Raw genomic sequence first — 71,440 nt, 5'->3', positions numbered from 1 at the left:
CTGTGAATGGTATGAAGTAACAGTCACCTATAGCACAGCACAGACCTGAGACCCCCCACTCACCGCCTGGCACCACCTTTCAGCGCCACAGGCGGTGCCTTGTCCATTTCAAATGGACGGCGTTTGATAAAGAGTGCAACCATCCTCTACAGCCAACAGATGGCAGTAGAAGCTACAATTCCTGCACAGGCATTCATGTACATTTATAGTTAAAGTCGGGCTGAAATCAATAATCATTTTTAACTTTTCATGTCGAAAGCCCTCAAAGAATACACAACAAAACATTTCGTACTAGTTTCTATTCGGGAAGGACTAAAACCGGCTTTTTCTATCCCATAATTTCTTGTCATAAGAACTGTAAGGGAGCGGTGCTCTCATTAATATTCATGAGCTGACCTTTGAGTGACGAGTAGAAACAAAGGTTGGCAGTGACGGTGGGGGGGGGGTTCATAGTTTGATGATTGGATCTGATTGGTTGTATGTAAATGAGTGTATCTGATGACGTCATGAGCGTCGGGGGGGGGAGATTGGCTGAGAGACTGAACGATGGTTAAGTGCTTTTTAAAAGAGGAAACTAGAAAAACGGAATTCTACCTTTTATACCTCATGTGCCGTGAACATATCAAGGGATGAAAAACATATGAACACACGTGAAAGTCAGATTTGCCAAGTAACATTTCCCGACATCTTCTTTCGGCTTGATCCCGGTTTCCGACCTCTAAAACTCCAAAACACATAAGCGGCGAGCCACGAATTCCCCTGTAAGCCATGGCTGAGGTGTTAGGCTGCTCACCTTGTAAACAGCCTTACAAGCTGGGTTCTCCACTTGAACTTGAGTCATTGCGTGACATCATTTAGACCAGCTGCTCTCGCCTGTCTCTTTCTATAAGCGTCCCCGTGCCCCCCCCCCCCCCCGAAACCGGAGAGCACCATTATGGCATCAGAGACTCATCATAGCTTTGTGGTCTCCGTTTGCAGTGGGAGTCAAGGTTGCTACTGAAACCGTATACCGCTGCGTGTGCACTCTCACGTAGTAATTCGCTATCTTCTGCAAAGCCGCACAGATGTCATCCTTCCTCCATCACTTCCTTATGTGCCTTTGACGTAGAATTTGGTGGTCAGAATAAATGTTAAACAAACTGTTGCAATGACAACCTTTGTTGAAATGAGAAAGAAGAGGCGCTATAGGACCACGATCTTGCCCACCACAAGAAAGCGCTATTTTATTGTTATTAGGGGTCCAAGCTGCTGGACCCCTATTGTATTTGTTAGGATTATTATTATTTTTCTCCGCTAAAAGTGTGCGAGGCTCAGCAACCGTAAGGTCCTAGACCAACCAACGTTGGTACGTGGGTTCCTATGGCCCCCCCACGACTCAGGCGCCACAAATCACCTATGTCAGCCAGATGGTGGCGCTATAACAGAGGGTCATGCGTAATTCCCACACCATAAGTCAGATCAACACAAGACTGCAGAGACTTATACATCTGAATGTGCTCTACAACTTTGTCATCGGGACCACATATGTCAGCCATATAGTTTGTCCGCCATTTTGACTTGTATTAGTTTGGGCGCGGTTTCTCAGCTAAAAGTGTCTGAGGCTCAGCAACCGTAAGGTCCTAGACCAACCAAATTTGGTACGTGGATTCCTATGGCCCCCCCACTACTCAGGCGCCACAAATCACCCATGTCAGCCAGATGGTGGCGCTATAACAAAGGGTCATGCGTAATTCCCACACCATAAGTCAGATCAACACAAAACTGCACAGACCTATGCATCTGAAAGTGCTCTACAACTTTGTCATCGGGACCACATATGTCAGCCATATAGTTTGTCCGCCATTTTGACTTGTATTAGTTTGGGCGCGGTTTCTCAGCTAAAAGTGTCTGAGGCTCAGCAACCGTAAGGTCCTAGACCAACCAAATTTGGTACGTGGATTCCTATGGCCCCCCCACTACTCAGGCGCCACAAATCACCCATGTCAGCCAGATGGTGGCGCTATAACAAAGGGTCATGCGTAATTCCCACACCATAAGTCAGATCAACACAAAACTGCACAGACCTATGCATCTGAAAGTGCTCTACAACTTTGTCATTGGGACCACATATGTCAGCCATATAGTTTGCCCGCCATTTTGACTTGTATTAGTTTGGGCGCGGTTTCTCAGCTAAAAGTGTCTGAGGCTCAGCAACCATAAGTCCTAGACCAACCAAATTTGGTAGGTGGATTCATACGGTCCCCCCTACTCTGGCACTACAAATCACCCATGTCAGCCAGACGGTGGCGCTATAACAAAGGGTCATGCTTAAAAGGCCATAACTCCCACAGCATAAGTCAGATCAACACAAAACTTAATTGACCCATGCATCTCAATGTGCTCAACAACTTTACTATTGGGACCACCTATGTCAGTCATATAGTTTGCCCGCTATTTTGACTTATTTGGTGTGGAAGCGCTGCAGCTCTACATACCACACGCCAGGACACCACCTGGGTATAACGACATACTTTTTCTTTTTACGGCAGTCGGCTAGGACGCAAGAAGTCAGACACCGTCTGGTCCAGTTTTGGAAACTCTGGCACATGTTTCTGAAGCAATGCAAGTCTTACGACATTTTAACAAATTACGGTAATCGTCTAGGACACAGGCGACCCAAGTAATCCGACATTGTCGTATCTAGTTGGAAACTCGGGTAGGCTGCTGTTTCTGAAGCAAGATTCTTCAATCTTTATTACACTACCAACAGCGGTTTGGTTTCATGTTGAGTCTATTACAGGCTAGGTGTATAACGGTAGTCTATTACAGGCTAGGTGTATAACTGTAGTCTATTACAGGCTAGGTGTATAACTGTAGTCTGTTACAGGCTAGGTGTATAACGGTAGTCTATTACAGGCTAGGTGTATAACGGTAGTCTATTACAGGCTAGGTGTATAACGGTAGTCTATTACAGGCTAGGTGTATAACTGTAGTCTATTACAGGCTAGGTGTATAACGGTAGTCTATTACAGGCTAGGTGTATAACGGTAGTCTATTACAGGCTAGGTGTATAACGGTAGTCTATTACAGGCTAGGTGTATAACTGTAGTCTGTTACAGGCTAGGTGTATAACGGTAGTCTATTACAGGCTAGGTGTATAACTGTAGTCTATTACAGGCTAGGTGTATAACGGTAGTCTATTACAGGCTAGGTGTATAACGGTAGTCTATTACAGGCTAGGTGTATAACTGTAGTCTATTACAGGCTAGGTGTATAACGGTAGTCTATTACAGGCTAGGTGTATAACGGTAGTCTATTACAGGCTAGGTGTATAACGGTAGTCTATTACAGGCTAGGTGTATAACTGTAGTCTGTTACAGGCTAGGTGTATAACGGTAGTCTATTACAGGCTAGGTGTATAACGGTAGTCTATTACAGGCTAGGTGTATAACTGTAGTCTGTTACAGGCTAGGTGTATAACGGTAGTCTATTACAGGCTAGGTGTATAACGGTAGTCTATTACAGGCTAAGTGTATAACGGTAGTCTATTACAGGCTAGGTGTATAACTGTAGTCTATTACAGGCTAGGTGTATAACGGTAGTCTATTACAGGCTAGGTGTATAACGGTAGTCTATTACAGGCTAGGTGTATAACGGTAGTCTATTACAGGCTAGGTGTATAACTGTAGTCTGTTACAGGCTAGGTGTATAACGGTAGTCTATTACAGGCTAGGTGTATAACGGTAGTCTATTACAGGCTAGGTGTATAACTGTAGTCTATTACAGGCTAGGTGTATAACGGTAGTCTATTACAGGCCAGGTGTATAACTGTAGTCTATTACAGGCTAGGTGTATAACGGTAGTCTATTACAGGCTAGGTGTATAACGGTAGTCTATTACAGGCTAGGTGTATAACTGTAGTCTATTACAGGCTAGGTGTATAACGGTAGTCTATTACAGGCTAGGTGTATAACGGTAGTCTATTACAGGCTAGGTGTATAACGGTAGTCTATTACAGGCTAGGTGTATAACGGTAGTCTATTACAGGCTAGGTGTATAACGGTAGTCTATTACAGGCCAGGTGTATAAAAGGCCCCTACGTATCCTAGCGTTCATTATTTACGTTGGGTGAAGGTATATGATCATGAGGACAAAACCATTCAAATTGCTCCATAAGGGGGCGCAACAGTGCCAATGCTTGGACTCCTCCCAACGCCGCTTGCGGCTTTAATTATTATTATTATTTTCATTGCAGGCTTTGCTGTACTGAGTTCAGGGCGAGGTTTCAATTCACACAGGAAACATGTATGGTATATTTAGGGCTGGGCGGCAGGGTGGCGCAGTGGTTAGCACGGTCGCCTCAGAGCAAGAAGGTCCTGGGTTCGAGCCCCGGGGTAGTCCAACCTTGGGGGTCGTCCCGGGTCATCCTCTGTGTGGAGTTTGCATGTTCTCCCCGTGTCTGTGTGGGTTTCCTCCCTCAGTCCAAAGACCTGTAGGTCAGGTGAATCGGTGTGTGTGGGCCCTGTGTGATGGCCTGGCGGCCTGTCCAGGGTGTCTCCCCGCCTGCCGCCCAATGACTGCTGGGATAGGCTCCAGCATCCCCGTGACCCTGAGAGCTGGATAAGCGGTTGGGATAATGGATGGATGGATGAACGGATGGATGAATGGATGGATGGATGGATATTTACAGCTTGAACTTTTCAACGTCTGGCCTCCTGGCCTCCTGTACACAACATTGACCTTATATTGCATATGTGTGTTTTGTTGGTTTTTGACATTGCTACCTCCCTCTCTGTTCCCTTGGCCTACCTGCTGCCCTGTGTGTGTGTGTGTGCGTGTGTGTACATGTGTACACAAGTCTCTGCTGAGCATACAGAGAGACCCTGTCAAATATGCCTGTTATCCAATGCCTGCCAGCTTCTCAAAGGGAGCTGTTGTGTCCCTTTTTCCAATACACCCACCCAGTCTCTGCATCTGTCAGACTTCCTGTCCACTCCGCCCGTGGGCTGAAGGATCACGAGTCAAATATCAACACGAGGGAGAAGAATTTGCGAGAGGAATGTCACGGCTGACAGGTCGCCAGCCAGAGCCCTCTGGGGGAAAGCTGGGCCAGCAATTTGTGAAGGCGTGTGTTCACTAACAACAGCAATCGATGAGCCGATCCGGCTGAAACCTCCTGATGTTTGTTAGCAGTTAGCCGAATTCATTTGCTAAGGTCGAGGTAGCCGTATAGCAGTTAAGTGAAATTAGCATGTTTTTTGGCTGGACTGGCGGGCCGGCCCTACAAATCCCTACAGACGCGAATGTCCCTGACTGAGCGACCACGTTAGCGTGACCGAGTGACTGTGAAAAGCCGTTTGAGCGTTTATTCCATAACCTTGATATCAGATGTCCGTTCCCTCCACAAGCTCGGTATTTGTCTGCACTCGTTGGACATTTGGCCACACTAGTTTTGCATTTTGTCATACTGGTCACTCTTTTTCAGCAGCTAGTGGCACTTCTGTCCAACTAGCTCCAACAGAAGCCTTACTACTGACGCCGGGCGCCATACTGGTAGTGCCCCAGTCCCCACTGGTCAGTTTTTGATGCGCTAGTGACCCTCTAGACTGAACTAGTAATGCTGAAAGTCTTACTAGTTAACTAGTGAGCTGCGGTGCTCTGACATGTTAACTTGTCAAACATGGATTGAGTTCACTAGTTAACTAGTGACCTACAATTTTCTGCACTAGTTATGTAAGCAGTAAGAGATCAAATGCTCAGTAGTTAACTAGTGGAGGCAAAAAAAGCCCACTAGTTAACTAGTTAAACCCTCTTTTGACCTTACCAGTTAACTAGTGAGGCTCAAAATGTTTACTAGTCACACTAGTGAGAGACATTTTGACTTAACTGGTCAAATAGTGACGTTCAAAATGTTCACTAGTTGAACTAATGAAAGCCAAAATGCTCACTAGTTAACTAGTTTCATCCTTTTTTTACCTTGCTAGCTAACTAGTGACGCTCAAGATGTTTACTGGTTGAACTAGTGAAAGCCAAAATACTCACTAGTCAGTGTCTTTTGACTTACTAGTTAGCTAGCTAGCGAGGCTAAAGATGTTTACTAGTTGAACTGGTGAAAGCCAGAATGCTCACACTAGTTGCATGAAATGCTAATGAGGCGGTGGGGAAGAAGCATGCACTGAGGCTTCCTATTGGCTCCCCAGTTCATAATTTAAAAAAATCCCAACCAATCAGCTCTCAGGATTTTGTCATGTCCTGCCCACTTCATTTGTGTATCGTGCACTATTTACACGTTGGCCTGAGGAACTGCAACTAGTTAACTAGTGGCTGCATGTTGCAGCTTGCACGTTAACTAGTCAAGGCAAAAATGCTGACTAGTTGACCTTTTTTACTCGAACATCGCTTGACCATGTCATGTGATACACTACTTCAGTACACTTAACCACAAATACTACTGGGACCATCCATCCATTATCCTACACAGGGTCGCGGGGCTGCTGGAGCCTATCCCAGCAGTCACTGGGCGGCAGGCGGGGAGACACCCCGGACAGGCCGCCAGGCCATCACGGGGATCAAACTGGGACCACGACAGAAAATGGCAGATGAGCATTTAATATCCAGGAATTCACATTATAGACACTACCACCGACTACCCCTGTAACGAACTGACCACAGTTTCGATCACTGACCATACACGGTCCAGCCACATACGAGGTTTTGACCTCGTCTTGTTTGTTGCTCAGTGCACAGAGAAAAAAGTGAGTGGAAACTTCCAATAGACTCTGTTGACGTCCCTGGATCACAAGATGAGCGGCGCCACTTTCACTGGCAGAAGTAACGCAACACTTTCCATGATGTGTGGCTGAGCGTCTCCTGCGCAATGTCGACAACATCGGTCGTGCAAACCGGATCATGTTTTGTAGGTCAGTCGCTGATGCTCGTCCCAGACCTGACAGATGAGCAATAACTCACGGCCATATCCAAATAAAAGCAGTTGCTGTGAACATTCTTCTTTCTGCGCCAAAAAAAAAAAAAAAGAGTTTAGTACGGAATCGGTGACATCATTCACCGGTGGAAAGGAAAGCCCGGGAGCCAGTTGGACCCATTGGTGTTTCTATGTGTGTGTACGTGAGTGTTTTCATTTTTCTGCCCTGGTTTTATTCTGTTTGGTCCCGGCAGATGGCCGTCCCTCTTATATGGGCCACAGGGGGCTGCTGAGTACCGTAGTGGAATGTACTCTGGCCGGCGAATTAAAATGCAGACACCCTCACAAATCTTTTCATCGTCCCGGAAAAAAAATTCCGGACCGCAAAGAAATAACACAGCTAAATAAGGATGAGCGGAACGTCATGTCATCTTTAAGTGGATATTAAGGGATTTTGAAATGTCAGGAAATACAGCCGAGAGTTGTTTTCAGTTTGTTGTTGTTGTTTTGTTTTTTGTGGCTTTTTCCCCAATTTTTCTCCCCAGTTGTATCCGGCCAATTACTCCACACTTCCAAGCCGTCCCGGTTGCTGCTCCACCCCCTCTGCCGATCCGGGGAGGGCTGCAGACTACCACATGCCTCCTCCAGTACACGTGGAGTCACCAGCTGCTTCTTTTCACCTGACGGTGAGGAGTTTCACCAGGGGGACGTAGCGAGTGGGCGGATCACGCTACCAGACTGACCAGAGGAGGCGCTAGTGCAGCCACCAGGACACACACCCACATCCAGCTTCCCACCAGCAGACACGGCCAATTGTGTCTGTAGGGACGCCCGGCCAAGCCGGAGGTAACACAGGGATTCGAACCGGTGAGCCCCGTGTTGGTAGGCAACGGAATAGACCGCCACGCCACCCGTTTTCAGGTATTTTGACCTCCCCCCTGACCTCCGTATACGGCGACGTAGGTTCGTCAGGGTGGAAGCCGTATGGGAGGCGGACCTTGTAGAAACAACACTGAGGTGCAGGCCAGCAGCTGTACTTCTAGAAACATGAGACAGTCAAAACAAACCGTAGCTCACAAGTTCTGCCAGAAGTGTATGAGAGTGGGTTTGACAGCCTGCCAGAGGAAATGTGTGCAAACAAACATACAGGGGGCGTCCAGGTAGCATAACCATCTATACCGTTGGCTACCAACGCAGGGGTCGCCGGTTCGAATCCCCGCGTTACCCCCGGCTTGGTCGGGCGTCCCTACAGACACAATTGGACGTGTCTGCGGGTGGGAAGCCGGATGTGGGTATGTGCCCTGGTCGCTGCACTAGCGCCTCCTGTGGTCGGTCGGGGCGCCTGTTCAGGGGGGAGGGGGAACTGGGGGGAATAGCGTGATTATCCCACGCGCTACGTCCCCCCTGGTGAAACTCCTGACTGTCAGGTGAAACGAAGCAGCTGGTGACTCCACATGTATGGGAGGAGGCATGTGGTAGTCTGCAGCCCTCCCCGGATCAGCAGAGGGGGTGGAGCAGAGACCGGGACGGCTCGGAAGAGCGGGGGGGGGGGGGAACAAACGTGCATACAAACAAAGACAATGACAGACGTAAACACGCCCCCACACGCAGGCCTGCAAACACACACACATACATTAAAGATGGCTGAATCAGTTCACCTGGACAACGTTTATCGAGAGAAACCTTTCATCATCGTCTACGTGACCTCCTCAGTCTCACCTGACTGCAGGTGTCGACCCCCTAATAAACAACACAGCGGCATAACGACCCAAGCCGACGACCGGTTTCATATGCAAATAGGCGTGACCATGAACTACAGTTGTAATGGGCCATGTGTTGTGTTCACGGAGGATTTGGACACATACATTGGCATATGTCGATCTGTGCATGTGAGAACATTCACACACACACACACACACACACACACACACACACACACACACACACACACACACACACACACACACACACACACGTCCTCATTTGCTCACACGCGGAGACCACCCGGTTCTTTCTTCTGCTTATGTTTTCCCACGTGGTTTGTAGTTTCAAGTTCTCCTACGGTTTTGCTCGTGTCTTTAGACCTGTCACTACAATGAGATGATCAGCCCCCTCCACCTTTTACAAGGGTCAAAGGTCACAGTTCAATCTCATCAAGCCATCAGTTCCCCTGGGCTCCTCGCATCACAGCAGTCACAGCCCTGCATCCGTTTATCTTGACGACAACACAACGACCCCACCCCCCTCCATCACCAAGCCCTCTAACCCCGGCAAGCTATGGTGATGACCTGTTCACATCACCTCAGCAAGAAGAACCTGCTGGAATCAAAACAGAAAGGTAGATAGATAGATAGATAGATAGATAGATAGATAGATAGATAGATAGATAGATAGATAGATAGATTGATAGGTTATCTATCTATCTATCTGTAGCCCAGTGAAGAAAGTGAGCTATGAGCATTTGACGAATAAGTTAAAACAGAATAAGTTAAATGAATAAATAAGATTACAGTACCTTCAATAAATAAGCTACAGTTCATTTCATGGTTATGTACACGTTTATTTACAGTGGTTATAAGTTATGATATGCAGAGGTTGAAAAACCCGGTCCAGAAAGTAAAAATCCTAACTGTGTCTTCACTCCACCCATGTACTAAACCGTCAGGTTGCGCTGACTAGTTTCTCAAATCAGCTGGTTTAATACGTGGATGGAGTAAAGACCCGGTTAGGGTTTTTACTTTCTGGACTGGGTTTTCCCACCTCTGATGATATGTACAACTTGCATGTTGTGGTCCAGACGCAAGGCGCGTCTCCGCCTGAGTCTACCAGCAGGGCTCAATCAGCGCGCTCGTTGAGAGCGCAGCTACGCGCCAGAGGATCCTCGGTGATCAGCGCACCTGAAGCCAATCCGCAGCCAGCTATAAGAGAGGACGCTGGCGCGCAGTCGTTGCCAGATTGTGCCATCTAGTACGGTAGTTACCCAGTAGGTCGCTAGACTCTTTGGCTGTGTTTTCTCCTGCGATTCCTGTGTTGTGATCCCTGAGTCTAATCCTGTGTCTCTCTCTCTCCCGTCCTCCCAGAACCCCCGGTGCTTGTGCTTCTCGGGCTCCGTCTTTCTCGCGTCCCTTGTGTTCCTCGGACCCCTTCCTTGTGCTCCCACGCTGCCTCCCGCAGAACCCCTACTCCTGGACTTGCGCTTCACCAGCACGCACAAACACCCTCCACTCACTTACATTCCTGCACGCACGCACCACACTCGCCCTGCACACAGACGCATAGTCTTTTACACACCCCACATCCAGGACTCTAGTTGCACCATACACATCCCGCATTTCCCTTCCCTGAACCGGAATAAACGTGCCTACGGGCTTGACCCTGCCGGATACCTGCACTGGTTCCTTTCCGACCCACAACAGTACAAGCTCTAACGTGAGTTCATTCATGAGCCTGGTTTATTTGATGTGTACAATATACAGTACGTGTTGTTAGACTTACAGCCTAACGTGATGTTAAATGTTATTCATTCCTTTCATTGGTACGTCTGTAATATTTAGCCAACCAAATGTACGCTGAGATAGAGGGGCGGGACTTGGTACTACGACCTTAGGTGGCGTGAGGTAAAGAGTCAGAACGCGTGAGGAAAGCTGCTCTTCTGTATTGTGAGCTGTTTGTACAGAGCGTTATCCGTGGGATGTATGTACTAACTGGATGTACAAGAGGTAAATATGTTTCTTGTGATGTTTGTGAACTGTAACTCCCGAATGTTGCAATAGCTAATCGCGGTTAGCTTAGCATAGTGATGTTAGCTAGGTTGCTAACGTTAGTTTGAGTGACAAGTTGATGCTAGATCAAGTCGAGATGGTATTTGGACTTGGCAGCTCAGTGTATCCTGTTGATTCAGGATTTGGACATAGTCGAAGGTGAGAGACCAAGGACCAGGAAAGCTCTCCGTTGGACGACTGCGGAGACCGTTTCCTTCCCCCGGTGTGCCTGTGACTGTCCGGTGGTGTCTTCAGGCCCTCACTCATTCTCCTGCGCTCGCAGCAGAGCGCTTGACCCCCCCCCCCAACCCTGCCTCTCTTCGGCCCCCTCTTCCCCACTCCGTTTCCACGGATACGTGAGTACTGAAATTAAGCACGAGCTATTTTGTTTCTGCTTGTGTCCAGAACCAAGCGAAGCGGCCAATTACAGTTTTAAGGCCTCACCGCTCACAAGCAACGTCAGGCCTGCAACGGTAACGTTACACTTGGACTGCGCTACATTGTGTGTGTGGGCCCACAGTTTTATTGGTATATGTACAATTTGTCTTTACATTGATTTGAGTTGACAAGAGTTTATCGGAAATATTAATTATTATTGAATAGAATTGGAACAGGCTTTGAGCCATTTGTTTATACATATTGTGACATTGTCTATTATTATTATTGACTGTTGATAATTCCAAACTACAAATATTTTACATTAACATCTGCTTAATAGATACCTACCTTTCGGTATATTTGAATTTAAAGCAAATGTGTTGCGTCATAGACATTTAGAATAGACAATTCATAGTGGTATTAAAATATAAATACATTTAAAGGGTTAAAAGGAAGTCATATTCAAACTATTTCCACAGTTAATGGAGGCACCGCCAATAGTTATAATTAAGTTAAGAATTAAGAAACACTTGGTAACAATTTAAACAGTATTACTTCAGGTAATAGCGCCACTTATTTAAAGCAGAACCCAGGCCCCACCTAGATGGTAGGGGTTACACAATGGAGGCACCGCTGGGGTAACGGATGATTTTCACTTCCCTGACAGCACCAAACTTTGTGAAGATTAAACTTTTCCCCCACCTCCATGTCAATCCCACCAATAAAAAGTGTTGGGAGTCCATTTGCCCTCAGGTAGCACGTAAGCATTAGACAGTGTCATGGAGGGTGATGTCTGGTCGTCGTTCTGTATCTGGTTATCCTGACCGCAGGGGTTGCCAGCGATGGGCATGGGTTGTGCCAGGCCACCTCGAACAGGAGCATAGATGTGCTGGGTGGGGTTCGTCCAAGGAGCCCGGGGAATAAAGCGGGGCGGTTTGTACCCAGACTTCCTCTTTCCTTATGGCAGGACCCAGTCTGAGTGTCCTCCCCTTGGCACTGATCTGTTGCTCGATGACTGTCTGTATGCTGACATCTTCTTCAAAATACACAAACCCATACCCTTTGCAGAGCCCAGGCTCCACCTACATGGTAGGGGTTACACAATGGAGGCACCGCTGGGATAGAGTAGTTTCAAACAAAACTAAGTAGTCAACTCAGTTAAAAAAAAAAAAAAAAAACGTTTAAAACGACGCAAACACAAGTAAAGTCGAACACTGTTTGTAAACAAGTTAAAAGAGAAGCATGTGCTAATGACTGTTGTCCCAGGCAACACTGAAATAGCACAAATAGAAGCTGTTCTACAGACTATAAAGTGTCTGGGACGCGTGCACGTGAGAGGTGGGATGTTAAGTGACACATCCAATGACCTCATGGTGCTTTGTGAGTGCCGAGGAACAGTAACTGATTCAAATGTTCCCCCCGAAATACCTCCAGAAGAGGGAGTAAAAGCATAGCCAATCTACATTGTGGCTGAAGATCTAGGAGCAACCTATGAGTTCCACACTAAGCTGCATGCTCTGCCTCAAGGTGAGGGCAAGTCAATGGGAGATGTGAAGGCTCTATTCACCGAGCCAGAGCCAGCCCCCTCTTCCGTGGAATTCATGCTGTTGGTGACCTGCTAGACCAAACAGTCAAGCCCCCATCAGAGAGTGGAGGATACCGGCGTCTGCGCACCTTCTCAGGTACTGTGCCTACCCTAGCGGGGGAAGAACCGTTCGACCATTGGATGGAGCAGGCTTACCTGATGGTGGAGGAGAGTGACTGTGCACCCAAAGAGAAATGGAGAAGGATAATGGAAAGCTTAAAGGGGCAGGCACTGGAAGTAGTCAAGGCTGTGCGCTTATCCGACACCGACGTCACGCCAGAAAAATGCTTGGAAGCTCTGGAAAGTGCATTTGGACTGGCGGAATCAGGAGATAATCTCTACTTCGCGTTCAGACTGCAGCGCCAACAACCTGGAGAGAAACTGTCCGACTTCTTGAGGAGAATGGAGCGTTGTCTGTCCAAAGTTGTACAACAAGGTGGCCTCCCGGCCAGCAACATGATTCGAGCTCGTGTGGAGCAACTGCTTAAAGGAGCAGTAGATGCTGACCTGATGTTGATCCAGCTGCGACTGAGAGAACGGAAGGATAACCCACGCACGTTCCTTGAGCTATTGCGGGAGATCCGCACAGAAGAGGAATATGAAGCTTCCAGAGCTAAACTCACTCAGTCTACAGTGCGTACCGTCCACGCCCGACCACAAGCTGAAAACAAACTGTCAGAGATCCAAAGCCTAAGAACAGAGATCAAGGAAATGAAATCAATGTTCGCTGCACTGGCTACCAAGCCACAGAAGGAAGGGGTGAGACAATAATGACCCTGTGCCCTCAAGGACTAGAACCCGAACCAGCGGTCAGAACAGGAAAAAAACAGTGACAACTGACTGCCAATTACAAGAAGAATGTGAATCATCCTCTGACTCTTCCGATCTGGAGTACAACTGCTCCCAAAGGCCATCATATCGAACTTACTTAGAGAAGAGAAAAGTCCACTCAAAGTCCCAGACAGAGTGAAGTGCATACGGAAGCAAGAGACAGACAGTGACAGTCGTTCAGAGCCAGAACACTGTATGCAAGGAGACAGGAACCCCGAGACTGACTCAGAGACGGAACCAGTTTCAAGTGAAGCAGATGATAGAATGTCCAGTAGATCAAAGGCAAAAGGGTCCCCTAAACAAGCTAGGCGAAAAAGATCAGTCAAACCAATAATGAGACTTACCTATGATGAGCCAGGTAGAGCTAGGGAACAACCTCTTACCATTGTCTACCGAGGTGTTATTAAGATAAGGAACACCTAGAGCAAGTCTGCTCACGATACATCCTTTATGTTGAGTTAAGTTCAGTTTATTGAGTCTGCTGAGGACATCAGACATTTAGAAGGGGGAGGGTGTAGCCCGTTTGACCATTGGATGGAGCAGGCTAACCTGATGGTGGAGGAGAGTGACTGTGCACCCAAAGAGAAATGGAGAAGGATAATGGAAAGCTTAAAGGGGCAGGCACTGGGAGTAGTGAAGGCTGTGCGCTTATCCAACACCGACGTCACGCCAGAAAAATGCTTGGTGTAGCCCAGTGAATAAAGTGAGCTATGAGCATTTAATGAATAAGTTAAAACAGAATAAGTTAAATGAATAAATAAGATTACAGTACCTTCAATAAATAAGCTACAGTTCATTTCATGGTTATGTACACGTTTATTTACAGTGGTTATAAGTTATCATATGTACAACTTACAAGCTCTAACGTGAGTTCATTCATGAGCCTGGTTTATTTGATGTGTACAATATACAGTGCGTGTTGCTAGCTTGGTTGTTAGGCTTACAGCCTAACGTGATGTTAAATGTCATTCATTCCTTTTCTTTCATTGGTACGTCTGTAATATTTAGCCAACCAAAATGTATGCTGAGATAGAGGGGCGGGACTTAGTACTACGACATTAGGTGGCGTGAGGTAAAGAGTCAGAATGCATGAGGAAACCGCTGAGGAAAGCTGCTATTCTGTATTTTGAGCTGTTTGTACATAACGTCGGGATCAACAGAGCGTTATCCGTGGGATGTATGTGCTAACTGGATGTACAAGAGGTAAATAAGTTTCTTGTGATGTTTGTGAACTGTAACTCCCCGTAATAGTGTAATATGAATGTAGTAATAGCTAATCGCGGATAGCTTAGCATAGTGACCTTAGCTAGGTTGCTAACGTTAGTTTGAGTGACAAGTTCATGCTAGATCAAATCGAGATGGTATTTGGACTTGGTAGCTCAGTGTATCCTGTTGATTCAGGATTTGGACATAGTCGAAGGTGAGAGACCAAGGACCAGGAAAGCTCTCCGTTGGACGACTGCGGAGACCGTTTCCTTCCCCCGGTGTGCCTGTGACTGTCCGGTGGTTTTTTTTCAGGCCCTCACTCATTCTCCTGTGCTCGCAGCAGAGCACTTGACACCCCCCCCCCATCTATGCCGCTCTTCGGCCCCCTTTTCCCCACTCCGTTTCCATGGATACGTGAGTACTGAAATTAAGCACGAGCTATTTTGTTTCTGCTTGTGTCCAGAAACAAGCGAAGCGGCCAATTACAGTTTTAAGGCCTCACCGCTCACAAGCAACGTCAGGCCTGTAACGTTACACTTGGACTGCGCTACATTGTGTGAGAGTGTGTGTGGGCCCACAGTTTTATTTGGTTTTATTGGTATATGTACAATTTTGTCTTTGCATTGATTGAGTTGACAACAGAGTTTATTGGAAATATTAATTATTATTGAATAGAATTGGAACAGGCTTTGAGCCATTTGTTTATACATATTGTGACATTGTCTATTATTATTATTGACTGTTGATAATTCCAAGCTACAAATATTTTACATTAACATCTGGTTAATAAATACCTACCTTTCGGTATATTTGAATTTAAAGCAAATGTGTTGCGTCATAGACATTTAGAATAGACAATTCATAGTGGTATTAAAATATAAATACATTTAACGGTTAAAAGGAAGTCCTATTCAAACTATTTCCACACAGTTAATGGAGGCACCGCCAATAGTTATAATTAAGTTAAGAATTAAGAAACGCTTGGTAACAATTTAAACAGTGTATTACTTCAGGTAATAGCGCCACTTATTTAAAGCAGAACCCAGGCCCCACCTACATGGTAGGGGTTACATATCCATCATCTATCTATCTATGTACCTACCCACCTATCTATCTATCCATCCTCACTGCTCCCTTCCAGTGCCTGTGTTTTTCTTCCTTTCATTCCTTGGCAGGAGCACACACGAGCACAACCCTTCAAGAAGTTGTATAAATACGAAGTACTCTGCCCTCATCAGGACTGCTCCATAGCTATTGCCAGATTGTAGGGAAGAGCTGGAGGACCCCCCCCCCCCATTTTCCGTTTTCCTCCATTATCACCACAGGGCAAACCCTGTTTACCTTGTCTCCGCTGGGGAGACAGACGGTGGTTACGTGTCGGTAGGTGTGTGGTTGGTAATGGAGGACAGGAGAGTGAGCAGTAAAGGGGGATGAAGGGTGGTCTGACCTGGGTAGTGAGAAGAGCAGTGTGCCCATGAAGGGGAAGCGGGCTGGGGGAGGTTTGGAGCGCTGGAGAAGGTTTTAAGTGGAAATGCAGGCCTGTCTGGAGTAAAAGACTTTTATTTCCTCTTTACTTTCCCCTGCTTCCTGTCTGGCTGAGAGGCTTAAGTAAGCTCATTGTGTGTGTGCGGTTGCTGTATAAAAGTGTCACTTGCGCACATGTGTCAACACGTTCTCATTCCCAACTCATCAAATACTGGACCTAAATCTAACCCAAGCAATTCAGACCCATACCAGTAGTAATGCCCTGGGTGGTCAGCAGGATTACATGTAAAACATTACTTATTTTAATAACAAACAAACAAAATAACTTTCATTTCCCTCCAAACACATGAAATGAAAGCTGTTGTTTGTTTAGTCACCTTTACATGTTGTATCCTGCTGACCATCCAGGGCATTGCTACAGGTATGGGCCTGAATTACTTGGGTTAGGTTTGAAAAGAGAGAGCATCAGAAAAATTAGCTTCAAAGTATGCCAAAATTACTAGATGGATTGTAAATTTGTCAAAAATGATTACCTTAAATGATGTTTGTCACTATTCCACAAAAAACAAAACTACCGTTTCATATGTTGGGCCTCCAAAGGGCTTCCTGAAAGTAAGCCGGGGGCCAAGGCTGTGGTCATGAAATGTGAAAATTAAAACTTTGTGGTAGGACTAAACCAAACAAATTGTTGGAAAGGTCTCGACCTGTAACATTATGTCAATCTGAAGATTGTAAATAGCTCCTGCTTTGAAATATTGACCTCTGACCCTTGACCTCAGTGCATGCTGGAAGGCTTGTCATTTGGTAACAAAAGGGGCTACAGACATGAGACCAACTGTTATCGAGAGCTCTTGGGTGCTGTTAAATGTGGTCAAAATTAATCTTCACCCATTTAATAATTAGATATTTAAAATCTAATCAAATGTGTTTCCCATCCCTTACACTCCTCGGTGTACTCTCAACTCAGTAAAATACTCTAATATTTTAAAAACCTACAATTCCCTTGAGCCGCGCCATGCAGCTTGATTCAAATCAGCACCATAGCTGTAGTTCTTCCACTTTGCCAGGTAACATTGTAGGGTTGTAAAAATATATATCTGCAGAATATATCAAATATGTACTGTAGCCAAAACATAAATTACACTGCATTTAGGTGCTTTATTTGAAAAGAAGCATGGAAATGTTGATTTTAGTTTGGATATTTTAGCAAGTATGGTAGAAACACATTTTGGGGTTGTATTTAATGTCAGAAACATTGCATTCCAACTACTTCCTGGCAAGACCAGAAAGAATCTTCACAATAACGAACAAACTAAAGGTCATATCCCTTCACTGAATGAAGATTATGAAAATGAAATCCACATTTCTCACGAGAAATGTTATCAACATGGATTTCAATGCTGAAGCTCTTAAAATGTTGCATTTTCCATTGAAATTAAAAGGGATGTCAGCCATTTTTTTTCTTTTTGCAGTCAGAAGCGTGACAGTCACTACTTTTTTTTTTTCTAAATTTATTTCTGATTTTTCCCTTTTTCTCCCAATTTTAGTGGCCAATCGATACCCTGTTTTAGTTCAAACACCCACCCTCGTACTGCATGCGTTCGCCAACTGCATCTCTCCGGCCGGCAGTCTCGAGGGAGACGCCTCCCCACTTCCGTGACAAGGCAACTCCAGGCCGAACCACTGCTTTTTCCGACACACAGAGACGCATTCATGTGACGAACACAAGCCGACTCCGCCCCCCTCCCGAAGACAGCGTTGCCAATTATTGCTGCTTCATCGAGTCCGGCCATAGTCGGATCTGACGAGACCGGGGCGCGAACCCCGGTCCCCAGTGGGCAACTGCATCGACACAAAGCTGATGCTTAGACCGCTACGCCACCGCGGACCCCGTGTGACAGTCACTTCTGAAGCCCACATCAACAATGTCACTTGGTCTGCATACTTCCACCTACGCAATATTACTTGTCTTTGCCCGTCGCTTACGCCTAACAGCACCGCCATACTCACCCACATCCTGGTTACATCCCGTACCGACTACTGCGGTTCTGTCCTCTTTGGTCTCTCCCTCAAGTGTCTTCAGTTGGTCCAGAATTCAGCTGCCCGTATCAGTACCAGAACTCCTTCCATAGATCACATCACTCCTGTTCTGCAGCACCTCCACTGGCTCCCTGTTGGATACCGTACTGACTTCAAGATGCTGCTCCTCTCCTTTAAGGCCCTTAATAACCTAGCTCCTTCATATCTTCCTGAACTCCTTCGTATCCACATGCCCTCCTGCACTCTCAGACCCTCTTCTGCTCTCCAACTCATGACACCATGGGGTCTAGAACTGGACTACCATGGGGTCTAGAGCCTTCAGTTATTCTGCCCCCCTGCCTATGGAACGCTCTCCCACAAGACATTCACAACACTGACTCTTTCAACCTTCACATCCCATCTCAAAACACACCTTTTCAACCTGGTGTGTTCAGTCTGATCCATGCTGCACTGACTTTTGTGCGGATGATGATTTTATACTTATCTGTTGTGTTAACTTTTTATTGTCAAGCCTGCTTTGTGCTGACGTTATGCTGTCTGACACAGTGCTGCTGGTTTTTTAACTGTGTTCTGTAAGGCACTCACAAATAAAATGTTATTATTATGTGGCTCCACCAACATTGGCTATAAATTGAAATGTTGACATATTTTTGGTTCAGAAACGTCAAGATTTTAATGTTTCCATAGTTTGCACAAATGTATAATGCCAACTTTTTATTCTGGTGACTGGACTGGAACTCTATACCATTATACCTATTGAACAGCCCTGCATGTGCAGAACTGATGCTACAGAGGTACCTCGAGCATCTTAGATTGAAGTGTAAAGGCCACTGAGCAAGCTGCCGTATTTGGTGAGTTGGGGATGAGAACGTGTTGCGTGTGTACATATGAGCGAGTGTGCAAGTGCCTATGTGTGTCGTAGCGGTTTGGCCGAGTTTAAATTCGAGGGAGTTGAAAACCAATACTTGCATTTAAAAGTGTAATCGTCAATAACTGCTGGAGTTGGAGACACCATTTTCTTGCTGAAAAAAAATCCTATTATCACTAGTGTACAATGAATTTTGGGATGCGCTGGGCCACGAAGGATCCATCCGTTGTGTCCTTAAAATTCTGACAATCTAAGGCCGCATTTCTCTGCCACATTTGAAGAAGGCTTTGGCTTTGGTAATAAAGTTGATCAGCCACGGCATGAAGATATGGGAGAGAGTAATGGAAGCTAGGTTAAGAGGCGAGGTGATGATCAGCAGCAGCAGTATGGTTTCATGCCACGAAAGAGCACCACAGATGTGATGTTTGCTTTGAGCATGTTGATGGAGAAGTATAGAGAAGGTCAGAAGGAGCTACAGTCTGTCTTTCTGGATTTAGAGAAGGCATACAACAGTCTTCTGGCAGAGCTGTGCTGCTATGGAGCGCATCCACAGGTGGCGGATAGTGGAATGCTCCCTCAAATATGGGGGACGGCTGCAAAATAATGCAGGCTTACCTGACAAATAAGCAGTTGCGGACCAAAAGCGGCGGTTGCTACCAGGGCGCAGTGGGCCATTGGATGGCGCTGGTAGATGTATAAAAAGCTGCAAAGGCCCCACAGCGGCACTGTGACAAGGCATTTTAAGGTCGCCTTTAAATAGACCTGCTCCACACTGGGCAGCAGCAGTGTAGCACCTGTAGCTGGCAGACGAGCCAAACCGTCTGGCCAACGGTAGCTTCAGGACAACAGGAGGCATGCTGGCAACTCTAGTATCTGGTCTCCTGTACCGCAGGAGGAAGGCAATGGTAAACCACTGTCCATCTTATTACCGAAAACCCAAAATATGCTTAACACTTGTTGAGCATGTTTTTCTGCGGCCAGCATTATAGCTGATGATGCCGGAAGAAGAAGACGTCGCTGCCGCCGCCTTTGAAAGGTGGCAGGGGTATTTTTCAAGACAAAGGTCATTACTTAGAACTGGTATAGGCCGTATTGACAGATAAAAGCAGTCTCGCCATCCATCTCCACTTGCCAGTATCAACTGTTAAGATCTAGAGCTGAGAACACTGTGGCTCGAGAAGGGATTCAAGGATTTCCTGGATGGTGGGGATGGGATAAGCATCGGTATGTGTCTCGGCATTGCGTTTCCTGTAATCCACACAGAATCTGGGTTCCATTTTTCCTGGCAGTGATTACCACTGGTGAAGCCCATGCTGAAGATAAAGGCTCTGTGACATTATTTTCCAACATTTCATCCAGAGGCTCATTTAACAGCTTTTGCTCTGGTGGAGAGGGATAGTGAGGTTTCTGTTTTATTGGCATATCATCAGTTAAAAATATTTGGTGTTTGAACAAACCAGTGCATCCTACTTTAGTGATACCAACATCATTGTTTTAGTGCAACATATTTCTCTTTTCTCATTCCAGATGTGAGTCTTGAGCTGCCTCTTCCAAGAGCTCTGAACCCTTCTCGTAAGGGGGATTGTGAGCAGGAATGCCTATGTGAGCAGGAACCCATAATAATGGGATCTCAGTGCCTTTCAAAGAAGGTTGAATCAGTTCATCTGGATACAACATGTATTGACAGATACGTTTCATCACTCAACTGACATCTTTAGTCTAAACTGACTGCAGGTATCCCACCCTGATAGGCAACTGTGTTGTACTGTATTGTTTAACGACCGAAACCAACGACCAGTTTCATATGCAAATATGGGTGTGACCATTAACTGGAGTTCCAAAGGCCACGTGTACTGTTCACAGAGGATTGGGCAATAGTTGCAATCACAGCATTGTAAGATGGCAACAGATGTACTCTTACCCCCCCCCCCTCGGTTCAGGGATGATTGCTCCCTCTTCACATAGATGGCCTCTATGACTCCCCGTTCAAACTATCGTTCCTCCCTATCAAGGGTGTGCACATCCTCATCCCTGAAGGAGTGACCACTGGCCTGTAGATGGGTGTAGACAGTCTATACCATCTACACTCTGAAGAGGTCAGTTAGATGAGTGATGAAATGTATCTGTCAATAAACATTGTATCCAGATGAAGTGATTCAACCTTCTTTGTTATACTTCCATCATTTCAGCACACGAAATCCTTCTCACCTAACAAGTCTTCTATGGCTTGACCATTGCCAGTCGCCATACTGATATGTGCAATTCATAAGGAATGTAAGGGGCTGGTCCTCCTGAAAGCAGGTAAATCAGAGCCATATCACTGGTTGACAGGACTGGTGGGTGTGTGGAGGCGAGTGGAAAAAACTGACTGATAGCCGGAAACATATTTCTTATTATTTATAACAACATAATTTGGGTGATCACCTGGAGAGTGGAGGAGAGCCTGGAGAGGTGGAGGTATGCACCGGAAAGAAGAGGAATGAAAGTCTGTAGCAGCAAGATGGAATACATGTGCGAGAATGGACAGTGGGGGGGAGTGGAAGGGTGAGGATGCAAGGAGTAGAGGTTACGAAGGCGCATGAGTTTAAATCCTTGGGGTCAACTGCCCAAAGTAACGGGGAGTGCAGAAGAGAGGTGGAGAAGAGAGTGCAGGCAGGGTGGAGTGGGTGGAGAAGAGTGTCAGGAGTGATGTGTGACAGAAGGGTACCAGCAAGAGTTAAAGGGAAGATTTACAAGATGGTAGTGAGACCAGCTATGTTGTATGGTTTGGAGACAGTGGCACTGATGAAAAGACAGGAGGTGGAGCTGGAGGTGGCAGAGATGAAGATGATAAGATTTTCAATGGGAGTGATGAAGAAGGACAGGATTAGGAACGATTATATTGGAGGGACAGCTCAGGTTGGACGGTTTGGAGACAAAGCAAGAGAGGCAAGATTGAGATGGTTTGGCCATGTGTGGAGGAGAGATGCTGGGTATACTGGGAGAAGGATGCTGAATATGGAGCTGCCAGGGAAGAGGAGAAGAGGAAGGCCAAAGAAGAGGTTTATGGATGTGGTGAGGGAGGACATGCAGGTGGCTGGTGTGACAGAGGAAGATGCGGAGGACAGGAAGAGATGGAAACTGATGACCCGCTGTGGCGCCCCCTAACGGGAGCAGCCGAAAGTAGTAGTAGTAGTAAATAATTTGGGTGATCGCCATAGTGTGTGTGTGTGTGTGTGTGTGTGTGTGTGTGTGTGTGTGAGATATTTTATAATTGTATAAAACATAAAATCCATCTTAACATGAGAGCACATTTACATGAATACGTGAGAGAAGGTGTTGGTAAGTCCCAAAAGGCCGTTCACAGTTCCCATACAGCCTTTTAGTTAACCCAAAGGATCAGAACCTACCTGATCACCACACCTGATGCACACCCAGCAGAAATCCATTCCTTTGTGTGTTCGAGTGCACAGAAAAGGTCCGGTGGGATTGAAAGTGAGACAGGCAAGAGAATCATGAGAGACAGAGCCAGACAGATGAACATATAGATAAGAACTGCTGAAACGGCGGCAGCAGCAGCTGTAGCTCTGCTGCGGACCTGATTGGAGCCAGATGTGTAATTACAGCTTTGTGTGAGACGTGATGATCGAAATGTGAGGGCTTAGCACGTCAAACTGACCGAATATGAATGTACGGGCGTCGGAACCGGGGGGGGGCAAGTCCCCCTCAATGTGGGGGTGAGGTGAAACCCCCCCCCCCATAAACCAGCACATCCGCTACTGGATATATGCATAAATATATATAATAGTGGACACATGCTCCCTGTATGTGCCAGCATTCGTGTCATCCCCATCCTACAACATGTAAAAGTATTAGCTGTTAACAACAACAACCCCCCTCCTCCCTATAGCTTTGGTACTGTCGGCGGCCCGCTGTCACGTGACTGCGATGACGCGGCAGCGGCGCGACTTTTCAAGGAAGCGACGATGAATCGTGCTGTGGTCCTCATCACTCACAGGTTTGTCAATTCCCCCCCAAATAAAGTGTACTTAGCATCTTTAAAAGATAGACGTGTCGTCACGATGAAAGCTGAGGGGGAAACGCGTGTATTTAGTTACGTAAATGTATTTCTGCTAACTCCTGTCAATGCTAGTCGGTGAGCGGGAAGGCTAACTTTAGCTAGCAGAGACGTTGTGACGCTCACGCTAATTAACTCCAGAGGTTATAACGTTAATACGGGACGGGTCACATCAACCTTATTGTGAATATTATATTTTATATAGTGTTTACATTCACTACACAGTACTGTGTTTTATATAGCCTTTACATTCATTACACAGTACTGTGTTTTATATAGCCTGTACATTCATTTCAGAGTACTGTGTTTTATATAGCCTTTACATTCACTACACAGTACTGTGTTTTATATAGCCTTTACATTCATTACACAGCACTGTGTTTTATATAGCCTTTACATTCACTACACAGTGCTGTGTTTTATATAGCATGTACATTCACTACACAGTACTGTGTTTTATATAGCCTTTACATTCACTACACAGTGCTGTGTTTTATATAGCATGTACATTCACTACACAGTACTGTGTTTTATATAGCCTTTACATTCACTACACAGTGCTGTGTTTTATATAGCATGTACATTCACTACACAGTACTGTGTTTTATATAGCCTTTACATTCAATACACAGTACTGTGTTTTATATAGCCTTTACATTCACTACACAGTACTGTGTTTTATATAGCCTTTACATTCACTACACAGTACTGTGTTTTATATAGCCTTTACATTCACTACACAGTACTGTTTTATATAGCCTTTACATTCACTACACAGTACTGTGTTTTATATAGCCTTTACATTCACTACACAGTACTGTGTTTTATATAGCCTTTACATTCACTACACAGTACTGTGTTTTATATAGCCTTTACATTCACTACACAGTACTGTGTTTTGTTAGTTTGGTAACTTCATAATGTGTTACTAAGCTGTTGGGTAAGTTTGCTAGCTAGTTTAGCTTAATATGAGAAATGAAAACGTTGCCTACAGTACAGCATCCTGACCTTACAAGGCTGTACAGCGTGTACAGTATATACAGTATTTACAGTATGCATTACAGGCAGGTTCAATGCACATTTCGTTGCACTTTGTTGCATATTGCTTTCTTGCACTGTTTTATACTCTTTATTATCAATGCAATCTTCACGGGGGGGGCATATGGACAAAACCCTACAGGGTTTTGCCCCCCCCCATGTAAAACTCTCTCCTACGCCCTTGCACACACACAACGCTACATGAAGGAAGTGAGTTCTGCTGATTCTAACAAAAACGTGGCTTGGAAACAGGAAGGGACGGCGCTGGTCGTGTTGGCACACAAAAGAAACGAGAGCAAAAGGCGATCAGGGTCCTGGGAGGAGGAACTACGAGCAACTGTACTACAAATGTTATTCAGTTTTCAAACACAAACATGTCATTGTATTCCTACAATTAATTTGTCTTCTGCATTTAACCCACCCTATTGTATAGGAGCAGTGAGCAGCTGCAGCAAGTGGGGACCAACTCCGGTTCTTCTTCCATTGCCTTGCTCAGGGGCACAGGCAGGAGTGTTAACCCTAACGTGCATGTCTTTTTGATGGTGGGAGGAAACCGGAGCACCCGGAGGAAGCAGACATGGGGAGAACATGCAAACTCCACACAGAAAGGACCTGGGACGGCCTGGGGTTCGAACCCAGGACCTTCTTGGTGTGAGGCACCAGTGCTAACCACTGGGCCGGCGTGGCACCCACAAAACGGAAAATTGTTGACTCCTGATTACAACAGTCAAGTTATCGGGGTCAATTTTAAACCCTGTATCTTGAGTTACCGTTTAATACAGGTAATAATAATAATAATAATAAATCAAATTTATATAGCACTTTTCTAACACTCAAAGCCACTTTACAATAAACCGGGTGAAACAAGACAACAGATAAACATAGCGCAAACATACAGGGGTGGATGGGAAGGGAAGGGGGCGCTACGAGAGGGAGAAGCGGCAGCCACACACGACGCCAGCAGTACTCTCCCACTTAAACGCACACAAAAGGGCAAGAAAAACACAAAACAACACAAAACAACAGCACTGTAGACGTTGATGCTGTGTAGGGGTTTACTACCATAACCCATTCCTCTCCAGAGGTATCCACTAGGTGGCACTATTTAACCCATAGCCGGGGGCTGGTGCGTGGGCATCAGGGGGTATCCACACACCGGTGGGGCTGCGTACCGCACGTTTAGGGCCAGACCTCATCCGAGTCCCTTGTAGTTAAGACAGGGTCCAAGGTGTACCCAGTTACCGTGTGTCGCCACGAGGAGGCGCTGCATAGGACTTGCTGTTGAAGAGGCTATGTACTGGCAGGGAGAGACTGACGCGCTCGCATCTGTGCTAGCCAGTGAGACGTGACAGCACAGAACACTACACCAACACACCAGACGCTCCACAACAACACAACACAACAACAATGTCAGACACCCAGGTAGTCCCTGGGTTACGAACACCCGACTTACGAATTCCCGTACTTACAAACCCACCCCCGCGAAGCCTGTTCTGTTCACAAATTGAGTTAAACACTATGGTTCGTACTGTAAACTACTAATAAGACACGTTAGCCCCCAGCTAACGGGTCTGACCCTTTAGCCGAGCGGTTAGTGACGTCGCCTTGTGGTGCAGTACACCCCGGATCGAATCCCGCACCGGGCAAGAAAATAACCGGTTACACTACTAAGGAATGGACGGACAACTTTGTGCAACGCGCAACGCTCAAAACACTGCGCGTTTGAGGCGGTTCGTCGGCCTGAGGGGAGGCGCCGTTTACTTTCTTAAGCGACGCAAAGCTGATGGGAAGAATTTATGAAATGACACGATGTTACACGCTCTTGTACAGTAGATGGCGGTGTGCCGCATAAGTCGTTTGCGATCCACCAGTAAACCGAGAGAAGAAGAAGAAGAAGAAGAAGACGACGACGACGACGAACGCCAGGCCGTCGTCGCCATTTTAAGTCGGATCGCGTAAAGACGTTGCGTTTTCCGTGTGTGTTTACTCTCGGCATCGTGTTTTCAAAGCGTAGATCTGACGCAAGGGACGGCGACGTATCGAAGAAAAGGGAAGCGGTCACGACTGAAGCGGAATAAGGTGGAAATAAGCCCCGAGAGAGGGCTGAGACGCGCTTAATGTTTTCTCACTTACGCGGGGAGGCGGGCCCCGCCTTTCTGCCGTCAAACGGCCGCCCTCTAGCGGTCCGACCCGACCCGCTCCGGGGCAGCGGCGGGCGGGAAGTCTGAAAGGTAAGAAATGTTTCTTACTTGGATGGTTGAACATGCATAAATAGTGTAACGTGCATGGATAAGAAGACACGCCGGCCGCTGGCTGGCGGGTCTTGACTCTTTAGTCAAGTGCTTAGCGATGTCTCCTGCGGTGCGGGCGACGCGGGTTCGCTTCCCGGCCGCGGCACTTCCTGTGGTTGCGTTGTCCCCCGAATTCGCTAACATAGCATAAATACACGTTTCTTTAATGATTGTATGCCTATACACACATTCTCTCTCTCAATTATAAATACTGTAGTTACATTTATTATTACTGCGTTAACTTTATGAAGTTTTAGATAAAATATATGCTATGTACGAAGACAAACATTTGACTAACTGACGCTAGATGTGAACTGTACGTAACTGTTCCGACTTGCATACAAATTCGACATAAGAACAGACTCGCAAAGGGAACTTGTTCGTAACCCGGGGACTACCTGTAATCAGATATGTTAAGCACGGAGCGCATAGCGGTCTATTCCGTTGCATACCAACACGGGGGTCGCCGGTTCGAATCCCAGTGTTACCTCCGGCTTAGTCGGGTGTCCCTACAGACAGTTGACCATGCCTGCAGGTGGGAAGCCAGGTGTGGGAATGTGTCCTGGTCGCTGCACTAGCGCCTCCTCTGGTCGGTCGGGGCACCTGTTCGAGGGGGAGGAGGAACTGGGAATAGCCTGATCCTCCCACGCTACGTCCCCCTGGTGAAACTCCTCACTGTCAGGTGAAAAGAAGTGGCTGGTGACTCCAGATTGTATGAGAGGAGGCATGTGGTAGTCTGCAGCCCTCCCTGGATCAGCAAATGGGGTGGAGCAGTGACCAGGGCAGCTCGAAAGAGCTGGGTGATTGGCAGGATACAATTGGGGGGAAAGGGGGGGAAATTAAAATACATGTTACGGGTAATGTGAAAAAACGGTTAATGTGCAAACTACCTGGTTAATGTGCAGATTACCCAACGGGGCGGTTAATGTGCACATTACCCGCCAGAACGGGTTATCTGCACATTAACCGGGTAGCCTGCACACTACCCGCTTGGGCGGTTAATGTGGATGGAACGAACCACATTATCCACATTAACCGGGTAGTCTGATCACTACCTGTTTGGAAGGTTAATGTGGATGGAACGAACCTGCAACTCATCTTTTTACGATATTTTGATATTTAAATCAGCAGTAGGCCTTTAGCCTAATGACTCATGAAGTGAGGCCATCTGAGGAATCACAAGTTGTGGTAAATGAAAGAACAGTCGTTGGCGATATCATTCTGTCTTTAGATCAACGTTTTCCCCTACTTGTATAACGAGGCTATTAGCATCAAAGAACACAAAAATGAGCCCTCCTCCTCGCCCTCTATCTTATCCCTGATATGAATGAATAGCCTACACATTTGACAAGGGGGAAAAGAAATATCATTCTCGGCCATCTCCCATCAGGCTGCTATAGCCTACTCTCACTGGATTAGGATATGATCGATGAAATATGTAGGCTACTAGTAGGATATTAGCCAGGCGAGGGAGGGGATCGGGCACATTTTTGTCTTTTTTGGTGGTTGTGTAAAAGTGCATCTGAAAGGTATCACCTGTTCATTCATTTGTCTTGCCTGATTGGCAGACAGGAATTGCATTTTGACATATGTTTTCGCTGCTTCTGCTCCTACATACTGGGCTTATAAAACGAATTTCGTTCTGTTTTCATATCATCTAGTCTTAGTATTTTCCCCCGCCAGTACCCCTCTTCCATAAAGTTTTATTTACCAGTCTGTCCACGGAGTGATTGCCATTTGGGATTGGTTGAATTACACATGTCTCCAGTGAGAGTAGGCTATAGCAGCCTGATGGGAGATGGCCGAGACTGATATTTCTTTTCCCCCTTGTCAAATGTGTAGGCTATTCATTCATATCAGGGATCAGATAGAGAGTGAGGAGGGCTCATTTTTGTGTTCTTTGATGCTAATAGCCTCGTTATACAAGTGGGGGAAAACGTTGATCTAAAGACAGAATGATATTGCCAACATCTGTTCTTTCATTTACCACAACTTGTGATTCCTCACATGGCCTCACTTCATGAGTCATTAGGCTAAAGGCCTACTGCTGATTTAGATATCAAAATGTCGTAAAAAGATGAGTGGCAGGTTCGTTCCATCCACATTAACCATCCAAATGGGTAGTGTTCAGACTACCCGGTTAATGTGAATTTGTTCCATCCACATTAACCATCCAAACGGGTGGTGTGCAGACTACCCGGTTAATGTGGATAATGTGGTTCGTTCTATCCACATTACCCGCCCAAGCGGGTAGTGTGCAGACTACCCAGTTAATGTGCAGATAACCCGTTCTGGCAGGTAATGTGCACATTAACCTCCCCGTTGGGTAATCTGCACATTAACCGGGTAGTTTGCACATTAACCGTTTTTTCACATTACCCATAACATATATATATCTATATCTATATATCTATATATCTATATATATATATATCAACACGGATACAGGAAAAAAAATTTTAATACATTTCAGTACAGGCCTGTTTCGTGCGTCTCGCACTCATCAGCTGCTAATGTGTTGCAACAAAGTCATTAGTTGAGCACTCACAACACCATTAACGGTTCCGAAAAAAACGCTATATATATGTAGCGTATATACACTCACCGGCCACTTTATTAGGCACACCTGTCCAACTGCTCGTTAACGCAAATTTCTAATCAGCCAATCACATGGCAGCAACTCAATGCATTTAGGCATGTAGACATGGTCAAGACGATCTGCTGCAGTTCAAACCGAGCATCAGAATGGGGAAGAAAGGTGATTTAAGTGACTTTGAATGTGGCATGGTTGTTGGTGCCAGACGGGCTGGTCTGAGTATTTCAGAAACTGCTGATCTACTGGGATTTTCACGCACAACCATCTCTAGGGTTTACAGAGAATGGTCCGAAAAAGAGAAAATATCCAGTGAGCGGCAGTTCTGTGGGCGAAAATGCCTTGTTGATGCCAGAGGTCGGAGGAGAATGGCCAGACTGGTTCGAGCTGATAGAAAGGCAACAGTAACTCAAATAACCACTCATTACAACCGAGGTATGCAGAAGAGCATCTCTGAACGCACAACACGTCGAGCCTTGAGGCAGATGGGCTACAGCAGCAGAAGACCACACCGGGTGCCACTCCTGTCAGCTAAGAACAGGAAACTGAGGCTACAATTCGCACAGGCTCACCAAAATTGGACAATAGAAGATTGGAAAAACGTTGCCTGGTCTGATGAGTCTTGATTTCTGCTGCGACATTCGGATGGTAGGGTCAGAATTTGGCGTCAACATGAAAGTATGGATCCATCCTGCCTTGCATCAACGGTTCAGGCTGGTGGTGGTGGTGTAATGGTGTGGGGGATATTTTCTTGGCACACTTCGGGCCCCTTAGTACCAATTGAGCATCGTGTCAACACCACAGCCTACCTGAGTATTGTTGCTGACCATGTCCATCCCTTTATGACCACAGTGTTCCCATCTTCTGATGGCTACTTCCAGCAGGATAACGCGCCATGTCATAAAGCTCGAATCATCTCAGACTGGTTTCTTGAACATGACAATGAGTTCACTGTACTCAAATGGCCTCCACAGTCACCAGATCTCAATCCAATAGAGCACCTTTGGGATGTGGTGGACCGGGAGATTCGCATCATGGATGTGCAGCCGACAAATCTGCAGCAACTGCGTGATGCTATCATGTCAATATGGACCAAACTCTCTGAGGAATATTTCCAGTACCTTGTTGAATCTATGCCACGAAGGATTAAGGCAGTTCTGAAGGCAAAAGGGGGTCCAACCTGGTACTAGCAAGGTGTACCTAATAAAGTGGCCAGTGAGTGTATATATATATATATATAGATGTGTGTGTGTGTGTGTGTGTGTATGTGTTAAGCACTATACTGTATAGCTGCAGAGTGAAAGTAGGGTCCAGTTTAGGAAACAACATGGTTATACACACACACATCTTCATTTTGTTAACGCCTGAAAACTAACAGGGGCCACGAAGGTCACTTCTAACTTAATTCAACAATGTGTTATTTGATGAACTGCAACGACACTAATAAAGTAACGTACGTGGTAGATTTAGCAAATAAAAACGAAAAACTATGCCAATTAGAAACATTATAAGAAAGTTACTGTCGCAAAGATGGGCTGTGTACTGAAAGACATCTACTAAAGTTGCATCTACTGCAGTAGACGTCTTGATGCATGCTCTACTGCAGTAGACGTCTTGATGCATGTTCCACTGCAGTAGACGTCTTGATGCATGTTCCACTGCAGTAGACGTCTTGATGCATGTTCCACTGCAGTAGACGTCTTGATGCACGCTCTACTGCAGTAGACGTCTTGATGCATGTTCCACTGCAGTAGACGTCTTGATGCATGCTCTACTGCAGTAGACGTCTTGATGCATGCTCTATTGCAGTAGACGTCTTGATACATGCTCCACTGCAATAGACGTCTTGATGCATGCTCTACTGCAGTAGACGTCTTGATGCATGCTCTACTGCAGTAGACATATTGATGCATGCTCAATAATTCAGGTTAGGAAATCACAGTAAGTTGAATCAGTTCATCTGGACACAACATTTATTGGGAGAAACGTTCCGTCACTCATCTCCAAAAGTTGACAGTTAACAATATTATTAATGTTATGCAAACTTTATCGGGGAAATTAGCCATTGCAAGCTTTTCTGTAAAAATATGGCTTTAATACGTGATATGCAGAATAACAAACAGTACGATTTTTTTTTTATGAAACTATCAATCAGCGTTACGATCATGTTGATTAGCACTGATCGAGAGTCTTGGAGGAGATCTGGTCTCTGTAGGCTGTACATTTTACTGTATTAGGTTGTGCTCAGAGGAGAGGACTGATAGCAGTGTCCTTAAGTTCAAGACATGGTCAGCTTCATCATACCTGAGAGAAGTGTCGCAGTACAAGGTACAGGACAACAACAGAAGAAAATCCTAACGTATAAAATGAGTAAAAAGATTCAGTAGAAAACATAAAATGGCCTTAACAAAAGAAAAAAACGTGCTTGATGCTCAAAGGCTATGTTTTGTGTAGCAATGAGAAGCTGCAGTTTAGAATTGACAGTCTAGCAGGGATGGCCAACATGATGCAGAAAGGGCCACACTGGCCCCTTTCTGCATCATGTTGGCCATCCCTGCAGATATTTATAATTTTCCACACATTCCACAAACTGGCCCTTAATGGTGATGCCTTTATGGAGCGAAGCATGAGTCATAAAGTCGATGATCAAGTCCTTTGTCTTGGAGATATTCAGCGGTGAGTCTGATCCATTACACCAGTCAACAGTAGCTGGGCAGGGACTGGGCTCATGGTCAGCCAGCAGCAGAGGGCTGCAAGATCAGGCCTCTGAACATCACTACTGCCAAGGCTGGATTACCTACCAGGCAAAGTGGGCAACCTCCCTAGGGCACCGGACTCCCGGGGGCCCCAAATGCCCCCAGTAAACTAAAAGTAGCCCCCAATCTTAGCATTCATAGATTAGATTAGCATTCTAATGAAATGCAGTAATGGATATTCATCAGTATTTACAGTGCTTAAAGTGAATGTACAGATACTCCTGATGTAATGTCAGAGGATATTGTGCTCTTAAATAAATAAATAAAGCGGGGTCGTCCTCTGTGTGGAGTTTGCAACTACATTTCGTAAATATGTCTGAATTAATTACGCAACGAGAGCTCCAAAGAGAGGATGAGTCTGTCAAGTAGAGTCCTGTGAGGAGTCCTTCATGTGAGGAAGCATAAAGCAGAACAGGAGAACGATTTGCCTTTCACCAGTTTCAGTTGGCGCACACACACACACACATACACACACACACAGACACACACACTCTGGTTTAAAGAATGAAAGCGTCCAGCTCTGTCCATTTCAGTGCGTCACGAGCTGTACAGCACGTCTGAGAGATGGGTGACTTTTGAAACAGTTAAAAAGCGCACAACGGGTAGAGAGATTGTACAGTAGATCTTCACTGGGATTCTACTAGAGCTTTACTGGACTACCCAGGAGCCAAGTAACAGGTAGGTCAAGAGAGTTTGCATTGATCAAGTGACTGTGCGTGCACATATACGAATATATATATATATATATATATATATATATATACGTATATATGTCAGTAAAGGTGCAGGAAAAGTTTTAATACATAGCAGTACAAGCCTGTTCTGTGCGTCGCGCACTCATCAGCTGCTAATGGGATTCAACAAAGAACACAGTTTATATATATATATATTATATCGTTTTGTTTTTCCAGAAAGCATCAATGGTGTAGATAGAAGTGCTCAACAAATGAGTGGAATATTAACATAGATGTAGGAAAAAAAACTTTAATCGCAATGGCAGCTGATGAGTGCCCGACACATGAAACAAGCTTGTACTGAAATGCATTAAAAAGTTTTTTCCAAAATTTGTCTTACGTGTATCCTAAAACCAGTCCAAATTGTTGACTCTTGAAATTTTAGATCTAATTCTTGAGAATCTGAGCTATTGCTTTACCCTGAAACAGTCGTATGCAAACTCCACACAGAGGACGACCCCCGAGGCTGGACTGCCCCGGGGCTCGCACCCACGACCTTCCTGCTGCGAGGTGACCGCACTAACCACTGCGCCACCGTGCCGCCTTTATGTGCTGGGGAAAATAAATAAAGTGGGGTCGTCCTCTGTGTGGAGTTTGCATGTTCCCCCCCATGTCTGCGTGGGTTTCCTCCGGGGGCTCCGGTTTCCTCCCACAGTCCAAAGACCTGTAGGTCAGGTGAATCAGCCGTACTACGTTGTCCCTAGGTGTGTGTGTGTGTGTGTGTGTGTGTGTGTGTGTGTGTGTCAGTCAGTGTGGATGGCCTCGCGGCCTGTTCAGGGTGTCTCCCCCGCCTTCTCCCTGCAACCCTGAGAGCAGGATAAGCAGTTTGGCTGATGGATGGATGGATGGATATATATATATATATATATATATATATATATATATATATATATATATAGTATATCAACACAGATACAGGGGGGGGGGATTTTTTTTTTTTTTAAGTTACATGGAGTTATGCCACATCATGTTGTCAATACATTATTATGACGCATTAGGTAAAGCTGCCATAAATACTGTTAGGTCATGTTGTACCCCAAAGGAGTTGAATCAAGTGCAACTGGACTTGGTATACACTACCGTTCAAAAGTTTGGGATCACCCAAACAATTTTGTGTTTTCCATGAAAAGTCACACTTATTCACCACCATATGTTGTGAAATGAATAGAAAATAGAGTCAAGACATTGACAAGGTTAGAAATAATGATTTGTATTTGAAATAAGATTTTTTTACATCAAACTTTGCTTTCGTCAAAGAATCCTCCATTTGCAGCAATTACAGCATTGCAGACCTTTGGCATTCTAGCTGTTAATTTGTTGAGGTAATCTGGAGAAATTGCACCCCACGCTTCCAGAAGCAGCTCCCACAAGTTGGATTGGTTGGATGGGCACTTCTTTGAGCAGATTGAGTTTCTGGAGCATCACATTTGTGGGGTCAATTAAACGCTCAAAATGGCCAGAAAAAGAGAACTTTCATCTGAAACTCGACAGTCTATTCTTGTTCTTAGAAATGAAGGCTATTCCATGCGAGAAATTGCTAAGAAATTGAAGATCTCCTACACCGGTGTGTACTACTCCCTTCAGAGGACAGCACAAACAGGCTCTAACAGGTACTATTTAATGAAGATGCCAGTTGGGGACCTGTGAGGCGTCTGTTTCTCAAACTAGAGACTCTAATGTACTTATCTTCTTGCTCAGTTGTGCAACGCGGCCTCCCACTTCTTTTTCTACTCTGGTTAGAGCCTGTTTGTGCTGTCCTCTGAAGGGAGTAGTACACACCGATGTAGGAAATCTTCAATTTCTTAGCAATTTCTCGCATGGAATAGCCTTCATTTCTAAGAACAAGAATAGACTGTCGAGTTTCAGATGAAAGTTCTCTTTTTTCTGGCCATTTTGAGCGTTTAATTGACCCCACAAATGTGATGCTCCAGAAACTCAATCTGCTCAAAGAAGTGCCCATCCAACCAATCCAACTATATATATCTATATAGATATAGATATATATATATATATGACTTTGTTAAATCAAACACTCACCGGTAGGAAAAGTGCTCAACAAATAAGGAGCAAAAATAATCCAGTGATTTCATTAAATTCTTCAGAATTCCTAAGAATTTAATATATATCAAGGCCCAGTTCCTGAAGTCGTCTTTTTCATGTCCAAAAAAAAGAAGGAGCATGCCGATCGTTTTAAGACAAATGAAGAACATCTTCCTCTGTTTATTTTTAGATTACTTGCTCCATGGAGACAGTGACGAGCTTCCCCCTGTCCTCTGGGAACCACAGCCACAGCAATGGCAGCTGTTCGCGGGACAACATCCTGAAGACGGTGGTCTTTCCTGTATTCTACTCCGTCCTTTTCCTGCTGGGGCTGTCAATCAATGGCCTGGCTGTGTTGGTGTTTTTTCGTATCCCTTCGCGGTCTCATTTCATCATATACCTAAAGAACATTGTGGTGGCCGATGTCCTCATGACCTTCACCTTCCCGTTTAAGGTTTGGTTAAACTTGAAAATATTGATCAACATCACAAAGCTGAAATTAAGAGTTAAGCAAAAACATGTGGGAAAATAATCCATGTATTTCCCCAGGTGTTGTCGGACTCCAACTTGGCATCCACTGAGCTACGTATATTTGTATGCCGAGTTTCCTCAGTCCTCTTCTATCTCACCATGTACATTAGTATCCTGTTTTTTGGCCTCATCAGCATCGACCGGTGTAGAAAGACCCTCTGGCCCTTCAAGGGGACCAATGCAATCAGTTTGACCCGTCGGAAGCTCCTTTCTGGTGTCATCTGGAGCTTTCTGCTGGCACTATGTCTGCCCAATGTGATTTTGACGGGTAGGACTCCGACCTCACCATACTTCAAATGCAGTGACCTGAAGACAGAGGCTGGGCTACGTTGGCACGAAGTGGTGAATCATACCTGCCAGGTTCTCTTCTGGTGCAACCTTGTGACTGTGATAGTGTGCTATGTCCTCATTACCAAAGAGTTGTACAGCTCCTATGCTCGCACAAAAGCCCGTCACACGGCAGAGTCCACCCGTGGAGCTCCAGGTGGGGCTCCAGGTGTGGCGTCACGCCAGGCAAAGAGAAAAAGCATGAATGCAAACGTCTTCCTCGTTCTGGCGGTGTTCTTCATCTGCTTTGTGCCCTTTCACTTTGCCCGTGTGCCCTACACCATGAGCCAGACCCGCGGGCGTCTCTTTGACTGCCAGCTCAAGCTCTTCTTCTTCCAGCTGAAGGAGAGTACACTCTGGCTCTCGTCTTTAAATTCCCTCCTGGATCCCCTTATCTACTTCTTCCTTTGTAAGTCGTTCAGAACCACCCTCTTCAAAACCCTTCAGCTGCCCCCCGGCACCTGCAGCCGGCTTACTGGAAGGGGGACAGATCCGAGTACGAGCGGTGTGCCTCTGGGGGACTCCTCTGTTGGCATGTAGAAAAAAATGGACGACATCCGACCTTCCATATGATTGTTGGCTTGCACAAGCTGTTTCGGGGCTACCGGCCACATTGCCTTGCTCTGGAATATTGTCTAAAGTTGCTTTAAGAATGAACACTGATGTGTTTTCGTTTGCTGTTGTAGTTTCGGTTGTTTCATGCGCTCGCCGATTTACACAAAACACACCAAAAGGGCCAAAAGGGAGCGCTTTCACAGCAGCACACGACCCGGAAAGCTGCAGTCCTGAACACTTACTTACAAACACAACTCCTTTTTGATACTTTCAACAGCTGGCGTACTCTGGCTAATCCACCGGTATCAAAACCACGACAGCGTTTGTGGTCTCTAATGTCTCTGATGTCGCTGGTTACTGTTAGTAGAACTTCCCCAGGTAAAATTAAACAGGTCTTCCCCATAGCAACAAAAAGCAAAAGCGTGAGACAGGTAGCAACTAGCGGGAAGAAGAAGTAAAGCTGCGGGCATCCGGGTGGCGTAGCGGTCTATACCGTTGCCTACCAACACGGGGATCACCGGTTCAAATCCCCGTGTTACCTCTGGCTTGGTCTGGCGTCCCTGCAGACACAATTGGCCGTGTCTGCGGGTGGGAAGCCGGATGTGGGTATGTGTCCTGTTTGCTGCACTAGCGCCTCCTCTGGTCGGTCGGGGAGGGGGAACTGGGGGGAATAGCGTGATCCTCCCACGCGCTACGTCCCCCTGGTGAAACTCCTCACTGTCAGGTGTAAAGAAGCGGCTGGTGACTGGTGGAGGCATGTGGTAGTCTGCAGCCCTCCCCGGATTGGCAGTGGGGGTGGAGCAGCGACTGGGACGCCTTGGAAGAGTGGGGTAATTGGCCAAGTACAATTGAGGAGAAAAAGTAAAGTTGCAGTGGCTAACAAGCAGGTGTTAAGACCTTTACCAACTGATACCATGACATCGGTGGCTAAGATGCTCAACCATCTCTTTTAGTTCAAGCATGTGTGTGTGTGGGGGGGGGGGGTTACTGTCTCCACGGCACTGGCAACTCTGATTCATTTCAGTTACGTTTCTGTGATTTGGGTTACTCAGTCACCAATGGCATAACCATGTATCATCATGTCATCAGTAAGTTAAAGTACCCCGCCAGACACCTTTAAAAGTTTAAAAACACTCTGAGATGATAAATATATTGTTTTAACATGGTTATCCCACATTAAAAGTTTAAAAAAAAGCCTCCTTACAGCAAGAAGGTCCTGGGTTCGAGCCCCGGGGTAGTCCAACCTTGGGGGGTCGTCCTCTGTGTGGAGTTTGCATGTTCTCCCCGTGTCTGCGTGGGTTTCCTCCGGGGGCTCCGGTTTCCTCAACACATTCCAAACACATGTAGGTCAGGTGAATCAGCTATACTAAATTGTCCCTTGGTGTGTGGAGGGGGGGGGGGCTGTGTGATGTCCTGGCGGCCTGTCCAGGGTGTCTCCCCGCCTGCCGCCCGGTGACTGCTGGGATAGGCTCCAGCATCCCCGCCACCAAGCGGAGGATCGGGTCACTTGTCTGTTGTCAGAACTCCTGTACAGTCTGGCTGACACTTGAGAAATGCTGATTTCTTCTGTGTTGTGTGTTTCCTTTCTCTCGCCAGCCTATAGGTCAGGTGGTGCTGACGTGTGACGGTGTTGAGAAAATGCCACGTCTTTACATGTCAACGGTGTGGTCTGCAATATAGCCGTCTAGCCTTTCCTCAGTTGCTCGCTGCCAGCAAACCCTAACACCTGCATATATTCCAAAATTCCTCACAACTTTTAACATACTGGGCAGGTGGTGCTGACATGTAGAAGCTGTGACCTCAGTAACATCAATATTGTTCCTTAAAGTTATTTAAAAAGGGGGGGGGGGACTTAGTAGACATTTGTGGTATAGTTGTGGTCCGCTTGAGCAGTAAGTGACCAAGGGGTCCTCAAGAATACTATAGGTGCCGAAGCAGATTTTTACTGAAAATGTTGTTACAACATCACCATGTGCACTGTTTACTATATCAGTTAACACTAAATGATCCTCATATTTATATATTTCAAAACTTTTTAACCCTTTTGTTCAATTTGAAACATTGATTCCTTGTTGAGGACAAGGTGATCTCCAGGTACGCAGATGATACGGAAACAAACTAAGTTGTTATGTGTTCTAATAGACGTGTTGAAATGTTATGGACATACACGGTGCTTATACGTGTAACCTTTTATGTACGTTTATCACTATAAAGGTCTTGATTTTTAACATAACTGTTTTCTCTGTAGGACATGTTTTGTCCCGAGTCTCCAAAATGGGTGTTATTTGTTCTGAAAAGAGACGCGGAGACTGTTGATGCAGTCTGTCGCCCAACATAATTCAGCATACACATTACATACGCCACGGCCTTTGTGACCTATATGATACTGAGTGGACAGGGTAAAAAGTCACAGAAGGACAGGGTAAAAAAGAAAAAGATGCTTCATCAAGAAGGTGAAAGGTGGGGAAAAAAAGGGTGCTCATTCTCAGGGAATAACAGGTTGAAAAGGGAACGAGTTAAACACGAAAAGAGAAAAAACACCAATGTGATACTGATGATGCTTTTCTATTAACTTATTTTTCCGGACAAACTCAGAAAACCAACACGGAGAACGACACGAAAGAACGTTCAGGTCTGGACACCGGGGGAGATGGCGTGTTACATGCTTTGCTTCTTATTCAGAGCCTGGGAAGTGAGACAGTACCGTCATGCCCACGAGCCTGTCTCGCTTTATCTGCGGCGAACCGTCGGGGCCTTCTAGGCCTTCGGTGAAGGCCCAAGACTCCACAGAAAAAGGAAAACACTTTCATAAATATAATACAATATTAGGTAACACTTTAGTATGGGGAACGGAGTCACCATTAATTAGGTGCTTATTAGCATGCAAATTAGCAACATATTGGCTCTTAATTGGTCATTATTACGTACTCATTAATGCCTTATTCTGCATGGCCTTATTGTACAACCAGTAAGCCATTAACTATGAGTTTTCCCTCTATAACCTCAGAAGTATTGCTTATTAGTAGTACCATCTCAATATGCTTTGCTTAGTATGGCCTTTATAAGGTGGTAGTACCACAAGAAGAGTTATTCTCCCTTACTAACACTTAATGAATATGGTCTGGTCTTACATAACAACACACAAAACTACAAGTGTTCATAGTGTTAAATTACTCTAAGTTTTTGTTACTTAGAATATGTTCCCCATACTAAAGTGACATCTTGATCATTACTAATTCACTAGTAATTAAGTTTTTTTATGTTCCCCATACTAAAGTGTTACCCAATCTTCTAATCAATTTGTTAATATCGCATTACATTTCGATTTCGACTACACATACGAATTCGGGAGGCTCTGCTTGCAGTCTACCCATAGGAGTTGAATCAAGTGCAACTACCAAGTCCAGTTGCACTTGATTCAACTCCTTTGGATAACCATGACCTGGATGAATGCGAACATTCACAGACATGCTTGCAGTCTCTAGGCCAAAAAATAAAAAATCATCCAATCAGCTTTTTCTCTCTGTTGTAACCGTGTGAGATGACTCCTCCTGCCAGGGCCTTCAGCATTTCGAGTGAAGGTCTCCGCTATCTAAAGTTAGGCGTTATTACTGGATTGACAGATTACTCAACCAATCAGATTTTGATGTGTAGCGGATGGGCGTATTCTTTCATACTTACACAGCATCATAGGACCTTCGCTGCATACAGCCACGTGACCGGTTGTTCATCCAATCATCAGCTGCATACAGCCAATTGACCGATTGTTCAGCCAATCAGCAGCAGCGCCTAGGTCGCGGTAGGTGGTGGCTAACGTTAGGTATCATTTGTGTTTTTGACTTAGCTAGCTAAGCTAGCTAGCCGCGGATGAGAGTAATGTCTCAAGGAGAAGTCGTGAATGATGTGGTGGCAGATTTATTAGTCACACCATTTTCAAGACCATCGTTTGGGGGAAAGCAAAGGATTGTGGAGTTGGGCGGACCAACCCCACAGTTAGCGGTTCTGACCCAACCGGGGAAGGCGTATGTGCGGCGTTTCCAGGCAGGCACCTCCGAAAGGTACCCGTGGCTCCCTGGATCCGAGCAAGGCGGAGAAGTGCTGCTGGGCCTGCTTGCTGTTCTGGTCAGAGAAGGGCTCATGGAACCACACAGGCTGTGATGGACCGTTTCATCCAGAAAGAAAAGAGAATGGATTTTGTCTTCAAATCGACAACACTGGTGAGTCAAATGTATTTTTTGTAGTTAGTTTAGTTAATTTGCTTAATGTTTGATTGTTTTAATGCCCAGCGGCCCGGCTGGGACGTGTTTGTTGAGGTTCTTGATAGCATATTTATATGCCCAGCGGGACTACTTCCAGTAAGGCTGTATGTTACACCTTGTCGCCACACGATGGCGCTGTTGTGAAGGTGAAAAGTGTCAAATAACGATGATTGTGATGATAAACACTTTTGCGACTGAAACATTGTAGCATGGCGATATGACGGCTGTCTTTGGGTAATTATGAGGAGGTGATGCCTCACCGAAGGCCTAGGTCTGAAATGCACGCTCCTCTACTGATTTATTAATGCGTCATCAGCAGTAACTGGGGAAACAGTGTTTTCGATAGGTCGCCTTTTTTTAGGGATTTCCCCCCTTTTTCTCCCCAATTGTACTTGGCCAATTACCCCACTCTTCCGAGCCGTCCCGGTCGCTGCTCCACCCCCTCTGCCGATCCGGGGAGGGCTGTGGACTACCACATGCCTCCTCCCATACATGTGGTGTCTCCCGTCGCTTCTTTTCACCTGACAGTGACTGCGTTTACACGCACCGTGAAGTCGAGGTACAGTTATAGCTCGATTAGGCCACGTAATTGGACTATTGTTGTCCCAGTATACAAGAACCGGGGGAGAATCTTGACCGACGTATGTCCGACCCGACCCCCGTACGGTAGGTGGCAATATGCCCCCTTTCAACTGCTTGCTACCCCCCCTTCAATTTTTCTCCCTTTTTCTCCCCAATTGTATGTGGCCAATTATCCCGCTGCTCCACCCCTTCTCTGCCGATCCAGGAGGCGCCCCGACCGACCAGAGGAGGCGCTAGTGGCGCTACCTGGTTGGTCTGCAACACGTTCCAAAAAGACCAACCATGTGAGCGAGGAGGAGAAAAGGAACAGAAGGAAGAGCACAGTCATCCCGTATGTTTCTGGGGTCTCCGAGAAACTCAGGAGAATTTTCAACAAACACCGCATCTCGGTATACTTCAAACCCAGCGACACACTCCGACAAAGACTGGTTCATCCCAAAGACCGTGTACCACACAACCAAAAAAGCAATCTGGTGTATGCTGCACAATGCAATGAGGATTGCACTGACCTATACATAGGAGAAACCGAACAACCACTACACAAACGGATGGCCCAACACAGCTAACTAACACCCCCAACGACCGTCGCTGCTAAACAAATGTAAATCAATAGCTCCGATGGTGTCAGGCGGGGCCAAACATTGGTGCACAAAAGAGCCATGGACATCAATAGCTCTGACAACAACTCCAAGAGGATAAATCTGAGTCTCATCACCAGCCAGTCAGACTAGCTTGGTCTAGTCAGAAAGGCACGAACTGAGGAAGCCTCTTGGATGAGAGGCGAAACGTCTTCACGGATATATACCAAGTCCAGTTGCACTTGATTCAACTCCTTTGGATAACCATGACCTGGATGAAGGAGAACATTCACAGACATCCTAGCTGTGTAGCTAGGAGCAGTGGGCAGCTGCAGCATCCAGGGAACAACTCCAGTTCTTCTTCCTGCTGCCTTGCTCAGGGGCACGGGCAGGAGTATCAACCCTAACATGCATGTCTTTTTGATGGTGGAAGGAAACCAGACACCCGGAAGAAACTCACGCAGACATGGGGAGATCATGCAAACTCCATACAGAAAGGACCTGGGACGGCCTGGGGTTCGAACCTCGGGCCCTCTTGCTGTGAGGCAACAGTGCTAACCAGTGGCCCACCGTGCCGCCCACTACTAGAGAAAACGTCAAGAGAGGCCAAACCTGGCTGTAACATGAACTCATATCGAACATCAGGTCAGATACACTCGTTATTTCTTTTTTATTTGTTCTGTCAAAAATGTCATTCTTTGGGATATGTTTTTTCGTTTTTGTTTTACATATTCAGGTACAACTTAACATGGAAGCTGCTCGCGCATAACAGGAAACAGTGACACAGATAAGGACTGAATGTTGTTCTGAAGCAGTGCTCTCCGGATAACTATCTTATATTTATTAGAAAACAGGAAATGCCTATTTGAAGATGTCTTGTCGAGCGAATAAGACAGAGTGCTGCATCTGCATACCTCCAAAGACCGTCAGCCTCTGATGATGTCCTCCACGTTGAAAAGCAACAACAGTATGGGTGAGTTTATTTATTTATTTGTCTGCCGCCGTCATTTCTCAGTTGTGTGATATGTAGAATAGAATAGAATAAAACTTTATTTGTCATTGTACAAGTACAACGAAATTTGAAAGTGCAGTTCTTATCAGTGCAAAGATCAATATAAAAAGAATAAAAAACATAAAACACAAACACGTTCATTTCTACATTCTACTGGACACCAACATATTATACAAAAAGTCAGGAATCAAGACTTCGCAGCATTTAGTGCGGTTATGGCTCGGGGATAGAAGCTGTTCTTTAGTCTATTTCTCCGAGCTCTTATCGTCCTGTAACATCTGCCCGAGGGCAGCAGTTCAAACAGATGGTGTCCTGGGTGGGATGGGTCCTTGAGGATGCCATGGGCTTTTTTGAGGCAGCGGGAACTGTATAGGTCTTCCAGGGAGGGGAGTGGGCATCCGATAATCTTCTGGGCAGTGGGGATGACCCTCTGGAGCACTTTCCTCTTTGCTATTGTGCAGCTGGCAAACCAGACACAAATGCGGTCGGTCAGTATGCTCTCTATGGAGCAGCGGTACAAGGACACAAGCAGTGAAGTGGTAAGGTGGTTCTTTCTGAGGATCCTCAGGAAGTAGAGTCTCTGCTGTGCCGTATAACAATGAAATGTGATTTATTTTCAGTGGACAGAGGAAATAAGAACTTTACTTTTGTAATAAATGTCTCTTGCAGAGTCGTCTCAGCTGCCTACCATGATGGCGCCTCCTCTGGTTTGTGACAGTGAATTTAAGAAAGACTCCGTGGACATGATTGTGTCCATCCTTTTCTTCCTCCTCTTCATCCCTGGCCTCATCCTCAACGGAGTAGCAGCCTGGGTCTCTTTACGCCTGCGTTGCAAGACCACCTTCGTGGTTTACCTGAAGAACTTGGTGGCTGCTGATTTGCTCATGACCTTGACCCTGCCTCTGGAAGCCACGAGTGGTTTGCCAAGTGCTCCCGTCATCTTAGAGGTGGTGTCTTGTAAATATTCTGCTGTGATTTTCTACTTCAGCATGTACATGAGCGTTATGCTGCTTGGCTTCATCAGTCTGGACCGCTTTTTCAAGGTAGTCAGACCCAACGGCAGGTTTTTGTGTCAGAACCCGCTGTTTGGGAAAGCTGTGTCGGCATCCATTTGGATGATTTATCTTTGTTTAGTCGTTGTACCCACAATAATACTCACTGATCAAGAACACAAGGGTGTCAGGAAAGACTATTGCATGAAAATGAAAAGCGAAGCGGGGCTGAGACTGCACAAAGGGGTGGTCCTGGGCAGCATGATTCTCTTCTGGGTTGTCTGTGCTGTTACCTGCTTCTGTTACACCTGCATAGCCTGGAGGGTTTGGAGGTCATATAGGACCTCTGGGAGCAACAGCAGTAAGGTGTGCCAGAAAACAAAAGCTCGGGTATTTGTAATCCTGGCGGTTTTCTTGTTGTGCTACGCCCCCTACCATGCCATACGTGTCCCCTACACTCAAGTTCAAGTTAGAATGGAGAACTGCAAAATGTCGACATTGTACAAGGCCAAGAAATTAACCTTGTGGCTTTCCGCCACCAACGTGTGTCTGGATCCACTCATCTATTTCTTCCTGTGTCGAGCTTTCAGGAAGAAACTGTATAAAATGTGCTCACTGGGGTCTCAGTCCACACCTTGAAACTCGGGCAACAAGGGAAAACCCCACATTTCTGGAACAATTTCTGTCGATGTGGTAAATACTCAAATCTGGACTGATGAAGAAAATAATCTTGTGTTAGACTCGCGTCAGTAACCGTTGACATACTCGCCGACCGTTTTAATGGCTTTGCACCCTCCAGGATTCCAGATGCAGGTCTTTGTCGTTTCAAATGTGAAAATGTACTCTGCAACTGAGATAGATCCTAATGCACTTTAGCCTTTTCTTGAAACTTAAGATGAGTTAGCCATGGAGTGGAAGCTTTCGGAAGGCAGGAAGTCCTGATCGCTTATCTGAGTATCACAAATACATGTCCGAACGTCGACATTATTATAAGCAGCAGTCAGTAGTTCAGCTGCAGTGATGACGGGTTTGATTAAACAATGTTCATTATGTGTTAATGCAAAATATATATATATATATATATATATATATATATATATATATATATTTACATTTTGGCCTGTAGATGACAGTAGGGTCAGTTTTTACGACTGAATACACCGTACGGACTGGAGTGTACTGCGGTGAACGGATGTCCTAGTACTATTTGAAGTACTATGTAATATATGCAAACAATATCCTGTATCGTGTGTCGCCCTGCATTAATCCGCTTGAATAAAAATGTCTTGTGTAATCTTTTATTGTGTCTCTCCAACTGCTGATGCAGGAAAAGCAACAATCTCACAGCATGGACACGCTAGAAACCCCACAAGATGTGATTTACATGTTTGTTGTAAGTTTTCCATACCGGCGGATGGATGTTGTCAGTGGATTTGCATGTGTCGGGGCGAGTGTCCTGACCACACATTTTCACCTTTTTATCAAAAGGGGGGTGTCGGTCTGTCAGCAGGCACAGCGTGGAAGGAAGCCAGTCCTGGTGAGTGTCTAAATATGTCTTTTTTCCTGTTTGCTGGAGACTAGCTCTGTCTTGCTGGGGGGTTATTTTGGGAATCTTCTCACTGGGATCACGTTGGGATTCAAACCCGATTACTACGTCGCCACGGCCTCGTCAGACGTCAAGGCGAAGACCGCAAAAATGAGGGTAAAACGAGAGTGGATGAACCGGTTCTGTTTTCAGGGGTGTTAGTAGCTTGTAGATGGTGCAGCCGGTGGCTGAGACTAAAGCGGGAGTGTCCGGTTCCCTCCCAACTCGGATGAACTCGGACACGTGACGCTGCGCTGGATGAAAAGTCATCACTGACTGCTCACAGAATCCAGCCAACACTATTAGAGGAGCAGTGCAAACGTCACGTATCATCATCATCATCATAAAACTAGCGGATTTTAATGTACTGAACAAAAGCTATTCTCTTGGTGCAAAAGGTAGAGTAGAAATAGAAATGGAAAAGGTTTTTTTGTTGTTTTTTTTTACTGTTGCTGTTTTTACTGATCCTGCCTTGCTGTAGTTAGTGGTCAACTATAGCAAGGCAGGCTATGTACTATAGAATTAGACTATTATATATTATATTTATATATTATAGGCTATTAGACTGACAACATCAGTCTGAATTTCAAAGTCAAGTCAGTTTTATTTGTGTAGCCCACTACCACAAATTACACGTTTGCCTCAGGGGGGCTTTACAGCAACACAACATCCTGTCCTGAGACCCTCACATGGGATAAGGAACAACTCCCTACAACATAGGGAGAAAGCTCAGGGAGAGCAGCAGAGGAGGATCTCTTCCCCCCAAGACGCACAACGTGCAGCAACGTTGTGTCCACACAATTTACACAATACAACACTGAAAGAGGATGACACAATTATAATGGGCTTATAATTATTAAAGAGGATAAACAGAATTGTAAGCTCAGTCCATTTTTGTGCAGCCTGCCCCATGTGTTCCTCCATGAGGTTAAACAGGGAACCCCTTCTGGATGGGCTACGCTGGGAAGTTCAACGCAAAAACCGCCACTTGTGTAATTCAGTGGTGACACTGGAGGTGTCGGTTTCAGCACACCGGATATATTCAGATCCTGTGGTGAACAACTCATTCAAATGACGAAAACAAGTGTCTAACTTGCCAGTAATGCAAATGAGGTTCAACGGGGTGAGCAGGAAACATCAGTAGGCCGACCTCGGGGGTCGTCCCGGGTCGTCCTCTGTGTGGAGTTTGCATGTTCTCCCCGTGTCCGCACGGGTTTCCTCCCACAGTCCAAAGACATGTTGGTCAGGTGACTCGGCCGTGCTAAATTGTCCCTAGGTATGTGGGTGTATGTGGGCCCTGTGGTGGCCTGGTGGCCTGTCCAGGGTGTCTCCCCGCCTGCCGCCCAATGACCGCTGGGATAGGCTCCAGCATCCCCGCGGCCCTGAGAGCAGGGTAAGCGGTTTATATAATGGATGGATAATCTGACCCCCCCCCGCCCTTCGCGTGACCTTGTTAGGGTTAGGGGGTCAGGGGTAACCCTAACCCCCCTAACCAGTTCACAAAAGAGGGTCAGGTTCTGTGGGGGAGTCAGAAACACTGGTGTTGGTCTTTATTTCCCAGCAGAATTTGTTGACTAATTCAAACTATGGATGATGCTTATCTTACTTTTCCTTATCCACCCCCACCCCCACCCCCACCCCGACACTGCTGTGTTTATTCCAGAATCTGGAATGGCCTCTGTGAACGCCTCCTCGGCATGCGCCCCCTTCAACACCGACACCTTTGACGTGGCCGTCGCTTGCCTGTTCTTCCTCATCTTTCCCTTGTCGTTGCTGCTCAACGGAGTAGCCGCCTGGATCTCGCTGCACCTGCGCTCCACCTCCACCTTCATCGTGTACCTGAAAAACCTGGTGGCGGCCGACCTCCTCATGACCTTGGCCATCCCGTTAATCGCGGCCAACACCCTCCCGGGATCGGTGGGCCCGTTAAAAGTGGTGATGTGCCGCTACACCCATGTCGTGTTCTACTGCTGCCTGTACACCAGCATCTGCCTGATGGGTCTCATCAGCCTCGACCGCTTCTTCAAAGTCGTCCGGCCTTGTGGCAGGTTGTGGGGCCAAAGCCTGGCCTTTAGCCATGTGATGTCCGCCGTGGTTTGGGGGGTGATTTTTGGAGGCACCGGTATCCCAACCGTCGTCCTAACTAACCGGCATCCTGGAAATGTCACTAAAAGTCTCTGCATGTCGATGAAAAGTCCAGCCGGTTTGAGTCTTCATGCAGGTGTGGTGCTGTTTATGAATGTGCTGTTCTGTTCCGTCGGCGTCCTGACGGTGGTTTGCTACCTCTGCATCACCAGCAAGGTCCTCCGGTCTTTCCGACGCTCCGGGAGCAACAACAGCCAGGGGAAACGGAAAACCAAACTAAGGGTGTTCTTGGTCCTGCTTGTGTTCTTTGTGTGTTTCCTGCCTTTCCACATGGTGCGCATCCCCTTCGCGTTCCACAGAGTGCACGATAAGCCTGCCTGCGTCCCGGTCTGGATGGGGATGGCCCACGACTTCACCCGCTGGCTCTCGACCACGAATACCTGCCTGGACCCGCTGCTCTACATCTATCTGTGCAGGGAATTCAAAGAGAAGCTGGACAGCATGCTGAGAACTGGAGGCAGTATCCGCACACACCCGGCAGAGAGTGAGGATGCTTCCATCTAGAGAGACGACCTGGGCCAGTTCTAGACACCGGTCCCGCTCCCCATGTGCACATGTGGTTGGGAGTTCACTCTTAATTTTATTTGATGATGAAATATTTAAGCGGCGCGGTGGCTCAGTGGTACCGCGGTCGCCTCACAGCAGGAAGGTCCTGGGTTCGAGCCCCGGGGTAGTCCAACCTCGGGGGTCGTCCTCTGTGTGGAGTTTGCATGTTCTCCCCATGTCTGTGTGTGTTTCCTTGGGGGTCCGGTTTCCTCCCACAGTCCAAAGACATGTAGGTCAGGTGAACCGGTCATACTGAATTGTCCCTAGGTGTGTGTGTGTGAGTGTGATGGCCTAGCGGCCTGCCCAGGGTGTCTCCCCGCCTGCCGCCCAGTGACTGCTGGGATAGGCTCTATGCAGCCTCCCCGCGACCCTGAGAGCGGGAGAAGCGGTTCGGATGATCAGAATCAGAAGACTTTATTCATCCCCGAGGGGAAATTGGTTAATGGATGGCATATTTAAACGGGTTCTGAATTCAGTAGCGTGCAGTGAGGTGCATGGCCGGTAGGCGGTGACTATACGTATTTGTGCCAGAGACTCGGCCTCGGCAGCCTGCATCCACGCATGCTAGCTTGGGAGCAAGCCATCCTGAATAGGCCATGCCTTTTATTGATAAAACAACAAGTTTTACATGATTTTTGAAATTATTATATAACAACAATCTTAACAAATTAAAGTTAAAAATAAATATTTTTTTTGGGGTAACTATCATGATATTTCATTTTTTCTTATTAGCCTGGCCTGGGTGAGGCACTGCCTCCCCTGACTGCACATCGCTGTCTGAATAAGGGAAGACAATTTCTACTGACAGTGGTACCTGTTGCTTTTGCTGCTTAAATGTTGTCTTGTGGTGCCCCCTAGTGGATTTATTATGCCCATCTTCCATGACGGCTGCAAAGTCGAGGCAGGAAAACAGCAGTGATGAGCCTTTTGATGCCGGTTTAAAACTTTTAAGCAATAAAATTAAGTATGTGCATATCTATCTATCTATCTATCTATCTATCTACCTATCTATCTATCTAATTATCTATCTATCTACCTATCTATCTATCTATCTATCTACCTATCTATCTATCTATCTATCTATCTATCTATCTATCTATCTATCTATCTATCTATCTATCTATCTATCTATCTACCTATCTATCTATCTACCTATCTATCCATCTGCATACTAATTTTTCAAGAATCTGCATCCAGGGTAAAAATAAATGAATAAGCGTTGGATGAAGAGGAAATTCATATCATCCATCCATCCATCCATCCATTATCCAAAGTTATCCTGCCCTCAGGGTCGTGGGGATGCTGGAGCCTATCCCAGCAGTCACTGGGCGGCAGGTGGGGAGACACCCTGGACAGGCATAGGGCACACACACACACACACACACACACACACACACACACACACACACACACACACACACACACACACACACACACACACACACACACACACACACCTAGGGACAGTTTAGTATGGCAGATTCACCTGACCTACATGTCTTTGGACTGTGGGAGGAAACCCAGGACCTTCTTGCTGTGAGGCGACCACGCTAACCACTGCGCCACCGTGCCGCCAAATTCAAATCAATAATATGACATTAGGTAAACTTGGTCGTTTTCCAGCCGGTCCCAGTCATGTCAGGCTTCTCTGTGGTTGTGGTGGGACTGCTACACTACATAATGGCCTGGGATCTTACCACACTATGGCTCTAGTTGCAAGGGAATGGTAATTTTGCTTATTTTTGCATGTGTCTGGGTGACGTGTCAGTGTGGTCACAGACGAGATGTTGTAGTTTTCATTAGGAAAATCAAAGGCTGACTGGAAGTGACGACCCGGTCACTGTCATGCAGTTCAGCCTGGTGCACTGTCATGCAGTTCAGTCCGGTCACTGTCATGCAATTCAGCCGGTCACTGTCATGCAGTTCAGCCGGTCACTGTCATGCAGTTCAGCCCGGTCACTGTCATGCAGTTCAGCCTGTCACTGTCATGCAATTCAGCCGGTCACTTTCATGCAGTTCAGCCGGTCACTTTCATGCAGTTCAGCCCGGTGCACTGTCATGCAGTTCAGCTCGGTCACGGTCATGCAGTTCAGCCCCCGTCACTGTCATGCAGTTCAGCCCCATCACTGTCATGCAGTTCAGCCGGTCACTGTCATGCAGTTCAGCCGGTCACTGTCATGCAGTTCAGCCCGGTCACTGTCATGCAGTTCAGCCAGTCACTGTCATGCAGTTCAGCCCGGTCACTGTCATGCAGTTCAGCCGGTCACTGTCATGCAGTTCAGCCTGGTCACTGTCATGCAGTTCAGCCGGTCACTGTCATGCAGTTCAGCCCGGTCACTGTCATGCAGTTCAGCCAGTCACTGTCATGCAGTTCAGCCCGGTCACTGTCATGCAGTTCAGCCGGTCACTGCCATGCAGTTCAGCCTGGTCACTGTCATGCAGTTCAGCCCGGTCACTGTCATGCAGTTCAGCCTGGTGCACTGTCATGCAGTTCAGCCTGGTGCACTGTCATTCAGTTCAGCCCGGTGCACTGTCATGCAGTTCAGCCCGGTCACTGTCATGCAGTTCAGCCCGGTCACTGTCATGCAGTTCAGCCTGGTGCACTGTCATGCAGTTCAGCCTGGTGCACTGTCATGCAATTCAGCCCCATCACTGTCATGCAGTTCAGCCCGGTCACTGTCATGCAGTTCAGCCCGATGCACTGTCATGCAGTTCAGCCCGGTCACTGTCATGCAGTTCAGCCCGGTCACTGTCATGCAGTTCAGCCCGGTCACTGTCATGCAGTTCAGCCTGGTGCACTGTCATGCAGTTCAGCCCGGTCACTGTCATGCAGTTCAGCCCGATGCACTGTCATGCAGTTCAGCCCGGTCACTGTCATGCAGTTCAGCCCAATGCGTCCTCGCTTGCTCTTCCGGGTCTTGGTGGCTAAACTGTCCAACCAGATTTTGGCGGTTATTAAAAAACCAGGGTGAAAAGCAAAGCGTCCAAACTTGTGACTGCAGAATCATCTTTAATGCAGTCAGTAGCACCGGAAATATTTCAGGGATTTGAAACTGATGCCGTTTCATAACTTCATAACTTCATAATTTCACTTTGTGGAACTTCACTCACCCTCCTATTGTGTTCGTTTTCAAGTTTAGATGTGTGCAACATACCTTTATTTATTTATTTATTTATTTATTTATTCATTAATCAAAACAAGGCTTCGTTACATCTTCAACAATGGCCTACTGAATATAATAAAACACATTTTGGTCATTTTTCTTTTTTTTAAATGCCTATAAAAAAGTTACATCTGTGGTTTTAGGGGTCAAATTCGACCCGGTAGTAACTGTGGGTTGTTTATGCCGAGCAACACATAGCAAATGTTGCCAAACCACCATGAATAACAAACGTTACAACAAAACAAGAATAATAAGAATAAAGTCCTGTAACAATAGTATGATGATATTATGTCATAATATTAAAATTGTGTTTCATGGCAAGAAAGTGTGTTGACTTGAAGTCACTTGGAGTGTTGCATGTAGCAAATATGATCCCACCCACACCCACACCCTCACCCTCATCCTCATCCACACCATACACCCTCACCCATACCCTCACCCACGCCCATACCCTCACCCACACCCACACCATACACCCATACCCTCACCCACACCCATACCATACACCCTCACCCACACCCACACCCTCACCCACGCCCATATCCTCACCCACACCATACACCCACACCCTCACCCTCACCCTCATCCACACCATACACCCTCACCTATACCCTCACCTATACCCACACCCATACCATACACCCTCACCCTCATCCACACCATACACCCTCACCCATACCCTCACCCACGCCCGTACCCACACCCACACCCTCACCCTCACCCTCATCCACACCATACACCCTCACCCACACCCTCACCCTCACCCTCATCCACACCATACACCCTCGCCCATACCCTCATCCACACCATACACCCTCACCCACACCCTCGCCCATACCCTCACCCAAAACATACACCCACACCCACACCATACACCCTCACCCACACCCATACCCTCACCCACACCCTCATCCACACCCATACTCTCACCCACACCCATGCCCATACCCTCACCATACACCCATACCCTCACCCACACCACCCACCCTCGCCCTCACCCTCACCCTGTCTCTCTCACACCCAGGGCCGCACTGGCCATCTGGCCGTTCTGGAAAAGTCCAGAGCGGTTTCCAGAACGGTGGGTCATCGACCAGTTGCGTCAGATAGAGTGACGCTGACAGTCGACAGCAGAGGGCGCTAATGCATTTATTTGCTAAGCATTAAAAAAACCCAGACAACTGACGAAGAAGAGTGGTTTGTTGGTTACGGCCAGCAGGAAACGAAAGAAGAAAGGTGGGTGTGAAAAGTTGAAAGAAAGAAAAGAGCGAAGTCACTGAAGATGGACGCTTCGAAGTTTACAAAGCTTACGGAGCTGTTTGGCTGCAGCGCCACCACCAGCAGCAGTACCGCAGTCACCGAACCGTCAAACGAGTGTTGAGGACACATGGCAGCTGAGCCTGAGCAGCATCTGCAAGCTGCTCATCACGATGAGGGACAGCAGAGGGACAGGGACAGACAGCAGAGGCAGAGGGACGGACAGCAGAGGGAGAGGGACGGACAGCAGAGGGAGAGGGACAGCAGAGGCAGAGGGACGGACAGCAGAGGCAGAGGGACGGACAGCAGAGGCAGAGGGACAGACAGCAGAGGGAGAGGGACAGCAGAGGCAGAGGCAGAGGGACGGACAGCAGAGGCAGAGGGACAGCAGAGGCAGAGGGACGGACAGCAGAGGGAGAGGGACGGACAGCAGAGGCAGAGGGACCGACAGCAGAGGCAGAGGGACGGACAGCAGAGGGAGAGGGACGGACAGCAGAGGGAGAGGGACAGCAGAGGCAGAGGCAGAGGGACGGACAGCAGAGGCAGAGGGACGGACAGCAGAGGGACAGGGACAGAGACGGACAGCAGAGACAGAGGGACGGACAGCAGAGGCAGAGGGACGGACAGCAGAGGCAGAGGCACGGACAGCAGAGGCAGAGGGACAGACAGCAGAGGGACAGACGGACAGCAGAGGCAGAAGGACGGACAGCAGAGGCAGAGGGACGGACAGCAGAGGCAGAGGGACGGACAGCAGAGGCAGAGGGATGGACAGCAGAGGGACAGAGACGGACAGCAGAGGCAGAGGGACGGACAGCAGAGGGACAGAGACGGACAGCAGAGGCAGAAGGACGGACAGCAGAGGCAGAGGGACGGACAGCAGAGGCAGAGGGACGGACAGCAGAGGCAGAGGGACGGACAGCAGAGGCAGAAGGACGGACAGCAGAGGCAGAAGGACGGACAGCAGAGGCAGAGGGACGGACAGCAGAGGCAGAGGGATGGACAGCAGAGGGACAGAGACGGACAGCAGAGGCAGAGGGACGGACAGCAGAGGGACAGAGACGGACAGCAGAGGCAGAAGGACAGCAGAGGCAGAGGGACGGACAGCAGAGGGACAGGGACGGACAGCAGAGGCAGAGGGACGGACAGCAGAGGCAGAGGGACGGCAGAGGCAGAGGGACGGACAGCAGAGGGACAGCAGAGGGACAGAGACGGGCAGCAGAGGCAGAGGGACGGACAGCAGAGAGATTTTCATATGGCCAAGTTGTACTGGTAAGTAGCCAGGCAGGGACACAATTACATGTATTGAGGTTGTGCTGCCCCCCTCTGGCTGTAGTTAGATTCTATCAGCTGGTCTGCACGATTAGCCTACGTCACCCACATGAGGCCGCGCCGTGTCTCTAGCCACACTAGATCTGGTTTACTAGAATTAATGAAGACACGAGGCCCAGTAATCCTTTTTGTGAAACGATACTGTCATTTGGGGCGGCATGGTGGCGCAGTGGTTAGCGCGGTCGCCTCACAGCAAGAAGGTCCTGGGTTCGAGCCCCGGGGTAGTCCAACCTTGGGGGGGGGGGTCGTCCCGGGTCGTCCTCTGTGTGGAGTTTGCATGTTCTCCCCGTGTCTGTGTGGGTTTCCTCCCACAGTCCAAAGACATGTAGGTCAGGTGACTCGGCCATACTAAATTGTCCCTAGGTACGACTGTGTGTGGGGGGGGCCCTGTGTGATGGCCTGGCAGTCTGTCCAGGGTGTCTCCCCGCCTGCCGCCCAATGACTGCTGGGATAGGCTCCAGCGACCCTGCGAGCAGGATGAGCGGTTTGGATAATGGATGGATGGATAGTGTTATTTGAGTTATTCAGATTCAATTCAAAACTTTATTGCAGACTCAGGGTCCATAACAGACAAAGACAAATGGGTAAAGACAAACCCCACACAAGACACAGAGTGAACACAATAAATAAGATAAATGGAACAAGTCGGTGTCTTATAAGAAGGCAGCTGTAGCGGTGGGCCCACTGCCGGGACTGGTAGCGTGTGGCTCTGAGTCTTATATTAGCTAAACTCTTGATGATTACATTATCAGAGTCACTGAGCCGGCAAATAAATGTATACATGAGCTTTCTTAGAAGAGTGTGAAAGGTACTGACTCCTGCAGCCACAGACATTCACTTGCACTACACCATCTAGGTCTTTTTACTGGTATTCTCACTGCATCATTATAAGCCACTCGAAGCCTCTGTAAGCTTGCTTTTTTATAGTTTGACCACAGGTGTGCAGTATAAAGTGGTGTACAATATGTAGTTTGACCACAGGTGTGCAGTATAAAGTGGTGTACAATATGTAGTTTGACCACAGGTGTGCAGTATAAAGTGGTGTACAATATGTAGTTTGACCACAGGGGGCAGTATAAAGTGGTGTACAATATGTAGTTTGACCACAGGTGTGCAGTATAAAGTGGTGTACAATATGTAGTTTGACCACAGGGGGCAGTATAAAGTGGTGTACAATATGTAGTTTGACCACAGGGGGCAGTATAAAGTGGTGTACAATATGTAGTTTGACCACAGGGGGCAGTATAAAGTGGTGTACAATATATAGTTTGACCACAGGGGGCAGTATAGAGTGTTGTACAATATGCTCTGAACAGAGGCATCTTCACACTAACTGAACACATGCCAAACTTGTGTGACAGGGTGTTTGCTTGTGCATACATCATGCGGCACTGTCTATAAATATCATCCTCGTCCGTCATTTGTTCAGTAATATAGTGCCCAAGATATTTCACCTTATGACACACCACAAGATTATTATGAGTCAATTTAAAACCAGGACATGTTAGATGATTGGCCTCTTTGGTTCTGCAGGTCATGACAACACGCGTTGTATCTGATATGATGCTGCACAGCAGACACACAACATATATCAAGGAGGTGCTGGAGACCAGTGCTACAGGGACTAAGGAGGACAAGGTCATCTGCATACATAATATGGTTCACCAAGGTATTACCCATCATGCACCAGTGTTACAGGCTTTTAGCTGCTTGGACAAATCATCAATATATAAATTGTGGAGAACTGGAGACAGAATTCCCCCTTGTCTGACACCACTGCTGACCCCAAATGGGGCTGAAACACTGTTACCCCATTCCACTTGCATAGTGTGGTGGGCAGACCAATAAGCCAGGACTCTCACGGTGTATTTAGGCTCCCCTCCTTGACTCAATTTAACAACCAACTTTCTGTGATTAACACGATCAAAGGCTTCAGAAGCATCGATAAAGCACACAAGAAGCGATGAGTTTTGGCCTCCGTATTTGTTGATAATTCACTTTAAGACATATGTACATAAGTCAGTGGCGTGGCATGTCTAGCTTTAAAACCAAACTGGTTACCCGTGGTGGAGGCGATAAGCTCATGCCCTCTATCCAGCAGGATTCCTTCTAGGACTTTTGACAGTATGCTGGCCAGAGCTATAGGCCCGTAGTTCTCTGGGCTGCGTACTGTACCAGCTTTGCCCTTAATGACTGACACTAACAGTAGAACGAATCCATATGAGGCACGAGTCTAATGACATTAAAACAAATGTGAACGTGGTATAAATCTGCACGGAGCACCTCATATGAAGCGCTGTTACAGGCGATTAGACGGCGTAAACCCTTGTCGCAGGCGCCACTTTTTTGCTGTGACTGCGTATGCCCCAAATTTGGATGATGTGGGTTTTGCAGACACACTGCTGAGTAGCCTGTTTGAACTACTGAGTTTCCCCCGTTTGAACCCTCGTCTCGTCGTTTTCGGAGGTGACCTACATTGTGTCATGGAGCCACAGTCAGACCGTCCCAACCCCCGAGACAACATGGGTGTCGAGCTCCTTTTCAGATGTTGTGCTACAGAACGGCTGCGCCAACCCATGGAGATTCTGTAACTCACGTGAGGAAGACTTCTCCTTTTTCGCTCAAGTGCATCGCTCCTACTCCCATATTGACTGCTTTTTTTTCTTTTTTTTGTTGTTGATGGCCGTCTCCTTCCTGGTGTGACCGCCACAGAATATCCAGCAAGTCATAAGCGAGCATGCCGCTCTGGCTCTCGACATATCCTTGTTCTCTCGTTGCAAAACTCGCTTCTCTTCTCCTTTCAGATGAAGCCTTTTGTGGTGGTGTTTCTCCCTCTCTTGACACCATCAGCAAAACTGATTCCACTTTGCACTCTGACATGGGGGTCACTGAAAGCCTTCCTCCGACGTCACGTTATTTTTACAATGCCAACCTAACCAAGCGGCACATGGCTGAAAAAAGCAGACTCACTGACTCCATCCTTATTGTAGACCGCCAGTACACCTCGGATCCTAGCCCTAAGCTGGATAAGGGATGCAAGACCCTGCAAGTTGAATCTGATTTGCTCTCAACTAAGCAAGCAGAACGTGTGCTTCTCCAGCCTCGCGGGAGCGATCGTGAATGTGGATGATGAGGCAGGCCGTCTGCTTGCGAAGCGGTTGAAGCTTCGCGCCGCTTCGTGTCCAGTTCCTCAAATTAGAGGCTCCTCTGCTGACCCGCTGTCTGAGCCCGCTGATGTCAATGCAGCGTTTAAATCTTTCTGCTCTACTCTTTACAGGTCAGATTTCCCTAACGACACCACTACAATGGACCGATTTTTTGACGGTTTGTCAACACCCACTATCGACCCTGCAGCTGCGGGCGATTTGGATGAAGCGATAAGAGCAATTAACTTGATGCGGAGTAATGAACCTTTCTCCCAGTATACCCAGCATCTCTCCTCCACACTCCGTACAGGCCGCAGCTGGCGGAAAGGTTAGCACGTTTTGCTGGCCAGAATAAAAGGGTGACAATGAGGCGCTGTCCCTGTCCTTTTTCAAATTGGTGAGTGCTGCCCTACATCCTCGGCTGTGGTTTTTGATTAAATAAGGCGGCTTTCTCCTTCTGTCACGTACTTCTCTGCCACTCCCATCTTCCTCGTACAATACCACCCCTCCTCTCTCGGCCAGGGGCGCCGACAGGGGGGGACAAAGGGGACAGTTATCCCCGGGCCTCAGATCAGGGGGGGGGCATCAAACTGACCCCTAACCTTAAAATAATCTGCTGGAATATTTTGTCAAAAATACATTTCCGTGAAGATTTAACAAAGTATTTCTCAGTAACAAAAAAGCTTATTATTCTATTGTTGCTTATTTTCCTTGACATAGAGGTCAGAACAGATTCACGTCCCCGTCCCCCCCCCCCACGTCATGGTTTGGTCCGACTGTCAACAACGTAATCGCCACTCACTGCCTCATGCTCATTTTCCAAAATGGCTAATACTAGGCAACAACCACCAGGGGGCAAAAAGAGAAAAGGAAAACAACAAAGGAAAAATGATGGGAAAGAGTTGAGGGGCTCTGTGGCCGCGTATCTGAAAAAAGCTCAAGAGAAAAGTGAGTTTTATCGAGGCAGGCTAACGTTACATCTGGCAAACAGCAGAGCTAACGTTAGCTAATTTTAGCTAACGTTAGCTCACTGGTTGTTAGCTAGCTAGCTACGTTACCGACGGGCAACGGCTAGCTAGGCTACTTCATTGATAGACATGGTTTTGAATTTTAACACCCAGTTAGCGTAGTAGAGCCGTACAACCGTTTAACACAATGCTTCTTTGACCTCATCAAGGACTTTGCAACCCGGAAAGTGCGGCGCTTTTCATTTGTTTAAATATTGGAACTGAGGGGTTTTTAGGCCTATTGACAAAACATTTACAATGATATGCATTTAGAGAAGGACATGAGTACCTGATGAATTGTAAAACAGCGCCTTTCTTCACCAATGTAAACTGCCAAGATTTATTAAAGCCTTTTTAATTTTACTCCTGCCTCCGTCCTCCGAGTCGCCTGGATCCCCGATATAGCCTACATGATTCATCCGCGAATACTGAGACGATGATAAATATCTGCGAATAGCCTACTGTTCTTTAGGCAAGTTATAGCCCACATGGTGTCTTTGTGAATGCTGTGATCCTACCTTGAGACAAGTGATATGTAGCCTACATGAGATGATTTATAGTGCACGGGGGGCCTCGCGAGATCATCTCGTCCCGGGCCTCGGCTAGGCTGACGGCGCCCCTGCTCTCGGCACCCTGTCGTATGCTTTCTCTAAATCCACAAAGACACAATGTGCCTCCTTCTGGCCTTCTCTATACTTCTGCATCAACATTCTCAAAGCAAACATCACATCTGTGGTGCTCTTTCCTGGCATGAACCCATACTGCTGCTGCTGATCACCACCTCTCCTCCTCTTAACCCAGCTTCTATTACTCCTTCCCATATCTTCATGCTGTGGCTGATCACCACCTCTCCTCCTCTTAACCTAGCTTCTATTACTCCTTCCCCATATCTTCATGCTGTGGCTGATCAACTTCATACCTCTGTAGCTGCAGCAGTTCTGCACATCGCCCTTGTTCTTGAAAATGGGTACCAGTATGCTTCTTCTGCACTCCTCAGGCCTCCTCTCACTTTCCAAGACTGCCATCTCTCCTAACCACCTCCACGCCTCCACAGGTATCTTACTCTCCTTACTAGTATAATGTCCTGAACATTACTTTTAATCCCCCAAGTATGTTTTTAACTATTCTTATTTTATTTCATTTGTTTGTTTATTCATTTATTTCATCCTTCTTTTTTTTAGTCCTTGTCCTTTTGTTTGCTTACTTACCGCTAGTCTGTTTTCCCCACAATGGCTTTCTTTGCACGTTTATTACGTCCTGTAAAGAGCCGTGTCGTGTCTACGTGTGCTAAACGTTGACGTGTCCTACACGAATGCAACTTAAGAAGCAGCCCGTGCATGTGATTGGGTTTATCTCTTTATTTTTCATATCTCTATCTGTCATTTTTATATTAATTCTACTGCACCTTAACAATAGCCATTTGATCCTATGTGTGTCCCCTATAAGCTATTTGTATTTGGTTGGGATTATTGTTAACATTATTTTTCAATGTAGACCCGAGGACTGTTTGGGGCTGGCGGGAGGGGATGTTTTTTTATGCTTCGAGGGGGAGGGAGGGAGTAGGGAAAGGGTGAGGGGGATTGCCGTTTACATTTATGCATTTAGCAGAGGCGTGTATCCAAAGCAATGTGCAAATGTGGTAGATGCAATCAAGCGCACAACTTATCTATTCAATCATTTGTTTATCCAGGTCGAGGATCGTTTCAGCTCAAAAGACGGCGGTTTTTTATCGGGCTAGAATAAGAGACGTTGTTTTTGTTTGTTATCTGGTCTTTATTTAGAGGCAGTCTCATTGCACTCACTGCAAAGCGCTGTCAAATGTGAGGGCGTGGTTAAACACACCCGCCTCCGGCCTGTTCAAGAAACACACTATAGGAGGCGAATACTTCTGGTAGATTATGTGAAAGCTTACAATAATCACCACAGCCTCCAGTCGTCATCAGTGGCAGTGGGATTTTACTTGCTTTTGTGAATGTGATACCTTGACTGGTGTAGTGTTGTGAGATAGTATCATGACCCCTGCTAGGGGCTGTGTGTATACGTGCTGGTTGTGGTGGGCCTATTTGGGACAAAGTCCAGGGCTGTTTTTTAGTCTCAGTCCGTCCCAGCTCAACCCCCCCCCACCTCCCACCCCTCCACCCCACACACACACACACACACATGTCCTGCCCCCCAGCTGTACAGCAGTATAAAGGCTGGGGCTTTCTCAAGTCAAGTCAGTTTTATTTGTATAGCCCAGTATCAGAAATTACAAATGTGCCTCAGTGGGCTTTACAGCAACACAACATCCTGTCCTGAGACCCTCGCATCGGACAAGAAACAATTCCCTTAAAAAAAAAAAACCAACCCCTTAACAGGGAGAAAAAAATAGGAGAAAACCTCAGGGAGCGCAACAGAGGAGGCTCTCGCTCCCAAGATAGACAGATGTGTAATGGATGTTGTGTGTACAGAATAAAACACAATTTACAGAATGCAGCATTGAAAGAGCATAACAGAATTATAATAGAATTGTAAGATATATAAAGGATATTATGAGGAGGAAGCCAAGCAGCCTAGGACCTGAGCCACGTGACCACCGTCACCATGTAGACCTGGCAGGAGGACAGACTACACATGCACACGGGGGAGACTCACATCACACCATTCACATACACGAGAGGAGAGAAAGGAGAAGACATCATTCAGAGAGAGAAAAGACGGTCGTCGGCGTATATTTTGGACTTCCCCTTTCGCTCTGCATCAGTGTCCCGTGCCTCCAGCTCACTCCTAGGTGTACTGATGTCCGGCAGCTTTCCTCGCAGCTTTCTGCTGAACAAGAGTTCGGCTGGGCTCTTGCCCGTGGTGGAGTGGTCTATGGATCTGTGGATGGTGACGTACCTCCGGAGCTCCTTCTCCCAGTCCAGTCCACAGTCGCATCTGATAGAGACAGGTAGACCGTGGCGACTGAATATGTTCTCTAGACCAGGGGTGTCAAACTCCAGGCCTTGAGGGCCGCAGTGTCCGCAGGTATTTGTTGCAACCATGCACTACACCACCTGATTAAACAAGTTCCTTTCGCTCCTTGATCCAGGAGGTGAGCTAATTAGTTAAATCAGGTGGTGTAGTGCACGGTTGCAATAAATACCTGCAGACACTGCGGCCCTCGAGGCCTGGAGTTTGACACCCCTGCTCTAGACGGTCTATCACTTTGTCTGTCGTGGTGGATCGCATGATCTCGTACTCATAATATCTGCTGTAGTAGTCTACAACGACTAAGATAGAAGGTCCTGTTGGTAACGGACCTAACAAATCCGTGGCAATATCCTGCCATGGTCCATCAGGGAGAGCTGTGGGCCGCAATGGCTCTGGCATGTCGGGCCGCGCCACTAGTTGGCACCCGTGACATGACTTAACATATTTCTCTGTTGCCCCGTACATCCCTGGCCATCACACCTTTCCCCTGAGATGCTGTTTTGTCCCTACAAGACCTAAATGTCCTTCATGAGCTAACGCTAGAGCTCTGTTCTGTAGGCTCTGCGGTAGAACAATTCTCGTTCCTCTTAACACTAACTGTCCTATGGTGCATAGTTCCTTTGCGATAGGCGCATAGGCTGAACACTTCTCAAACCGGCCACTCTGTCGCTTTCCTCACCTCATTCAGTTCTTCATCCTCTGCAGAGGCTCTCTCCACCTCTTTTGTAGTCAGCGCCCTGGGCGTCGCTTGCACTGCCACAAACCGCACGTATTCTTCAGCTCCATGTGCGTGTGTCGTCTTCTTTGCGGTGTCCCGCAGGAGACGAGACAGAGGATCAGCAATGTTGTACTTTCCAGATATGTGTATCACTTGAAAGTCATAAGGTTGGAGACGGAGCGCCCAACGCTCGATCCGGGCGCACGGTTTTGATCTGGGGCTGTAGATCACCTCCGGAGCCTTATGATCCGTTATCAGGTCGAACCTCTTGCCGTATATGTATGGGTGCAGGTGTTCACATGCCCGAACCAGTGCCAGGGCCTCGCGCTCCGTTTGAGAATATCTCCTCTCACAGTCTGTCAGGCTCCTGCTCACATAACATATAGGCACCATAACTCCCTGCTGTTCCTGTACCAGAACTGCTCCTATGCCTACCGGCCCTGCATCAGCTATCACTTTTGTGGGGGCATCTTTATCAAAGTATGCCAGTGTGCCCGCCTCAGCTAACTTACTTTCAGTGTCTCAAATGCCTGTTTCTGCTCTGGGCCAAGGACAAATGGCACATCCTTTTTGGTCAGTCTCCGCAGTGGCTCCGAGATGGCGGCGAACTGGGGTATGACTCTACTACTGTACCCAGCCAAACCCAGGAAACTGCGGACCTCTGATCCGTTCTCCAGCTCACGTGCCTCGGCCAGTGCTCTCACTCTCTCGCTTGTGGGCTCTATCCCCTTCTCTGATAGTAACATGCCCATGAACACTAGTTTGTCCATCTCAAACTGACACTTCTCACCATTTAAGGTCAAGCCGCATCTCTCAAGTCTCTCCAGTACGGCGTGTAGTCACTGGTCATGTGTCTCACGATCCGGTGCGTGGACGATGATGTCATCGGATATGTTTGCAACTCCTTCAATGCCAGCCAGTGCCGTTGCCACTTCATGTTGGTTCTGCTCACTCGCAGGCGAGACTCCAAATATGAGCCTTCTGTAGCGGTACGTTCCACTGTGCACGGCGAATGTTGGTATGGCTCTTGACTCTGGTGTGAGCTCCATTTGATGGTAGCCTCATTTTAGATCGAGTTTACTAAACACAACGGAACCATTCATGTCATGTAACAGTTCATCTACTGTCGGGATTGGATGTCTTCCCCGGATGATAGCCCTGTTTGCCATTCTCATATCTGGGCATAGTCTGATGTCAGTATCTTTTGCTTTGGGAACTACTACGACTGGGTTTACCCACGGTGTTGGGCCCTCAACCTTTTCGATAATGTCCATGCTTAGCAGCTCCTCTATCTTCTTGTCGACTGCCTCCCTCAGATGGAACGGTACTTGTCTCAGTGGTTGTGCTACGGGTTCCACGTCGTTGTCGGTGTGCAGACTGATCTGTTTGGTAGTGAGCTTACCAACCCCTGTGAAGAGCTTTGGGTACTTCCTCTTTACCTCTGCCCTGATATCAGTCACCGCTGCTACATCTACACCCACTTTTAGCACACCTAGCTCCATAGCTGTCTCTCTCCCCAGTAGTGGTATTCCCTGACCCGCTACTACTGTGAACTCTGCTTGGGTTTCCCTTTTCCCTATCGTCACCTCACATGTGAACACTCCCTTCACTGGCAGTGGTTCCTTTGACGAGTATGTATACAGCTTTTTGTCTGAAGTGGAGGACTGACACTTAATTTTTTCTCTTTTTAGTCCTTCCCATGTGTTTTCATCTACTATATTGGTCGTAGCCCCTGAGTCAATTAACATTATTAGGTCTACACCACCCACATTAAATGTTAATCTATCAATGTTGCTACTGTCACGTACTACAAATGCATAATCTTTATCCTGTTGCTCTCCCTTTTCTGAGTCTACGTATTTCACTGACTGTTTGCCACCTTTAGATTTGCACATTTTCGCTTAGTGGTCTTTACCACCGCACTTCCTGCAGGTTTGCCCGCGTGCTGGACACGTTTCCTCTTCTGCAAAGTGGTCTCCGTGCCCATAACGATAGCACACTTTCTCTTTCCCTTTTCCTTCCCCTTCACGTTTTCGGCTCTTCTTGGCCCATTTCCCTTTGGATACCTGGTTCACAGTCTCGGTTGCCTTTGCGTCCATGTTACTCACTCTCATTGCTGCCATCTGTTGTTCTACTCTTTCACACTGCGCAGGAATCTCTAGCGCTCTCGCTAGAGTCAGTCCCGAACCCTCCTCAAGCAGCTTTCTCTGCACATATTCTGACGTGCATTTACTCAGCACCGCATCCCTGAGCTGGTTCGACATATCCGCCCCAAAACCACAGTCTTTAGCTGTCTGGCGCAAATGTGTTACGAACTGTTGTACAGTCTCGCCATTGTTCTGTGACGATTGGTAGAAAGTCTGGCGCGCGAACGCGGTATTCACCTGAGGCAGGAAATAGTTGCTCAGTGCCTCCACTGCTTTGGCATAATCTTCAGGACCTCGCGTGTCATCAAGGGTAGAGAAAACATCCTGCACATCTGTCCCTGCCTGATGTACTTGCGCTGACATTGTCCGTCATTATCAGACCTTTACCATCTGCGAACAACTTCAAAGCCGTTAGCCATCTACTCCAACGAGGACCTAGCATAGCAGGCTCGCTGTAGCGATCAAACTTTGGCACGTTGGTGTTCTCCATCTCGCGGACGAACCAAACTCACTTTCCAGATTTAACTATTCGAATTTAGTATCCTCGTCGCCCCTGTTACACTTCTAACTTGCATATGATGCCAAGTAGAGCTGAATTAAGTCGTACGCACACCGAGAGCCACGTTCCACATCGCTTCACCTTACTCCATATTTCTTCTTCATCGACATTCCGCATCGAAGCGCGACGTAATGACGTAATCAATACACGACAGCGCGCCAGTTGCCGTGACACAGGCCCGGATCTGGCCCACTTTCGTTTCGCTGCCTGGGTGGGTGGCTCGTTGTGCGGGCTGTGAATGGTGAGCAGCTAGCGGACGGCTGCTTTTTGGTCAATTTAGCTACCGTGTCAAAGCGAGATAATATCAATAGAGCGAGAGAGATACGTTGCTTTCGCAGCAGATAAAACACGAGTATTTCAATAAACGCTCGTGCCAAGATAAGTAAAGAGCTCCCAATTTTGATTCTTCGCCATTTACCTTCCAGTGACCTGCGACCTGCTTAAGACCACGTGTCGCGTCATTAAACCAGCATGTAGGCCTCTTTAGTCACCTAGCTCGGTGCTGGAAAGTTGTTGGCGATGACAGTATGGCGTCAAAATGGAGCTGAAATCATGTGGTCAGATCATGGCTTAACACAGCAGGTGTAACAATAGCCGCTGGAAAGCCACAGCCGGTCTCCATCCGCTTCCCGGTAGTTTGGGTGTCTCCGTGGGGTGGTGCGTGACGCCGTGCCGGAAGGCCGGCCGGAGACGGGGGACCGGGTACAGCGGGTGTGTGGCGGCGAACCGGCAAAGCGCCGGGCCCATCTCGAAGATCTCCCCAGCTACTCCTGCCCCATACTCCTCTCTTGCACCCCCCCCCCCAATGCCTTGACCACTTTTGAGCAGATTTTATCCATCCATCCTTCCCTGGTGAAATGCTTCCATCGTAGAAATGCTCTGTTTCTTTCATTGTTTTGTTTTTATTTGTTTCCCTCCTGATCGTCTCACGGACAGAAACCGAGACAGAGCAGGCAGACAGACGTACGAAAGCTGAAGGATTTCACTACCGGCCTCTATACGTCGACAGAACGGCAAAACCCAGAAAGCTACACAAGTGTGTCGTTGCATCAGAGTTTCCAAATCAGTCTGTTAATGAAGCACAAGGAGAGATAAATGCAGATGTTCAACAACAACAAAAATAACAATAATAATAATAATGTTGTGTTTACTGAGTTTCAAGTCGCACACTCGAGTCACACGTGAAACGGTCCCTCTTTCAAAGCTTGTGTGTGTTTTTTCCATTTCCTTCTCAGACATGTACAGTAAAACATCACTTCGCCCGAGCTACGTGGCCCTCCCTAACCCAGCAGCAGGACGCCGTGACTCGTATTCGTGCCTTTATGTCGAGCAGGCTGAACCGCCGCGGCGCTCCTGCGGCGGGTCCTGCAGCCGTGGCTTCGCTCGCTGCAGGTTTGGTGTTGCTCCCTGGCGGGGGAGCCGGAAAACGGGTTCAAACTGCACATTAAGAAGCACGTTTGCTCACGGTGATGTGGCTCGAATCGCAGCCTTTGTGGTGAACGGTGACAATTAGGAGGCCTTTCGACGTTCACAGCAAACTGTTGATTAAAAGCCAGTTATAATTATGAGAAAAAAACATTTTTCTAAAGTAGGGTAAAGGTTTTATTTTTGTCACGGGGCAGTTTACCGTTGGAGAGGCCGACTGCTGCCGTGAGTATCACTTCTCCGCCGATCGTCTCCCATCGATCAGCGTTCATGGTTCAAATGCAGCAAAAGACAAACAGGAAATTAGACCGTTTCGCTCTCGGGAACATGCCGGGGCTGCCACGGCGGGTCAAAAGGGAATAAAAGCCTACGGAGGCCAACTCTCAATAGATCTGAGTTGAGGAGGCTGAAAAAACTCTTGTGCTTAGATTAGGCTTTACATTTTGCAGATGAAGAGTACGCAAGTCCTCTGTAAACCCACTCACACACATAAATATATAGACACACACACACACACACACACACACACACACAGCTGTGTATATAGGGAACAAGTTGTGCAAGTTTACACTGGGTAAACTGCATTTCCTGTCCTATATTTTTGCGGTGAGGCAAGCATGCTATGTTGGGTAAATGTGGGTTTCACGAGAAAGCAGCCCAGCCAAACAAGCTGAAAACCCTCCAGCACAGCTGCAGCTGCTAGGTTTCGTCTTGCCGGTCTGCCGCTAGCCTACGCCGCGGCTTAGCGGAGGTGGGGTATTCGGGGCGAGGGAGGAGCAGCGTGCCGCAGGAGGTCCGAGCAGATCGGTGTCGGAAGAGAAGAGGGTCCGTGTCTTCGGTGTCCGCCTGTCAATAGCCCCGTGACACCGATGCGAGCGAGCGGAGGCGGGGGTGGCGGGGTGGGGTGGGGGGACTGGACTGGCATGGAGCAGAGCAAAGCTCTCAGCGGACAATTGGAGCAGGAAGTTGGGGAGGAAAGAGCCTTTCACCGCAGAGGAAGACTGGCAAACTCCTTGGGATTGTGACAAGACGGCCACACACAAGCTCCGGAGACCAACCATTGTAAGGACATCAAATACAAACACACACACACACACACACACATAAAGAAGAACACACACACACACACACACATAGAGTGATCCCCCCCAGACGGAACTATGTGTCGTGGCTGAGAAACCAGAACGTGGAAATTGCGGTTGATGCAAGACTGGAAAAGCTTGGGATCTACAAATTCCTATTGTGCAGAAAAGAAAAAAGGCTGAATTGTATTTTTCACTTCTTCATATTTCAGATATATTGTTCTGTGTGCTTTCTCTCTCTAGCCCAGTGGGGAGTTCGCATGTGCCGAGAGCAAAGACCGCGAGGACACTTTTACAGGTAAAACGAACCCCTTGGGGTGGATTTGCTGTACGAGACTCCCCGAGTCTCCTTGACTTGACTCTCTTCTTTCTCTTATCACACTACTTCTTTTCTTTTTTTCCCCGTTTCGTCCGTTTTTATTCCGCTGCCTCTCCTGCCTGTGCGTATCTCCCAGCACTTCGGTCGCTGTGGGTCATTTATTCTCCGATGTGCCTGATGAACGGATTCAGCTTGATCAGATAGTCTGCCCTGCCAGCCAAGGCCTCGTTTAGCAAACCGCTCTGTAACAGTCCTAGTTAACACCAGTCTTCATCGGTTAACACCAGTCTTCATCGGTTAACACCAGTCTTCATCGGTTAACACCAGTCTTCATCGGTTAACACCAGTCTTCATCGGTTAACACCAGTCTTCATCGGTTAACACCAGTCTTCATCGGTTAACACCAGTCTTCATCAGTTAACACCAGTCTTCATCGGTTAACACCAGTCTTCACCGGTTAACACCAGTCTTCATCGGTTAACACCACTCTTCATCGGTTAACACAAGTCTTCATCGGTTAACACCAGTCTTCATCAGTTAACACCAGTCTTCACCGGTTAACACCAGTCTTCATCAGTTAACACCAGTCTTCATCGGTTAACACCAGTCTTCACCAGTTAACACCAGTCTTCACCGGTTAACACCAGTCTTCATCAGTTAACACCAGTCTTCATCGGTTAACACCAGTCTTCACCGGTTAACACCAGTCTTCATCAGTTAACACCAGTCTTCATCAGTTGACACCAGTCTTCATCAGTTAACACCAGTCTTCATCGGTTAACACCAGTCTTCACCGGTTAACACCACTCTTCACGGGTTAACACCAGTCTTCATCGGTTAACACCAGTCTTCATCGGTTAACACCAGTCTTCATCGGTTAACACCACTCTTCATCGGTTAACACAACTCTTCATCGGTTAACACCAGTTTTCATCGGTTGACACCAGTCTTCACCAGTTAACACCAGTCTTCATCGGTTAACACCAGTCTTCATCGGTTAACACCAGTCTTCATCGGTTAACACCAGTCTTCACCAGTTAACACCAGTCTTCATCAGTTAACACCAGTCTTCACCAGTTAACACAAGTCTTCATCGGTTAACACCAGTCTTCATCGGTTAACACCAGTCTTCATCAGTTAACACCAGTCTTCACCAGTTAACACCACTCTTCATCAGTTAACACCAGTCTTCACGTTCTTAACTCTGGGAATTAACTCTGGGAAGTTTTGCGTCGGTCGCCATAGCAGCAGCTCCGGCCCTGGAAGCCGCTGGGATGCGGTGGCATGTTGGGGCCGGCGACAGCAGAGTGAAGCAGAATGTGCGGTCCGGATGAACAAACAGATGCCTGTCTGTCATCCGTCATAATAGACTGTTATGCAGTTTTCACAATGTGAACAAGTATTCGTTTTAAGTTTACGGCCCCTCCGGGTGGCTGCTCCGCTGTAAAAAATGATCTGCCGGTTTAATTTTTTTAAAAAGTAAGGCAACTTCTTACAAGCCCTTTTCTGAGTAATCCCAATTAGGGTGTGCATATTTTTTTTTTGCAGTGCAAAAACAGAAAAGACAAAATATTCTCTCCCGCTTAATTGTTTCCATGTGGCTGGTCGAGGAACAATAACCCATAATTAGCCAGAAACACGTCACGTGGGTCTGTTTATCTACAAGTGACAAAAGCAAAGAGGCAAGTCGGCGGTCCGCGAGGCTGCGGTCCTGTTAGGTGATCGCGGTGACTCTCTCATCGTGTTTTCTCTCCCTCTCTCTCCCTCTCTGCCTCCCATTTCAGACGCTCTCGTTTCCCCTCCCGAGGCCCAGCAAGGTCACCAAGATGAACGGCACCCTGCCGAATGCCACCGTGAAGTGTGTGCGGGACACCAGTGTGATGGCGGTGGTGTTCCCCTGCCTGTACAGCGTCCTCTTTCTCGTGGCCTTGGTGCTGAACTCCCTGGCTGCGTGGGTCTTCTTCAACATCCCCAGTGCCTCGACGTTTGTGGTGTACCTAAAAAACGTGGTAAGTTGGGTTTTCCTTTAGGCGGCCCACGTGACGCCGAGCTTGCCGTGGGGAAATAAGAAGAGGAAATCCTATGGAGGTATCCTGGCGGGTCAGACAGATAAGGGCGGGGAGACATGACGGTATCCTGAGTTTGAATCTGTGTCAGGACCTTTTCTGTGTGTCCCCCTATCCAGCACACCCTACACTTCCTGTCTTTCTTCATGATCCTAACTCAACAAAAAACTGCCCCCCCCCTTCACAAAATGGAGACTTGAGCAATTACCTAATCCTTCATCCCTAGGTGGTTGCAGACCTGCTGATGACTCTGACCATTCCCGTGAAGGTGCTGAGCGACGCGGGGGTGGGCTCCTGGCGTCTGCGTGCCTTCTACTGCCGATACTCCGCCGTCCTCTTCTACATCACCATGTACATCAGCATCCTCTTGCTGGGCCTCATCAGCCTCGACCGCTATCTCAAAATTGTCCGGCCGTTCGGGAAGTGTGCGCTGCAGCAGGTCAGGGTCGGTCAGATCCTGAGCGCCTCCGTCTGGGTGGTGATGTTGTCTCTGGCGCTGCCCAATGTTATTCTGAGCGACCAGACTCCGCAGCCGTCCGGAGGCAAACTAAGGTGCACCTCGCTGAAGAGCAACGCGGGCCTGCTGTGGCACGAGGGCTTTAACTACTTCTGCCAGGTGAGACAGGCTTACCTCATGTCCGATCAGGTCCGGTCTGAACGGCGCAGTTCTTTATCTAACTCTCCCTCCACTTAGTCGTCCGTGACCCATCAGCTTAGGTGCAGCATGTAAGGGCGATCCGCTACCTTCTGCTACGCGTGGTATTCAGTTGTACTTGTTCTTTTAATTCTATGCCGTCTTTCTTCACGCATCTATTTAAAAGCGCATGCCAAGGTCAAGACTCATTTTAATATGTTCGCTCATCCGTGAAATACGATTAGTCAGTTAGGTTTGAGGTTTTGGGGGTGGGGGGTTTGCACTCTGTACAGATACTCCTCTACTCGTTCGTCCACGTAGGTAGCATTCAGCTCTTTGCAAGCCTCTCTCAAATATTCTCATGCGCCCTTGATCGTCCTTCTTGTAGAATATTGATTCATGACCTTTGTGTTTTTCATGTTTTATGTGTATCTTTAACGGCTCGCACGTGCAGTGAAACCTGAACTTAAAGTTAAATTGCTGATGCAACAAACAGACTTCGTCAGTGGCGGCTGGTGCTAAAAATGTTTGGGGGGGGGCGCAATTTAGCTTGGTGCAGCACACCTGACAGCTGCTTTACTGTCCACATGGTCACAGAGTTACTAAGAAGGACCATGTAGCCTATAGAGTTTATCAGGGCTGGTAGACGGTGGATGATTGACAGTCGAGACCAGGCATCGTGGTGGGTGTGAACATGATTGACAGCCATGAGAATTGTCCAATCACGTTAGAGCATAAAACATTAAAACAATACCAATTCACTGCCAGTAGAAGTGGGAGTGTCTGGGGCAGCACAGAACAGCGCCCCCTGGAAAATCTGAAGAAACCAATCAGACAGCAGCCTCAGGTCACCTGCTCGCCACAAGTTTGAGGGCTTACATAAGGTATGGTTTGGCCGGCGCCCCTCACCCAGGAAGTATATGTATTCAGACAGGAAGTATGTGTATTCAGACAGGAAGTATATGTGTTCAGACAGGAACCAACCAAACACCATTTGAACCAATATGTAATGCTGCTGACAGACTGACAACACTTTTGTTTCATCATTATTTGCATTACACCACTAAATTATACTTAACATGTTGAAGTAGATTTTCATCTCTTGATACTTGAAGGGGGCGGCGCATCAGCGCCCTCTACTGGCCAGCCGCCGCTGACTTTGTATTGCGTAAGCCCCACCTGATGGAACGCTACCTCGGTGGTTTTGTCAGCGCGTCCAACATGTGTTGCGTAACAAGTGAGTGAAGGCGCCGTTGTGTTGTCTTTGGTTTGCCCCTGCGCAGGTGGTGTTCTGGGGCACGCTGGCTCTGATGTTCGTGTGCTACACCTTCATCAGCAGGAAGGTGTACGAGTCATACCGAGCCTCCAAGTCCAGCTCCAACGCGGCGAGCCGCAGGACCAAGGCCAAGGTGTTTGTCGTGGTGGGGGTGTTCTTCGTCTGCTTTGCCCCCTTCCACTTCGCCCGCGTTCCCTACACCCTCACCCAAACCCGGAACACGGCGAACCAGTGCCGGGCGCAGAACGCGCTCTACGTCGCCAAGGAGACCACCCTGTGGCTGTCCGCCACCAACGTGTGCCTGGACCCGCTCATATACGTCTTCCTCTGCAAGGTTTTCAGACGACGACTGACAGCCGCGCTGAGCCGCAAGCCCCTCCCCCGCGGTACCCTGGAGTCCCCCACGGCCACCTCCACTCAGCAGGAGATGTCCCACATGGTCTGCGCCGAGCCGATGCCGCGCAATGGCGCCTGTTAGCGGCCCGCTGGACGAGGGGCGGGGTTTCATACAGCTCTCAGCTTTCAGCGTCTGCACCTGCACCGGGGCGGCCATTTTGCACCTTGTATATAGTGTCCTAGCGAACTCGGGGGGGGGGGCAGTCTGGGAGACCGTCGCCGCAGCCGGGACGCGAACCCGTGTCTCCCGCTCCGCAAGCGACAGCGTTAACCAGTCGACTAAAGGGTCC

At 47.4% G+C, this 71,440-nt stretch overlaps 4 protein-coding genes across 5 annotated transcripts in view; all 4 read left to right on the top strand.

The window, feature by feature from the left end:
• Positions 1–10,759: 10,759 nt before the first annotated feature.
• LOC130115835 (uncharacterized) lies at positions 10,760–35,962 on the top strand. Its single transcript, XM_056283687.1, has 5 exons — positions 10,760–10,821; positions 12,008–12,129; positions 12,663–13,384; positions 34,755–35,018; positions 35,114–35,962. The coding sequence occupies exons 1-5, from the start codon at positions 10,760–10,762 to the stop codon at positions 35,960–35,962; spliced, it is 2,019 nt and encodes a 672-aa protein (XP_056139662.1).
• Positions 35,963–43,100: 7,138 nt separating this feature from the next.
• Positions 43,101–44,039, top strand: LOC130115833 (P2Y purinoceptor 14-like). Its single transcript, XM_056283685.1, has one exon. It carries the CDS (start codon positions 43,101–43,103, stop codon positions 44,037–44,039), a length of 939 nt encoding a protein of 312 aa, XP_056139660.1.
• Positions 44,040–46,656: 2,617 nt separating this feature from the next.
• On the top strand, positions 46,657–47,634 carry LOC130115832 (P2Y purinoceptor 13-like). The gene has a single exon (XM_056283684.1). The coding sequence runs from the start codon at positions 46,657–46,659 to the stop codon at positions 47,632–47,634; it is 978 nt and encodes a 325-aa protein (XP_056139659.1).
• A 7,344-nt stretch (positions 47,635–54,978) lies between these two features.
• Positions 54,979–71,440, top strand: part of LOC130116010 (P2Y purinoceptor 13-like) — a 17,395-nt gene continuing 933 nt past the window's right edge. Inside the window, exons 1-5 of one of the 2 annotated variants that reach the window (XM_056283915.1) lie at positions 54,979–55,092; positions 66,703–66,757; positions 68,563–68,787; positions 69,071–69,460; positions 70,762–71,440. The exon at positions 70,762–71,440 is cut by the window's right edge and continues 933 nt beyond it. In XM_056283915.1, the coding sequence (XP_056139890.1) occupies positions 68,605–68,787; positions 69,071–69,460; positions 70,762–71,232 (1,044 nt within the window). In that variant the 5' untranslated portion in view covers positions 54,979–55,092; positions 66,703–66,757; positions 68,563–68,604 and the 3' untranslated portion in view covers positions 71,233–71,440. Of the gene's footprint in view, positions 55,093–66,384; positions 66,440–66,702; positions 66,758–68,562; positions 68,788–69,070; positions 69,461–70,761 lie in introns of those variants that run through there. The other variant, XM_056283914.1, reaches the window with a different exon arrangement.

The sequence above is a fragment of the Lampris incognitus genome, chromosome 7, assembly GCF_029633865.1.
Source record: "Lampris incognitus isolate fLamInc1 chromosome 7, fLamInc1.hap2, whole genome shotgun sequence".
Taxonomy (NCBI): Eukaryota; Metazoa; Chordata; class Actinopteri; order Lampriformes; family Lampridae; genus Lampris; species Lampris incognitus.
Note: the sequence above shows the minus strand (reverse complement) of the source record. Positions and strands in the feature narration are given on the sequence as shown.

Coding starts and splice junctions, on each gene's coding strand:
- LOC130115835 (XM_056283687.1), top strand. CDS start 10,760: ATGGTATTTGGACTTGGCAGCTCAGTGTATCCTGTTGATTCAGGATTT. Junction 12,130..12,662: donor GCCCAGGCTCCACCTACATG/GTAGGGGTTACA, acceptor GTGACCTGCTAG/ACCAAACAGTCAAGCCCCCA. Junction 13,385..34,754: donor CCAAGCCACAGAAGGAAGGG/GTGAGACAATAA, acceptor GTTTATTTTTAG/ATTACTTGCTCCATGGAGAC.
- LOC130115833 (XM_056283685.1), top strand. CDS start 43,101: ATGGCGCCTCCTCTGGTTTGTGACAGTGAATTTAAGAAAGACTCCGTG.
- LOC130115832 (XM_056283684.1), top strand. CDS start 46,657: ATGGCCTCTGTGAACGCCTCCTCGGCATGCGCCCCCTTCAACACCGAC.